The sequence below is a fragment of the Dermacentor andersoni genome, chromosome 1, assembly GCF_023375885.2.
Source record: "Dermacentor andersoni chromosome 1, qqDerAnde1_hic_scaffold, whole genome shotgun sequence".
Taxonomy (NCBI): Eukaryota; Metazoa; Arthropoda; class Arachnida; order Ixodida; family Ixodidae; genus Dermacentor; species Dermacentor andersoni.
In genome coordinates, this window is record NC_092814.1 from 327,235,395 (window position 1) to 327,307,483 (window position 72,089).

Consider the following 72,089-nt stretch of genomic DNA (forward strand, 5'->3'; position numbering starts at 1 on the left):
TTTATTGAGCGCCGACAGCCAAACGCGTCGCGTTATTCCTCATACTACGCAGGCGCGGCTCTTCCGACAGATGGCGATTCCGTAAGTCCTTGCCACCAATAGCTCTACTATAGTGTACTAGGAGGAGGTCGAGTGGGCCGGGTGGCGCTATCCCGCTGAGGCGCCGCGTGTTAAAAAATTGTGCGGAGGCGTTCCCAGCGAACTGGATTGGGGCGGAGGCGGGCTCCGCAGTTTATGGAACGTACTTTCGCTGCGGGTGCCGAGGCCGATTGCGCATTGTACGCTCTTGAAATAGTGCTTTATTTCAACTGCAAATTTATGTTGACACCAGTTTGCCAAACATATACATTTCAGGCATGGATTATACAACACGACGTTTTCAATTTTGCTGTCTTTATGAAGTGCGTCGGCTGCTAGCGACAGCGCGTTCGTTGCGCACACGCCCTGTTTTTTGCTGTAGAGTGCTTGTACAGTAAAATTTTTTACAGCGAAGCTTTCTACAGCTGGGAAAAATGTCAGCAATGTTGACAAAAATCATCATGTTGGCCGATCCTGGTGACAGGCCAGAAAAGGTCCAAGCTCAATGGCGCTTACCCCTGTGGGCTCGGGGACCTGTAACACACTTTCGAACTACCCTTGCCACATGTGGAAACCAAAGGGGTCCCAGGCACAAGGGTAAGAACAGTTCTTTTTGAAAAAAAATTGTTTTGCACTACTTCTTCAAAAAGGACTGTTAAAAAATTGTCGGTGCCAACCGCCAAGCGCGCTAGTGCCACTGACGTGCGTTCGTCATCGTCGTGTTCTTCCACAGCTGGCTCCGTTGCCGCTCATCATTCCAGCGTAGAATTTCACTTCTCTTATGTTGCCGTAATGGGGAGGCAGCGTTTACGGGGGTAAGAGCCATTGCTTGAGGTGGTATGAGCCATTCATTGTCTTAAGTGACAAACACATAATTATTTAAATTAATTAAATTATGAGGTTTTACGTGCCAAAACTACTTTCTGATTATGAGGCATGCAGTAGTGGAGGACTCCGGAAATTTTGACCACCTGGGGTTCTTCAACGTGCACCTAAATCTAGACAAACACATAACAGAGGCGAAATACGAATGTGTGTGCGTACCTATATCGCCACGATGACCACAGGTTTAAAAAAAAATTAATTATGGGGTTTTACGTGCCAAAACCACTTTCTGATTATGAGGCACGCCGTAGTGGGGGACTCCGGAAATTTTGACCACCTGGGGTTCTTTAACGTGCACCTAAATCTAAGTACACGGGTGTTTTCGCATTTCGCCCCCATCGAAATGCGGCCGCCGTGGCCGAGATTCGATCCCGCGACCTCGTGCTCAGCAGCCCAACACCATAGCCACTGAGCAACCACGGCGGGTGACCACAGATTAGGACAATAAATATGTTCGTACCTGTGTTCCATATTATGGGTCACCTCTGTGTCGTGCGCGGAACAGCTTCGCTGGTCATCCACCTTCACAGAGTGGAATGGCTCATTAATATTTTTATTTCTGTATTTGCTTTGGCTATTGTCAGGTGGCTACCAATTGTAATTTTAGCCCGGTGAACTGCTGTCTTCAACATAAATTTCTAAATGTAACATGTAATGTTGTCAGAGCAGCCACCGATCTGCAGAATGAAGCTGCGTAAGACAATTTCATCGTGTTGTTTCACACTTGCATCTTGTTGGCGGAATATTAAAGAGCACGGACAATAATCGACGAAATCATTATTATAGCGAAATAAACCAGGTTTACTAAGTGCGCTGCGCGGATGACTAAATTTCTTTGGTTGGTCTGGCAAGCTTCGTCAAATGTGCGAGCAGGTGAAATGAAGTAGAAACACGCAAGTCTCGTCGAATGCTGCTTGCTATTCACAGCGTATGCGATTCCTGAATTCACTATTAGATGTGATGGAATAGTCGTTTCTGTTCGAATGTAACGCATAACATTACTTGGAATTCTCGAGGGCGTGTCCGATGCAAGCGAGGAGTGTTCCAAATGAATCTGCTGCTGGCGAGTCGTCGCGACTGTTGCGCAGATGCCAGTCTCTGAGCGAATTAACGCACAGGGTTTGATAACTTCTGCTTGACACGTCACTAGCTGCCACTCAACAAACGCCCCGTTGTTTCGGGGCAGCCTGTAAGCTTGCTAACTTTATTCGGGCAAGGAAGTTTTATATTGGACAGCCTCATTATGTTTTCATCACATTAGAACTGAATGGTACACGTTGTAGCACACTTATCTCCTTCAACGAACAAAGCAAATCTGTTTATATATACGTGTATATGAGGCATGCCGTTCCTTAAACTGCTTTATTATCGTGGTTATGTCAGTGCACTAGATACCCGAAAGTAGCCGTTTAAATATACAAGCTGCTCAGTTGAACTGACGTATATATATATAGTTCGGAACGGCATTGCATGCAGGTTTGATATATAAGATATGCATAACCTGTTTTTGTGGGAAATCCGACCTGAGAATAATTTCATTTTGTTTAAACCTCTAGAAAAGAGCCGAAGGACGCACCTGTCTTCTTAAAAAAAATAAAGAAGTTCCGAGGTTGTAGGTGGCAAAGCAAAAATACATGATTATGAGGCAACCGCGGCGTTTGAGTTTTCACCGCCTAGGGTTCTTCAACAATCACCTTAATATAAGTACGTGAGTGTTTTTCCATTTCAACACTATCAAATTCCGCGGCCTGAATTTAACCCATGAGCTCCAATTTAAAGGTCCATTGTCATTTCCCCTATTGCCACTAATTAAACTACCGCGACGGCAAAAATTTTAAAGCGGCTTGCCGGAGAAAAGATTAGTATATAGAATAATTAAATGAAACTGTCTTCGTCGCTCGAGGTCCGACCCAATAAAAGACCCCGTACCAATTACTCCGCACTCTGTTACGCGAGGAAGACGCAAACATGAACGGAATTTTGCGCTGCATTTTTTTCTCTCAGTATACTTAACGTAAATCTGAGAACAGCGCAACAGTGCGCTGGATGAGGCAGATAGGTTTTATTAGCCGTTTTTCTTTCGTCTGCGTTTCGCAAAAGCTACTGAGAGAAAACTGCATGCGCAATAATACACACGAGAGACATGCTGCTTGAAGAACAAGCAAAATAATTGTTCTCCAAGGTGGCTACAATAAAATAGCATAATGAAAGCCGATACTGCGACCGCAATGCACACGCAATCACCGCTCGGCATAAAAACACCCAAAGGTATTTATTCTTAAAACATGAACACATGTCATACGTAATTGGGAACACAATTTGAGCGGTCTGGTCGCAAACACCAGCGCGTAAAGCAGTACGCAGGGCCCCACCGAGCAGAATCACCAGCAGTTTCCAACGGCGTGACCTTGATGCGGCCCAATCCACTTCGATCGCACCGCTGCCACAGTATTTTTCGTCGTCGGGCGCCTCACTGCAAAGCATGCGCTGCTCCGGCCGCTAGTTCCACTCAACTGTATTCTAGTACACTTGAGCTCTATCTCCCAAAGCATCTGTCTTGTCCGTAGCCAAAAACTCAACCAATTAGCGAGAGGCGCGCGCCGCGTGCGCCGCTGGGTTCCTTGCAGCACCACTAGATGCCGCTCGCCTCCACGCATGCGCGGCAGTGGCGGCGCCGGCCGTGTGGGGGAAAGAAAAAAAAGAACCAGAAAGCTCACCTTCGCGCATAACGTTCGGCGCAAGCGTTTCCCAGTAAATATTACGGTTGCATAAGCTGCAGTTTCCGGGAAGCAGCAACTGTAGCATACGAAGCAGGGAGAGACATAACTACATGTAAAAGGAGAACCCGCCTAGCAACTGGGAACTGGCTGGCCTCCTGTCAGCATGAGGCTAAATCCGTTCCTGTTCTTCATGCAGTTCCTCCTTGGCTGGACAGTGATGGTCGGCGCATTGCAAGATGCAGCACAGCCGCTCATCATCGCTACCGCCCCTCCTCTAGATTACGCACATGACTGGCAGCACCACAACGACACCTGGGCGTCATCGCACCGTGGACTATCGACGTTACCCGCAGCTATAAAGAGCCCGCCTTGATCACGACAGTTCACTGGGCACGTCGGCTGGCCTCCTGTTAATATGAGGCTAAATCCGTTCCTGTTTTTCATGCAGGTTAGTAACGAAGCTCGTACTTTGAAATCGGACAACCCGTGCTTTTTCTAGCTGATGTGCCCACACTGTCTTTCCATTCTCTGTTTGAATGTTCGAAATGAACTATCGCTACTGATGTTAAGTGGGGACCTGGAACCGAACCCTGGTCCCACGGTAGACCAACAACTCACTGAGTTACTTAAAGGACAAAAAAGCATCCAAAACGGACTCGACGAAATTGAATCCAAGGTTAATATTGCTGAGGCAGCCACATTAGCTATCATAGAAGTTAAAGCTGAGGTGCTTAGGCTTGAAGAGACTATTCGAACTATGGAAAGTAAGCTGATAGAACTAGAAGACCCATCCAGGAGAAACAACATTATTGTGTTCGGTGTAAAAGAGCAAGATGATGAAACGACGGATGATTTGACTGAAAAGGTGGTTACGGGCGTTTTCAGCGAGACCCTAGACGTGACTGTTTCTTCGGTCGAACGGATTTACAGGATAGGCCGCAAGCAACTCAACAAACGCCGTCCCGTGATAATAAAACTGATCGACCACCATGAAAAGATGGCCATATTGAAAAATGCAAGCTTAAAGGGAAAGGTGTCTCGATTTCGGAAGATTTTTCAGCCCCAACAAGACTAAAACGTCAGAAACTCTGGCAGAGCACCTCAGAATTAAGAAAAGCAGGCGGCAAAGCCCAGTTGGTCTACAACAAAATTAAAATTAATGACGAACTGTTCGAATGGGATGCTACAGAAAATAAACGGGTTCCTGTTAGAAAGCCTGACGTCAGCAAGAAGCAATGAACTGAAACTGGCTATAAACAACCATTTCGTTGCCTCAACCTTAATGCCCGTAGCATTATGAATAAGTCCGAGGAAATATAAAGCATCATTCTTACGTACAAACCACATTTAATAATAATAACCGAGACTTGGCTGCACAGTGAAATCAGCGACGATGAGGTAACGCCACCGGGCTATCAAATTCACCGCACGGATAGGAATTCCCGAGGCGGTGGTGTCGCCATTATCTTTCAAGCAACGCTACACGTCGAGAAGCTTCCTGGCGCACCTGGTATCGAGAACGTAATCTTAAGTCTTTCTTGATTACCTTAGTCTCGTAGTAGCAGGGTTTTACAGGCCGCCTAACTCGGGTAATTCCTTTTTTGAGGAACCTAATGAATTTTTATGCGCTAGCAAAAGTTATTGGAATTTGATTCTCGGTGGCGATTTTAACGTACTGTCCATAAACTGGAACAGTAAATTCCCCGACCCCTTATGCAGCTCTGCCGAGCCTTTTGTTGATATTATCCTTTTCCATGACCTAACACAACTAGTTACCGAACCAACACGGATACAAGGGGAAACCATGTCTATTTTAGATCTTTTTTTTGTCAGCAATAGCATCCTTAATCGCAGTCCGAAAACGTATGTTCTTGAAGGTATACCCGCCGTGGTTGCTCAGTGGCTATGGTGTTGGGCTGCTGAGCACGAGGTCGCGGGATCGAATCCCGGCCCCGGCGGCCGCATTTCGATGGGGGCGAAATGCGAAAACACCCGTGTACTTAGATTTAGGTGCACGTTAAAGAACCCCAGGTGGTCGAAATTTCCGGAGTCCTCCACTACGGCGTGCCTCATAATCAGAAAGTGGTTTTGGCACGTAAAACCCCATAATTTAATTTTTTTCTTGAAGGTATATCCGATCATAAGATGGCAAGCTTATATGTAGATTTGAATTGTATAAAGATAATCAAGAAACAGGCATCTATGGTACCGATTTTTGCGCGTTCTGATGATGTGACTATATTGTACCAGCTTGATATCTCGTTTTCACAATTTTTTGTCCTCTCTGAGTCTCGGGAAATTTTCGTTGAAGACTTGTGGCTTTTCTTCAAAAACCTTGCTTTAAGGTGCATACAAGATTTCATACCATTCCGAGTGAAGTGTGTGCAACGCTCAAACCCATGGATGACTAAAGACATTGTACGCTTGGGACAAAAGACGAAAAATATCCGAAAGAAACTTCGTCGTAGTCCCTCCGAAGATACCGCGCAAAAACTTTCCAAAAAGGCTAAGGAGCATTATCGCAGTGTAACTATGAAAAATTTTCTTCTTTCGTCCCCGGCAAAATTTTGGCGCCATTTCAAACAAAGAAAAAAGAGAACGATATCGAATCTATGTGTTAATGGTAGACCTGTTACGAATTAATTTGCCATTGCGAGTTCATTCAATGAATACTTCTGTTCAGTGTTCACGAAAGATGACGGCAATCAGCCACACTTTACACTACCTCACGAATGCCCTGCTATAGGTTACGTATCAATAACTGAGGAAGGCGTTTTCTCGCTTCTTTTGAAAGTGGACAGCGAAAAATCTAGAATAGACGGCATACCGAATGCCTTCCTCATTAGGTATGCCGAATGGTGCTCGAAATATTTAACCATAATATTTAAAGAATCCTTACGGCGAGCGGAACATCCACATGATTGGAAGTATGGAAGAATTGTCCCCGTTCCTAAATCACAAAATCCCTCACATAATGCGATATACCGGCCTATCTCCATTTTATGCACATGTGTGAAGACACTTGAACACGTCATTTTTAAACATATATCGGAGTTTCTTGAAAATAACAACCTGATCGATTCCAGACAGCATGGTTTTCGCAAGAACCTGTCAACGGTAACACAGTTGCTCGAAACCGTTCATGATTTTGCCGCATCATTAGATAAGCAAAGCCAGGTAGACATTATATTCTTAGATTTCGAGAAAGCCTTTGATCGCGTGTCCCATCCTAAACTGCTTGTCAAAATGAAATCAATATTCAAGAACACTACATTAATATCCTGGATAGAAGCATATCTTTCATTGCGACAGCAGAGTGTTTCCATCGACAGCATTAGTTCCAGTCCGGCCCCAGTTTTGTCAGGCATACCGCAGGGATCCATCCTGGGACCACTGTTCTTTTTACTTTTTATTAATGACATTACTCAAGACATACCAGTGAAAACTAAGTTGTTTGCTAACGATTGTATATTGTATAATGCAATTCAGTGTCCGAATGACCAGCCTCTTCTAAATTCATCTCTATCTAAAATAGACCGTTGGTGTTCTGAGTGGCAAATGAAGGTAAATGAGAAGAAAACCGTATCAATGACAATATCAAGAAAACGGATTCCCTTACACTTGCAATATTCAATAAATGGCCGCAGTCTTTCTTCAGTAGAATTATAAATACTTGGGTGTCATGATCACGTCTTATCTCAGGTGGAAAACGCATATTAACTGCATAAAAAAAAAAAGGCAATGTAGAAGCTTGGGTATCTAAAACGTTCCCTACGTCAGTCGACAGAAGAAATGAAGTTACTGGCATATAAAACATTTATTAGGCCGATTATTGAACATGCTTCCGTCTTATGGGACCCATTTACTGAAGTAGATTTAAGAAAACTCGAAAGTGTCCAAAGAAAATCAATAAGATTCGTCTTTAATTCATACAGCTGGCACATATCTCCGACTCAGCTGCTACAAAAAGCTAAGTTAGAAACACTTCAACTAAGACGCCATCGTGATAGGTTGAAATATATGTATTTAATATATCATGGCAATCTGCGTATCCCCAATAAGGAATTGTACATTCAACAGGTGACTCGTCGTTCCACACGAGAAAATCACTCGAAAAAAGTTAAAGAACTCACCTGCAGAACCGATTGCTTCAGTAACTCATTTTTCCCTCGAACTATTCGAGAATGGTAGCGGCTCAGTGCACACATTGTCTAGGAACCCACCATACAGTCATTCGTAAGTGCTTTATAATTCTTCCATCAGCCCTCGTTTTTCAGCAACACTTATCATCTCGCGACATATGCTATGTTTCTCCCGCAAAATGCTTCGATAAGTGATGAATTACAGCAGTTTGTCATATCGTACGACGCGCATGCGGAGCTTGAATGGTCCGTGTTCTTATCTAATTTTTCCTTGTCAAGCACTCTGTCAATATCTCAGTGTACAATTTTATATCTGTAGCACGGGTTTGTATTCAAGTGACGTGCAAACTATCAGTCTTTCGCTGCTTTACAGTGCGTGGTGCGAGCCTTGTGTAATGTGTTCTTGTCTTCTTATTTTTGATCATTTCTTCATGTGTACTGTAAACTCTTGCCCACGGCCTTCTCTGACGGCTGGTAGTATTTATCAAATAAAATAAATAAAAAACTAATTTGTGTTGTGACCGTGCTATTGAAAGCCACGTATAGTGAGAACTTCTGAAGAGCAGTGTGCATACGAGGCGCGGTGAAAGGGTGGTTAAGTGCATTTCTCTTCTCTGTGGTCCAGTCTTTGTAGGTTGACCAGAGAGTGGTTGCGAAGGCTGTTGAAACGTCTTAGGCTAATAATTAGGTAATGTGTATGTCAATGTCACCATGTGAACACTTTCAAACCACATCGTGATGGGTGAGTAATCTTTTTAGTTGCCGTTTACACCTTCGCTGTCCAACCACTTTCACAGCATGGATTGGAGACCCTTCCTTTTTTTTCGGTTGCGCACGCAAACGTGATAAACTTTGTGCCTTTCTGATCACTGATCACAAAGAGTTGGTTTGTTAGCATCCACGGTAGTCCAGTGGCTATGGCGTTGACCGGCTGAGCTCGAGGTCGCGGGTACGATACGGGCCGCAGCGGTCGCGCTCCAACGCCTTCCTATAGGGACACAATGCAAAACCTCTCGTACACTGTGCATTTATTGCACGTTAAAGTACCCGAGATGGTCGAAATTATTCCGGAGCCATAATCAGATGGTGGTTTTGTCACGTAAAAGCACAAAAGCAGCCGGCCAACTGCCTCGTTGCTTTGAGACTTGACATGGTTTAAAAGCACTAAAACGTCACATAGGCAGAGGTGCACAATGCGGTCTGACTAAACAACTACCAGCAGGAATTAAACTGCACAGAAAATTCGGGTAAATTAATATAAAAGTGCGCAGGTGGTACTATATCGTACAAAACTGCATGGGAAAATTGCCCGATGTAAGGAAGTTTTATGCCTCGCAAGGGTCGCTGCCCTCTAGTGTAATGTACCACATGTGAGCTACTCGTTTGAGAACAGTGCACGCCAGCGTTGTGCAGACGTACTCTCTTTCTATGCGACAGGTTGTGATTCGCTTTGTCTACATTTTAAATGAGCCTTTATTATTTATAAATGCTAAATATTATGTAGCCTGCAGCGTCCCTGTTCCCGACGCAAACGTCCTGTCTAGTCTTCACATACATAGGTAAACCTGCATCTGTTGTGTTGCGTGACTGGACTCCTTAACGCTTGACGTCGAGGAAGAGAAACGCCGCATCTGCGTAGGAAATTACAGTGAAGGAAATAATGAATCAAGGTCCAGGATAGCAGTACCAGTCTATAAGAAAGATAACAAACGAGGATAAAAAAGGGCGCGATGCCCACTGCACGTGAGTCATGAAAGAACGGGATGTGCACGCGAGATCCGCACTGATCGAAAAGGAGACAACTCGCGTGTGGCGTGTGAGAAATTTTGTGCTACACGCCGCAGTCAATCTTAGACCGATGCCCGGGACTTAATCTTGGAGGCCTTCTTCCTCGGTGTCTTGTCGGTGAGCGCCGGCAGCAGCCTGAGCAACATAACGGTGACCCTCCCTCGGCCGGGGGGAGTAGCGGTGCCGTCCGATGCGATAGAGCGCACCTCCGCCACCGCTTCCCCACCGAGGCTGATGACGGCTACGTCGTGGAACACGCACCGGATGTGCTCCATCACGAACATGTCCATAGGTTCTGTCTGGAACACCACCACGATCGTGTTGCCAACGTTCTGGAGGAAGAGGTGATGGGTTTCATGACGTTCACTTATTCGGTTAACTACTCAAAGTAACTTCAGCTGCGCGTGACTCTTGCTTGCGTAAGAGACAGATTTGCCGTCGAGTTTTACTATGCCACCGCGGCCGCAAAGTATGCCGTAGTCTTTAGCGGGTTGGAGGAGAACTATGGTAAGGTGCATGCATGACGTGTTTGCAGCATGAGAAACCCACTTAGCTCTGGAGTGAAAAAAAAGCAAAGATGTGAGAATAAACGAATTGTACACTAGTGGTGGGTTTGAGACGACTTATGCCGGAACTTCCCCCTAAAAGTCACTGGAAAAATTCACAGTGGCTTTGTTCTCGGCATTCCTCTCTATGTTGTCTTGAACCCAAGTGGCAACAAAACGAGTAATACTGTCCTCACAGCCCCCGACAGCGCAAGTTCGCTTGCCCTCTTAATGTGGTGAAATCAGTCTAAAGATTGGCTAGTTGCTTACCTGACTACGTGATTGATCGATCAATTAATGAGTCAATTCGTCGCTCGAATCATAATCAGAGTATTGTAACACTCAGTTATAAGTGCATTCATCTTATTATTCAGGGATGTTCTTTTACTTCCAATTTTAACGACGGACAAATATTGGTGCAGTAGCTTATTACCTTGAAGGCGTCTCTCAAGCTGAGGATGCACTCCAGACTCCGACGTTTCATTCTCGCCAGGAGCGCAGCAGTTGTAACCTGTAAAAATAGAGTTCGGCTGCATGCGACCTGCGCACACTTCTGGGGCGCGATCGGAGATATTTTGTTCGATACGCGTTCTGTTCAGTTGCTGCAACGTCACAAAGTTGCAGTATGCAAAATTTGTGACAGCGGGGCGGAGAGAGCAGCCAATCAGGAAGCGGTGACCTCCCCGGAAGTTTACTTCCGTCGTTTGTCGTCTGCTTGCAGACAGTATACTACAAAACGAAATGTTTCTCGTCTTCCAAATGAATGAAATCGTTACCTAAAAAAACGTATTTTATCTTCTCAAGCCCAAACACGTTTTCAAATAGTAGTACGTGTCACTACTGCAATTTATAACTATTAGGTTCTTTGCGTCGTCCCTAGGTGGTGTCGCGCACAGCGAGAAGAAAAAAGAAAAAGAAAACGACGGGAGGAGTGGCGCACTTTTCAAGGGACAGCGACAACATTCCAGTGGCTCGCTGGCACCAATGATGTTGTCGATTTATCTGTACAACCAACGAATTATTTGTTTCGAGAAACAAAAACGACGCCGGAATTCACTTTCTGCCATTTCTTCAAACGCGTTTCGCACCGCCACCCGCTATCCTCCTTCCTCTAGAAACGCCAGCGCAACAACAAAAGTTCCCAACGGAAGCGCCATTTTCTCGAATTAAACTATGGATTGGATTCAAACGTGCTATTCCGCAGCCGAAAGAAAGCCGAAAAGGCCGCCTGTTGGATCCAATCCAATCCACCAGACGCGCCATGCGAAGCCGTATGATCGCTCCAAACTTCTCAACTCCCGTCGCGTTCGGACGAAATGCTCGGTGGGCGGATGATTGACAGGAGCGTGTCGTCATTTTGACGTCACCAAAAACGGGGCGGCGCCCCGCGGCTGGCGACGTCGGCGCGGAGTAGGCCAATCGCGCGCGCCGGTAACCGAACGAACGCGCCGAACAACCATCTCCGATCGCACCCCTGGATTCCATATCTATTTAAAGCGCCGCTGAACCACCCCTTGGGCTTGGTGAAAAAATTCTGCAGATAACATAGGCTGCTGTGAACATGGCAGTCAAATGTTGCACTCGTGCGCGGTGCATGGAGATTACAAGCTGTGCGCGAAGTTTTCTTTTTTTTTTAGATAGCTAGTAAATGGACATTCCAGGCGAATCGCCACGTCACCATCGTCATCGCCGTAATGTCCCGTAAAAAGTTCATTTGCGATAAGATCACGGCCGCGTGCCGTGTGCTGTAGCTGCGAGTTAAAGCGTGCGAGGGTGAGCGGAGAAGGATGTTGGCTTGATCTCGCGCCCGCAAGGACGATAAGCGGGGAGGAAACGCGCCGTCTTCCATCGCGTGCAAAGCAGCAGGGGAGGGGGGGGATGCGTTTTACTCAGGCCGTAGTTGAGCGCGGTTGCATGGGCCCCATCTTCAAAGTAATCTGCTATGGGTAAAAAGTCTAGGCACGCCGAGGGCTAATGGCTTCGTGTTTGCTATGTTATCGCCGGTTTGTTCGCGTTGAAGCGAGAGGCAGTATGGCAACCGCGAAGAGCGTATTGGGCGATTGAACTCACACAGGTACATACATATATCCTACGTAACTTGGAGCCCCACCCTATAATTGCCGGTCATCAAGGGTTGAGTGCCCGGTCGTTGAACCTGAATAGGGCTGCACGCGGCGTGCTTCGGGGAAAGCAGCCCTCATTCGTGTAGGAAATAAAACGCTCACCCACGGAGGAAGTAAAAGGACAGGCTACAGAAATCTGAGCTCTCTTCCCCTCTCAACTTGCCACCTGATGAACACAGACGCCGCAGGAGTAACTACGAAAACACCTCCACATTTTGACGGGGGGGGGAGGGGGGGGCTCTTAGGTGATACTACTTCGGGTTGGATCAGTGCGCTTCTTCCTGCGGTTCTTGTGCGTAATACTCGATGCAGTGAACGAGACAGCCTGAAGTAAGCGAAAAATATGGCTTCAGATTTCGATAAGGATTACCCACTTGCAAAAAAATCTAACTATCGTCTACTCATGCTCGGCCACGCCGGCCACTCTTGGAACGAAACTTCGGCCACACTGCTTCGCTGTGTCGTAGCCATCGGTTCTCGCTAATTTCGATTAGTTTTGAACACTCAAATAGCCTTGAACCACGGTGAAAGTTAAGCCAACATCACACGTACACTACGCCTGGCGCGACTCGCGAGAAATGGCAGTGAGCATCTACAAGGCAGGCGTGCCAGCGGGCGCTAACTACGGGCCGCTCCTGGCTAGATGTGCTTTGTATTGAGCTATTCATAGCGCTTCAGAATGCGCAATCCGTATTTGCCTACTACTCGTGCAGGTCAAAGCCACTTCCGAGCACGAGCACGGTCAGATTGCAGCAGGCGAGCGGGCACTCCAGCCTTACCGTGCACTTACAGTTGTGCGCAGCTGTGTCTACTGCGTAGCGTAATACAGGTTGTCCCACATGACTTGAGCCAAAGTTTTAAAAATGAAAGGCACTCCGGACGCCAGTTGAACCGAATGCATAATGTTGGCTCTGGCCGAGAGTTACTCAGGCTATTTTTTTTTATTTTCCCCTTACCTAACGGATTAGTTACGTTTAATTACTCAACCTTTTATGTATTGGCTGCAGAACCTAAGTGTATTACACAAAGTTGTAAAGAACATTGAGAAGCCTCTCAACCTCTCTTCCGTCTTCATTAAAATTCAGTTTGCAAAGTTCTTTCGATTTTGGAAATCACGGGGCTCCAACATCTGGTGCAGCTGCACGTGGTACGAAGAAGATGCACGAATTGGTTGATCGCCAGCTTAGGCAAATTAATTAATTTAATTATGGGGTTTTACGTGCCAAAACCACTTTCTGATTATGAGGCACGCCGTATGGAGGACTCCGGAAATTTCGACAACCTGGAGTTCTTTAACGTGCACCTAAATCTAAGCACACGGGTGTTTCCGCATTTCGCCCCCATCGAAATGCGGCCGCCGTGGCCGGGATTCAATCCCGCGACCTCGTGCTCAGCAGCCCAACACCACACCTACTGAGCAACCAGCGCGGGTTCGTGACGGCCTTGGTGCACAAGTGTGAAGCCAGACGCGGCCACCCGATACTGCGACACGAAGCGATGCGCACATGCGGGATGCGAGATCAAAAAAGAACGTCTGGTAGACAGTAAGTGTGAGAAGGAGAGCAGACGGGGCCAGTGCGAAAAGAGTCATCATCTGAAGAAGACATGCGTGACCTTCCTTGAATATAGCCAAGGCATTTTTTTACCATTAGTTAGCTTTGTCCTCGTGTGATTTATCCGCTGTTAATCGAATCCTAAGGTTTAAAGTTCTAGCATCACCCTTCGATTCGAAAACTACTACAAGGTCATTTGTGTGCAAAGGCAAAATAGTAGCAGCCTTCATCACCTTCCATCGTTCCCACGTGCTTCACTCTTTCCTTCTTTCAAGCAGAATCAAAATGCTGCTTTTGTCTTTTTTTTTTTCGTGGCCTTAGACGCTTTACTGCTTTGGCAACGCTCGGCCAGCATCATGCATTTGCATCGTCCTGCGATAAGAGCCGCATGCCCAGATACCTACACCAGGCATAACTCCCTGGCGCGAGCCAGTCTCGCTGCAGCCGACCTTGTTCATCCATCGCACGCTTGAGAGCAGCACAATAACAGGGCGCAAGTGCCCCGTCACGTGGTATTTTTTCATATTTCGCCGCCTTTCTTTGGAACGCGGAACAAAGGACCATGTGAGATACATCGAGTTGGAAAGAATTTATTGAGAGGTTTCTCAAGGTGCTTTACAACTTTGCGTATCACACTTGGGGTCTGCAGCCAATACTTAAGAAGTTAAATAATTAGACATAAACCAATCATTTAGTTAAGGGGAAAATAAAAAAATAGCCTGAGTAACTCTAGGCCAGTGCCAACATGATGTATTAGGTTCAACTCGCGTCCGGAATGCCATTCATTTGTAAAACGTTGACTCAAATTATGTGGGACAACATGTATATGTATTAAGTCTGTGCAATAAACAATCACTTGTAAGTAGCTCTGCGCCTTCGTCTCCTTCTGTCGTTCTTCGAGCTCTTTTGGGCTTTACCTCACGTTATGCAGTACCAACTATAGCACACCAGTCTGTTCCTTTGAGTACACACAAATAAATATCCCAATAGCACTGTTCGTGAGACAATCTTTCAGCAAAGCATGATGTTAAACAAATCAGCCGCGAAGGTAGTGAGGCAATGGCAAAGAGCACCCAAAAAAGAGAAGCTTTGTGATTTCGGCCAAAGTGGCGCACCACACGCTCGCTTTAGTGTTACACTTCGGGAATTCCAATACGTTTCTGATGAGTATAGGATTACATTGAAAACCGCGATTACTACTTTGGCACCCGCTTGCTTAGATTTGACGCCAGCCAACAATCGTACCTGTAGCTTGTGGCCCGTAGTCTTCTCGACGTAGTAAGTCGTTATGCGCCCAGTGTCGTCGAGAGGCACACTGAGCTTCGATTGGAAGGTGAGCACGCCGGGGGATGTGTTCTTGAAGCACGCGACGAGGGTGCTGCCCCGATCACCCAGCACCCACCGCCGCAGGAACTTAGAGACCCGGCTCAGACTGCCAGTGTCGGACTCGGAAGAGGCGAACTTGGCTGCGCACTTGTTTCGTCTCCCCTTGCCATAGACGGAAGCAAGAAAGCTCGTGATTTATTCAGCTGTGAGAACGCAGAACGTGTCTTTCTGCGTATCCGATCTCCATAGATCGGATACGCTTACTTTCTCATCAATACCTCTTCCGCACACCTTCAGTTTCGCGCATTAAAATTTTTGTAACTAGCCGCAACTTATTCACATGTAAAAGCGCAGTTCTTTCTCCGTGAAATACCGTAGGCCCTCAAGAAAATGGCCAATTGATTGAGTTTGCGTAGATCCGTGGTGTGAAAAGCGTGAAGGGATAAACAGGAGTGAAAAACACGTGACGATCTTGTCCTGCGTTCGTCAGTCGTCTTTGTACATTAGCGCTTTCCTAACCATTTTCCAAAGCCCAGATGCTCTCGCATAGCGTAGTGTATCGTTCTATACAACTCGGAGCGCTGAAGCTGTGACGCTGATCGGGCCTGTCTTGATTTGCTGCACGAAAATCGCTTTAGAAATAGCGGGCGCAAATGACCCAACGTGTCCTATAGGCAGCGTCAGTGACGCCCATAACGCAAATATAGGCTCATTTGTCGGCTGAGCGGTATAATCACATGTACAAGTTTGGGTCCGCTCTTACTAATGCGCCCTTAGCATTCAGTGGCCGACGTATTGTCGGCAATAAAAAAATAAATGCTGCTGAACAGTATTTTTCGTCAGAAAATAGTGTACTGCCACCTCAACAATAGGTGTAATGGTGTGAATAATAGTGATTAACTAGAAGAAGGAACGTCGTAATAACCATCAACATGGCTTCAATTTTGTTTGTTTGCCGCGCAGCCTGTTTCGAAGGCGCTTCTCTGGCTGTGTTTGTTCGTATGTCACTGTACAAAGACATAAATCTTGCACTCCTGGGATTTGTCCAGGTACATTTTTTTAACGATGACTTTTCGGACGGTATTTTGAGTGCTAGCGTATTGGGTAAGCCGGGAGTAGTATGACCGAGGCAATGTTACATTATTCATTAACTTTATTTCCAAGTCGCATAATGCGCTAGCGCAATTGATTACGCTTGACGTATCATTGAAAAGAAGTTCATCGAGAATACGGCCCCATTGCAGCACAGTGTCATTACTTGTTGCTGAGCTGTAGTTGATTTGTACTTCTTGCAGAGCAAGAGACACTAAAATGCGTAAACAACTACACATGAAGCAACATCGCTCGAAACTAGCTTTATTCAGAAAAGACACGTAAAGCCTCCATCAAGGCTGTCTATATTGCGAGAGTGGCGCGCTTCAGGGACCTTTATCAAAGCGTAGTGGACAAAAACTGGAATGACGTAGTCGCTTGTGCTGCCAGGTGGACAAGGGCATCTCCACTCTATGTCCTATCTACCTTCCTTGCGCAGCTTCTCCTTCTCGATCATTCTGCTCGATGACAGGGGGAACCGCGTTAGTCGTCAGGTGGCGAGAGCGGTTATCATCGCACATTCTGGCACGACAACGCAATCCCTCAAAATGAGAGTAAAAACCGCGCTAGTGTATACTGCGGTTGGGTAGAGTCATTAGAAAGGGCGAGCTGCGTAAGGGGCATCATATGACCAGCTATGACCGTGAGGGACTTAGCCCTGTCCATCTGGCAGCATATATTTTTGTCTGCAATAATTACTAGAGGAAACTCCGGTGCTGCGATTGCTCAGCCACCTTGGAAATAATGATTATTACATGGTTTTGTTTGATCTTCGTGCCTGTGGCTTCAGACGTTCTTGTCGCTTCATTTATTACGCGTTATCGTGCCCTAAGGTAGCCTAAAGTTTAAAGCAATCTATACTTTTTTTTAATGCAGAAAGCAATAAAACTAAGCAAACACGCATAATTGCTGCTAACTGCAGTGGTTACGCTTGTCCATGCTGCCGTGACGTAATTGTTTCAATATCGGGCTTCAGTGCTAGAAGTCCTTTATTCAAATCCTGCCATTGGGCACTTTTAATAATGTTCATTTAATTATTATTGCGATAGTACTTATATGGAAATTTCAGGCGTATCTATGCATCGTCGTCGCCGTGATGTTCCATATGTAATGAAGAGAGAGACGCACTTAGGCTCGCGCGCTTAGACTGCGGGCGTGGGCAGAGGGAGAAGACGATGAGATAGAGAGTAGAACAGCGGTGAACGGGTCTTGTCTCTATTTCTCCTTCACAATGGCGCAGTCGCGAAACACGGAGCCGTCGGACGTTAATCCACCTCCTTCCACAGCCCTTCGAAGCGGACGAGTCCTTTCGGACTCGGAGTCGCTACCGCCCGGGGACGGCGTCCAAGCCTCCATGGCGACTCCACGGCCGAACTGCAACGCCGACCTTGCCCAGGTCTTTCCATGCTGACACGACAGCAGAACACCATGGCAAGCGGCGCTACTTCCGGAATTAAGTGTGCTGTCAACGGTTCTCATGCTATGGATCTCTTCCCCACAACATCATCGACCTTTCAGCCAACAGGAGATGTCATTCCCGCTCCTATGACCATGTTTCCAGCGGCAATGAGTACTACAGCCACCACTGCCCCTGGCGCAACGGATGCCGCTCACACTCCCTTTGCCATTGGACTGACTGGCGGGAGTACTGAGGTAACTGCAGGGCCCTCATCTACATGGACTCCACCCCGGGCTCAACGAATGCTGTTCACGCTCCCTTGGCCAAGGGTCCAACTGGCGTGAGTACTGCAGCCGCTGCCACCGCATCACGGTGCGCGGATTTCGCCCCTGTCTTAATGGGTGGCTCAGCCGCCAGCTTGACGAATGATGTCATGTGAGCCATCTCGCTGCTCTCGAAGCAGCTGAACTACATCGCTTCGGCCCCCTCCCGTTTCATGCCAGCAACCTTATCATCACCACTTGTCTGGGAATTACCGGAGTTCCACGAATTTCAGAATGACCCCATTCAGTGGGTGCAAACAGCCAACGCGCGCGCCGCTCGCCATGCCTGGCCCTACAAACACGATATGGCTGGTTGCAGCAGGGCGGCTTCGAGGTGGCACCAAGCCGTGGAACAGGTATGAAAGTCACAAAGTACTGGTCATGGGCAGAATGGAGCACATCTTTGATGGCTGTTTTCGCCCGCTCAAGTATGCCTACGACGACCCCGACCTGCACCGCTCAGCGACTGGAGTTCATGCAATACACCACCTGGGCGTGGCAGTCGCGCCCAGCAGCGCCTCGATGTAGAGAGAGGCCCGCAGGCTCACCACCGACTACCCCCGCTCCCCGCCGGCGCCGGCTCACTGGGTTTCGCCAGTCGGCTTCACCCTAGACTGTGGGAAGTGTACGGCGACCAGCGCTCCTACTTTGACATGGCCGTATGCGCCAGCCAAGCTTCTGCGACGGCAAACCCACGAAGCTCCGGAGCAGTACCATCTGGTCGCTGCTGCTGCACCCGACAAGGTATTGGCCGTTAGGCACCCGGCCTGCTTCACTGTAGACCCTGTTTGCGAGCTACTTTCCTCGCCGCGAGTCTCGAACCCTGATTAAGCATCTTGCACCAGGCCGTTACTGCTCGGGCCCGAGATCCCACCTGATCCACTGCAGTTGGTGACGCATCTCCAAGCTCTACACAAGAACCACACCTCATGACTTCAAAGCAGCCATTGCCCAAATTTGGGAACATTCAAAGGGCGCCGAGAGACCATACGCGCAAAAAGCCATCGGTTTCCGCACAGGCACAGCTGTCTATAAAGTATCGAGCCTTAAAAAGATCGCAACTACTAATTTCTCAACGCTCATCGCAGGTCGGTTATCTTATTCTGATGGCACGGATTCTTACCAGGACAGTTCGGTTGCACACGACTTTTTGTAACGACCTGCCAGGTCAAACACCTTGGAGAGCCTTGGCCCGGCAGCTGCAACGCTGCGAAAGCGCAAGTCCCGTCATGCACCCAGAAGTATACTCGTCCCGTCGTTGGCTCAGGCGCCTGGTCTACCAACCCGGCGCGTTGCACATTACTGCGACCAGTACAACCATCCCCGTTTAGAGAGACAGATGGCGGCTCTGTTACAGCGGAGAGGAAGCGGGCCTCTGTGACAGTAGCGGCTCTGAAGAAAGCGGAGAGGAAGCGCGCCATTTTCCGTCAGACGCAAGGCACCGGGGAGAAGAGAGAGAAGGGAGTGGTACGGGGGGGGGTTCTACTCCGGCAGCTGCTGCGTACTAACCCTTTTCGCGGAACAATTTCTTCTAGAGAAACGAGATGGCGCTTTCGGCGGCACGCCGCACGTTGCCTCAGCGACAGCGCACGAATAGGAAATTGCTACTGCTTCCACCTTGCTTCTGTGCGATCACCTGTCGGTAGTGCAACGGAATTTCGCTAACACACTATGATTCAGTTATGCTGGATTGAATCGTGTGGACTGAAGACGTGTACAGTAGCTGGTTGCAAAAATATTGACTGGCGTATTAAGGAATGAAATGAATCCGTGCGGGCAAGTTCGCGGACCGCTTCTGGAAGATGTCCGTGCGCGTCACTGGCACTTCCAGATAGACGGTTTTCCTCGATAATACAGAAATTTGCTCATCCGCCAACGCTGTATCGCTAACCTTCAAATAAAGTGCTTCAGCCTCGGAACGTCGGTAGAAGTGAGTGCCGCTCGCTAAACAATGACAAAGGGAGTAGCGCCGCGTCCTGTCATGGTAAGTTTCGCGCACTGTATCAACACACATCTACCCCAACTGGCACGGAAACTTACGCCCATATTATCGCCAACGTGTCAATGAGTTAATAGGCGCACACTTGAATATATGCGCACCGTATACGCACAATAAATGACAGACTTCACCGATAGCGCACGAATTGTCGAAGCTGAATGAATGAGTAAGCGAGTTACTAACGATAACACATCTTTGCTACAAGGTATTACAACGCACAAAGCAGCTACGTTTCAAACCTCGCGCGCAGCAAGGACAAATCTATATCGGAACTGAGCACACCCGCGTGCGATTAGGCAGAAAATAATCAGATAGCGACTGCACCGAGGAAATTTACTGAATCAGAAGTGTGACAAGCCGTTGCTTCAAAATATTTGCCAACTAAAGAACGAAGAGCAAAACACACTAATCCGGATTCGATTCATGAGCGGAAAGCTTGGATAGCTTGGAATACATATCTAGCTCCGCTTTTACAACGAGCACCATATTCGCTGCTCGCGCATTTTGCAAGGTCGGTTCAAATAGGTCGCGAAGCTTTGGGCGAAAAGGGGTTCAGAACAAATTGTCACCGACATCAGCAAGGGATGTTATGAGAGCAGCGATAGAAGTGCGACTATGTTTGGAGGGAACAAACATTGGGAAAGAAAAAAAGCGTTTTTTAATTAAAGCTCGAGAGAGTTAGATTCATTCATCGCAAATAAAATTCCTTATCAATTTTAAATATGCACGGCGAGTAAACAAAAGACAAATCTACCTGATTTTATAATTTTAAATAAATACCTTTTTTTCAGCGCCCATATTGACGGCGCTATCGCTTCAAAGCAATGTAGCTCTTGAAGTGTTCAGAAAGGCGGTCTACCTAAGTTTACCTGTTACAATACGCCCCCCTAACAAGTTGTACTCTTTTACTTGTTGACGTTTGTCTGGATTTGGTGACGCGGGTAGCTTCAGCCTTTCTCAATCTGTGCAGTCAGAAGTAGGGAGCTACGACCGCCACATAATGGCTTACTTTAGTAGTTTTCGTGCAACTGCGCAGGCCCATAGGCTTGGAGTCCGACGATAGAACCAGCACTCTGCATCTAAAGCTTTCATCGACCTCCAAAGAAAGTATGTTCTGTGCAGGGGTGCGATTTCGACACCCGTACGGCTCATCTTCTCGTACATCGCTTTCCGCGCTGAAAGCTCGGAACGGCCATCAAGTAGAATGTTGGGGCATTTAAATATACAGCTCTAATGGCAGAGAGCCAAAACAAATTTCGCGCCTTTGAGAACAAAATGACGTCACTTCTGTCTTTAACGAACATGGCGTCCCATTGTTTTTTCTTCCACTGGAAGTGTTCCCTCCTCGTACAGATGGCACCAAGCCCCATGGGCCGCTGATGAACCATCATGTTTTGAACATATGGGCTTCTATGGGAGCTTCGCTACCAGGTATATTTACCTTGCCTTTTGGACATAGCTTAACCAGCTCCGAAAGCGCTTTTGCATGTTCTCTGAAGCTGTGTCCAAAGCTTCGTGTCACCCACCCAGTCACCGTCTACGATATCTCCAGAAACAGAGGTTTAAAAATTATGGGGTTTTACGTGCCAGAACCACTCTCTGATTATGAGGCACGCCGTAGTGGGGGACTGGGGTTCTTTAACGCGCACCTAAATCTAAGTACACGGGTGTTTTCGCATTTCGCCCCCATCGGAAACAGGTTTGCTAAGCCACACCGACGTCATGCACACCCGTTCTAAACACGGAGGCAGTTGAGGCAAGCAATGGACGCGTCACCACGTGATGAAACATGGCAGCGCCCACGGGATCGCCGCGAAAAGGCTCAATAGCATAGCCGCGCTTGAAAGCGCTATCTTGATAGCGCTATGCGATGAGTACAGAGTCTAGGTGCGCCACGGCCTCGCAGCTTTGTGGACGCTTCGTTCTGGCCGCTTAGTTCGCGTTGAAACGAGGGGCAGCTCGAAGGTCAATTCTCTCGCTGCTGCTGCCACGCTTCCTCCCTCCAGCGTTGTTACTTCGTATAGCTATCAAACTAATTTCTCATCGCACTCGATGCTTCGTCTTTCGGGCGAAACTGCGCGTTTTCCATAACACAGTACTTTCTTGAAAATGATCTTTCTGCAAAGTCGCAAGGCCATTTTAAAGCCACAAAGATGAAGTTTTGGCAGATTCATTTACTAACGATCATTCCCATGCTGGCTGAAGCACCCTGCTTGAAGCTCCCGTGCGCATTATAGCCCCAGTTCCCTCTAGTAATTCTATGAAACTCTATGCCTGGTAGTGCATGCTCAAAAGCAAATATGTTGTTCCAGTTTGCTCCGGTAGGTGGCCCCAAAGGTCTAGCAAGCCAATATGCGCCATAAGATGAAGCATGTGCGTGCTGGAAAAAAAGGCACGGAAACTACTCGGCACATCGTAATGGAATGCTAAGACATTGACCCAACGAGATCCGCAGGGAGTGTTCACCTTCCAGAAGCATCGCGATTCAAAGACGATGGAAGGATTAACTGGTCAGCCGTCGATATAACTAAGAGTTTATTAGAGTATAGTGGTATAGAAGAGACTGATAGAACCTGAGTCATTGCACGGGTAACGAATTGTACAGTATGGTGATAGAGGTCTTAAATACAAAAATTAAGATCGATATCAGATAGGTGAAAGGCTAGATAGCGATAGATGTAGTTAAACCTGATTAAATCAAGCATGCTAAGGCGCAATTTGCCCTGCCCTGCTTCAACGGAAATGTCAATAAACATCATTATGAGCATAGTGTTCCTCTATATGTTCCCCTTAAGGGACACTAAAGAAGTGCACAGCTTCCGCGCTTTCAACAGCCGAGACGGAGAGTGTGCATTTTATTTATATATAAGAATAACGGGGTTTTGCGTGCGAAAACTACAGTGTTATGTAGCACGGCGGGGGGGGGGGGGGGGGCGATGTCCTGATTAGTTTTGAGCACCTGTCTGTTCTTTCAAGTGCACACAATGCACGGTACACGAATATTTTTATATTTTCCATTCCACCTTCATTGGAATGCAGCAGCCGCGAACGGGGTCGAACCCGTTGCCTCGAGCTTATAGCGCAAGGACTCGCGGCGGGTGTGCGCACTTTTTAAGGTAGCGAGGAATGGAACCCGATAGGAATGGAACTGGACATGCCAAAACACATGTTTATTCTATGCTAGATGAAAAAGCACGCATATTCCCAAGTGATCTTCTATGGCTTTTTTGTGTTTCCGGTGCGCAAATATATTTGCGCGCGCTTACACCTTTCTTAAAAAGCGTACCAGTCATCCCTGCGTAAGTTAGTTGGGAGTGATGCTCTTTCCTGCACGATTGTTTCTTTACATGTTGTAACAGCTTTCTACCGCGTTTAGTAGTATTGTGTGGAGCTCACAACCGTCGTGCAATGTGAAATAAACAACCAATTACTAATGCAATGTACAGTGCTCAGCAAATGAGACGCAACACTCGGAGCGCGTGGCCGCCGGCACTTGTTGCACCACCAATGAGCGCTCGTGAAGGCGAGCTGGTCCATTGTAGTATATGCTGAGGGTGAGAGGGTTCATTACGCATGAAGGCTGCATCCGACCTACAGTCGTTCGGTCTGTGTTCGTTCGGTCGCCGTGGCGCGCAGTTCAAATTGCATTTTAGATGTTAACGTAGACGCCACGACTTCCGATGTCGGTGCCTACGACGCACGAAACGCTAAATGCGGGTGTCCTCAGCGAGCCGCAGCGCGCTGAGCCAGTGGACTCGTGGCGGCACCCCGCGGCGGCCGCGGTATCTACGCTACGTAGCAGACCGCAGCTACCAATAGTAGCAGCGTATCGGAATCCACTTCATTACGTAATAAAGCGTCCAGAAGAGAATGAGGAGCAGGCTTCTGTTGAAAACACAGCGTTTGAGAGAAAGGTGATTTCGCGCTCCGTTAGCGAGCTCCACGCACCGCGTACGACAGCAAAGCTTGGCGGAGACGTTCACAGCAGCGTAAGCTACCCGCGGACTTTGTCATTTCGCCAAAGTTGAGAGGCGGTTCAGGGCTCGTTTAATTCGCGTTTTCACGACGTGCTAGTGTGACATAATGTTATGGAGCAGAGCTAACCTGCTCGGAGTATATTGCCTGCTCAAGAAAACAAGAAGAATGGGCGCAGAGAACCATCTAAGCGATTTATTACACAACAAGGAAAGAAAAAAAAAACGCAGGCAAAACGCAAAAAAGGAAAGGAAAACGAAAAGAACAAGAGGCTGCGAGAGCTTTCACCGTTGACCTTTTTGCATACGGTTCTGTAGCTTGGGACTCTATAGCTAGCCGAATACTTCATTATACTGACTCGACTGTCCACAACGGCCAACACGCGCAGAGCCAGGTCTTCAAACAGGCATGCTGCTGAAGCCGGAGGATATGATGTTGCGCTGCTAAGCTCCGCGCTCCTCTCTTCCCTTCCCCAAATGACGCTGTGCCCTGTCACTTTATTAAAATGATAGAGCGAGAAATTATAGCTTCAGCATGACTGAGCCTTTTAGATGCACACGGTATTTCACAGTTTAGCTTCTGTATTCTTCATTGTGGACATTGCAAAATTATTGAAAGAGGAGTATTGCGCAGTATGTCAATTTGCGCCACGTCTTTGAGGGACGTGTTTTGGTTTTGTTGTAGTTTTGTGGTTTTAGTGTTCCATGAAAGTTTTAATTGTGCCCTTGCAATCGTTTACTCCCTGCGAAATGTAAAGTATGCCTTATAAGTGTGAGCGATTCAATGAACTTGGTGCGCGAGATTTCCATTCATTTCTTCCACTCGCGTTAATGTCTGTCTGGGCGTAACAACACGCCATACAGCCTGATAATTGTGTCGTTCTCTTGCACGTAAAACCTCGCGATACATTCATATATTCACCAAATGTATCTGCGCAACCGAAGCCAGCTAATCGATGTCGTCATATGAACGGGCATCGGTCTACTTTACGATGGAGAACTCGCCAGCGAAAGACCAGTGAAAAAAATCACCTAAGATTGTGATACTCCCTAATGCGAAATTTGAGTGCAGCTGTAAATGTGTTTCCATTTGGCAGCATATTGGCTGGCTCGGACAATCTGTCTCGTGCGTCACGTTTCAAACAGAGCGATGTGTGGCACGTCTAATAGGGACATCGCGAGAGGCAGCGTGTGGGTGACGCGTGGGTGCGATTCACAGCAGCTGCCGCAGACAGACCTGCTCTCATGCCGCGCTTTATTTCCATGCAGACGACGTGCGGTACTCTGGCGCCATACCGTAGCCATACTCGCCGCACAGCCCGTGTTGCACGGCACTATGCTTTTCTTCTCACACTTTCGTTCCACCAAAGACTAGAACAGCCTTTCTTCGTGGGGAAGTCGCGACACCCGTGCCAACAACGACAACACCCAAAGGAGCTTCATATCGAAGCTGAAGGCGACTTTATAGTTTTAGTTACAGTTGACGGGCGTGCGCGTTCGGCACGGCCATTCCGCACCAGCGAAAGCGCAGCACTCGATAATTCGGCGCGTGGCGCGGCCGACGTATCCGTCGTCCGTCGGCACGTCTCGGCTGCAGCCGGCGCGAGATGCGACATGCTGCATTCTGCACCGGCTTCGTCACCCAGAAAGAACCACGTCAGCGTCTCGTCGAACAAGCGGCGCTGATGGCGATGAGTCCCACTGCACATTGCAGTGAGTTCACAGTTTCGTATGATCCTGGAACTCCTAATTTTGTATAAAACGTGCATGCTTCAAGGCGGCGCGGCACACGCCGCCTGGACTATAGAGGGGTCGGTTTTCGCGCCACCGTAACGTGACGAACCTGGCGTCGCCAATCTTCACCGCCACTGGCTGACGCACACGCTGCGTCGGACTATAAAGTGTCCTTTACATGTAGCCTCTCGCCATCAGCCCATGCAGGAGCAGTGATCCCCGTCACGCACACTGGTATCGCCAACGGACCTCAGCAGCTGATGCCCTGGACGAGCGTAGGTAGCCCTCCTCACCTCACGACACCCTGCCGCCCCCCCCCCCCCACCCACCTCGGAAGCGCAGATGAGATCGTCCCTGAGGCTGCGGATGCCTATAGGCCAACGGCAACTCAGCGCATGCGGAGGCCATCTCCCCTTCTCTTCTTCGCTTTCTGTCTCAAGGTTCCGCTACACCCTCCTCCTGCGCTATCGCCTTTCCTTAATCTCCCGCTGCGCTCCGCGTTCGCTTTCATTCTTCGCTCATTCGCTCGGCTACGCCGACGCTGTCGGACGACGCCGACACTCACCGCAGGAGCAGGCGCCTAAGAGCTGCGCTCTAAAACATGGAAGAGAAAGGCGTTGTGGACTAGATCACCGTTCTCGCTACTTTAAAATCGGCCTAGAGTCTTACCACACAGTACAAGAAGTTCGTTGATACGCTCCCCACCCCATGTGCTCACGGCGCATGACACGTTTCTGCTGCCAATAGATAACGTTATGCTTCGAGTCTCTGCGGCGAAAAATTCTGACAACGACCGACGGTTACCAGTATTATCTAATAGTTTGGACGCGAAAGACACCCACCCTTATCAATCACGTGCCTGTAAATTCCTATAGAAGGACAGAAGTGTTAATGCGCAATTTAATACAGAATCAGTCATGCCAGGTACATCTTTGGGAGAGCGTATTCGCATAGTTACCATGTATGACAAAGGTATGTTCTGAGCCGTGCTCCCGCATGGATTTCAGAAGATAGTGCTAGCCTTTCCTCCTTTCCCCACAAGAACCACTTCTCTCTCTCTCTCTCTCTATGTCGCGGTCACAAATTGCGACAGTTACGGAGCACGCGTATTGCTCAATTGGCAGGATTGCTAATGAGTAGCGCCATGAACGCCGCCTAAACCTGCCCTGACGATGCCGACCGAGAGCAACGACGTCCTATGAAAACTAACGCATCCTGAATGTAGCAACGTGCGACCCACTTTAGACCACGAAAGAGACCAGAAATGACCTCGGCCTTAGCACTAGCATAAGCTCGGTGCGACGGTGTCTTCTTGAAGGTAGCCTTTGTAGCCGCGCGCCATCCAGGAAGCCACTGCCTCTGGCATGAACAAAGCCAACCGGCTGGTATTTGCCCAGGAGCACCAGACACGGACTGCACAAGACTGTAGTCATGCTCTCGGACGAGTCTACATTCACGACCCGATGGGAGCAGCACCAGCGTATCTGGAAGACTAGTAGTACACTAGTAGGAAGACACTGTTCGCCGACGTCTTGGACGGGCACTTTCCGGACGGCTTCTTTTACTCCGAAACCCTGTCCATACGGCAGTGTTGGTGACTCGCTTTCTGGAGCAAAGAGGAATTGTGGTGCTAGAGTGCCCACCGCAAGGGGCCAGCATGAATGTAATGGAAAATTTCTGAGGGGGGGGGAGGGGGCATAAAGCAGTTTATAGCTCATTGACCGCTTCACAGAGCCTAGGTCGATGAACTGTGGGCGGCCGTAGAGGCCGAGTGGCATCCTTTGGTGCATACCGACCTCGACATCGGCATGTTCAACAGCCTACCCCACCGGACGGCGACCGTCGTGACTGTTCTAGGTGACATGACGAAGTATTAGTATAAAAAATAGGAGGCCAAAGCCAAGTGGGCAGACCCAACGTACATAAAGCCATGAGCGAGGGAAGCATTTTTTTTTTGTCGAGCTACTTTTTAAAATTTTATTTAATTATTTATTTATTTGAAAATACTGCCAGCTGCGTTTTGGCAGCCAAAGCAGGAGTGGTACATAGAAAAAATAACAAGGGATACTGTACAAGCGAAGGAAATGTCGAAATATAATTCGAACACAGCAAGCTCACACGCAGTGCAACACAGAACAATATCTCTAAAACTAAAGACACGAGTTAAATAAACATTCGGTACGAAAGGAATTGCGTGCTTCGCTCACAACTGAGGAATAGCCGATAAGAAAGAGTCGACAGTACGCTTGTTCGTTACCTCTTGTGGAAGCCTGATCCATTCTCTTATCGTTCTAGGAAAAAATGAAAATTGATAAGCAATAGTTCTAGCCTGGGGTACAATAAGGGTAAGTTCGTGCTTTCCGCGGGTACTTTTACAGGTTTTAAACTGTATTTGTCAAAATTCATTTTAGTTTGGCCGTTGACTATCGTGGAAAGCATCTTCAGACGGTGTAGCTTACGGCGTTCCTCCAGTGTTGGAAGACCAGACCTTGAATCTAGATCAGATAGTGACAACTGTCTTCCGTAGGCATTAAAAATAAACCTGAGTGCTTTTTTTGTACTTTTTCCAGCCTATCTGTAGCAGTCTTAGTGTGCGGGTCCCAAACGACATCACCATATTCAAGTAGAGGACGCACCAGTGAACTATAACCATCTAGTTTTGTCTTGCTTGTTCACTGCTTCAGACGTTGCCGAAGTAACCATAGTCTTTTTGAGGCTCACGAAACTATGTTTTTAATGTGCGCACTCCATCTTAAATCGCGAGCTGTTTCAATCCCCAGACATTTAAACCTATCGACAAGAGTACCGCCAACGTCTTTATTTTTGTATGCATACGATAGTGGACTCTTCTTTTTTGTTACGGTCATTTGGGAGCACTTAGGGATATTTAGGCTCATTTTCCAGGTCTGGCACCAGTTAGAAATTGATGTTAGAGATTTGCTAAAGAGTAATTGATCATCTTTAGTTTGAATGGCATGATAAACAACGCAGTCATCCGCGAAAAATCGGCATTGTACAGCCGTACAATGCCGATTTTATCGTTTATTAAAGAATAAACAATGATATGCTGCGCTCATTCATCTCTTTGTTTTAGTGAGCGTGCAGTATGCCTCAAGTACCTCGGCCCTATTCCGAAACCATGAGCCATGCTAGCACATCGCGAAAGAATACTTATTTAAGTGCTGCGAAGTGCTCGCGTTCTCAGTTCCTGCCACCATGTGAGCGCGGAGCCAAAGCCACGGCTTGTAGCGTTCAGCCGGCACCACCGCAAAACACGGACCGAACGACTGTCGGCCGGATGCGGCCTACATGCGTCACCAACCCTCTCGCCCTCAGCGTATGCCACGATGGACCGGCTCGCCACGCACTCCGAGTATCGCGTTTCATTTGCTGACCACTGTACGTACAGCGACAATATCCGATGAAAAGTTGAAACTGCAGATGTCTTACCCTTAGTGAAGGCCGCGGATTTCTGAAGGCGGAATCGAAGACGAGGACGCCATTGAGCCCCTTGCAGCTCTCCTCAAAATTGAGCGTCCTGTCGCGCTGTGACTTGAACAGCACTGTCACACAATCTTGTGGAAGCGACTGACGGGCTCCATCCAGCACTGCTGGGAAAAAAAAATAATGTTTACAATTTTTTAGTTTTATGGAGGACAAACAATAAAACATTGCGCCTGGCCCCAGAATGTACCGCCCATCTTAATACTTTTTCTATGATTCCCCAAAAGGGCACATATCACGCGCATTGGGGGCTCGGTAAAGATCCCCGGTGGTCAAAATTATTTCGTAGTTCCCACTGGAGCATGTCTCATGATAAAAACGTGATTTTGCCTCCTAAACACCATAATTTAATTCAATCCCCTAAAAGGAATCCCATTAAGAAGTTAAGAAGTAAGTGTTATTTATATGTATGCTGTAGGTTGACGCGAACTTCTGTGCTTGAAACGCTCAGTCTATAGCTATTTGCGAAACTGCGATATCTGTTCTGTTTAGCATTTAGACCTGTAACTCAGATGATTCAGCACACAATATAGTTGTAGAAAATATAAATGTAGAAATTGGTTACGCGGCCAAACTTTAGAGTGTATATATATATATATATATATATATATATATATACTAAAATGCTAGTAAATGATTGAACACTTTTTCGGGCGAACTTGTGCCCGGAATATCACCAAAGCACGAAGTACAACGATAGCGGCGAGCCCACTCCTCCATCGTCGAAATATACTTCTACGGTTCATATATGCCGGCTATTTATCGATCACTGATCGCAGCTTTCAGGATAATCGCTGGTGCTCGTAGGGGTTGCGGAATTTACACTACTATTTGCTTCGCTCATGCATTCTGATTGGACAAGCTTACTGCGCTATACAATCGGCTACTACATTCTAGAAAGCTCTAATGCATGATGATAGTTCTTGCGCCAAGTGTTCACTTTGTAACTGTAGCTAGCTGGTAAAAAACGGTCAGCGGAAAAACATAAGCAATGTACGCGTGTCAATATATAAGCCGAAGACGTATCTCACGTCTATCCATGTAAGCTAAGCTTTAGTAGTTTTGGATAATGGTGCATTGAACAACACACACACACACACACACACACATATATATATATATATAGTTTACATACAGCAACACATAGCATACGCAGTGTATATACATATAGTATGTACAATGTACAGGTCTCTCAATTTACGGATTACGACGTTCCCTTGGCTTGAAATCGTTTTCTTTCTTGTTCCGCAGTTATATCTGGATCTTCTGAAGGGGCACCATTCAGAACTGAGAAGGTCGTCTCTAGTTTTTTTTATAAACGTCTGACGACGTCAATTCCCTCTTTCTGATTCATTAGCAGTTCAGAGTACATTTTTCCAGTTATTTGTGAAACGTAACAACTTCTGCTATTGCCGAAACGCCCCGTGCTGATGATTTTAGCTGGTTTCATGTGCGTGAATTGAGAACACATGTAGCGCAATACCTTAAGTCAAATGTCATAGTCGACCAGGGCTGATTAGATATTCATGAGTTAAAGGTACAGGATGCGGGGTTACAAGGGAGTGCTATCGCATGAAAGGTGGGGGGAGGGGGAGAAGAACAGAAACCTTTTATTTTAAAGTACACGTCGACGCCACAAGGCCACGGTTGGTCATGCGGCATGCGTGCTTCATGCGTTCGCAACCAATGGATCTTGAGGCAATAGCTGCCGCAAGGTGATGCTGGCACTACGTATAAACGATGTTCCTGGGAATAACGTATTCGAATATATATATATATATATATATATATATATATATAGGAAGCTGTTCAAAATAGTTTTGCGGCTAATCTTCATCCCATTCTTAAGGAAACCTACAGAACATAGCCTGTGTACTGTTGTCTTGCCCATGAGTTCGTACATTGTACAGGCAAAGAACACATAGAGCTTAGAGAAGGGAAACTACCTTCTACAATGCAACAAAAATAACAGTAGCGGTGGTGCCATTTCAGCATGGGCTGCATGGATGCCACCGTGTTTCCCCCGAGACGCTACGCAACGACGGCTCGTTGCGCCTGTTGCGCTTGTGAATGTTTGGAATGTTTGGAATGCTTGTTTTTATTCAAGGTACTCACATGCTCCGAAGTGGAGTATTGTGTGAGGGGGTCTATGAAAGGCTAAGCATATTGAAAAGGAGAACGAACTCGTTACATCAAATTTCGCAGTATTAAGTAAATCAAGTGTTATACAATGGTTAGCCGTAGAAGTCACAACTCTTGCTTATACATCTTTAGGCTGAAGAAAATCAACAACTGTGGAAATGCGCATGCGATTCTTACGTTCACGACACACATGAAGTAATTTAAAAATTTAAACCTGCTCCTTCGTATGCAGATATCACTCAAACAATGCCTGGACATTCTGTAGACTGGCCACTTAATTTCTAAAACTCCCAGGATCAACACTGTATTGGAGATAGCAGATGTAAATATTAAGAAAATTATTATTTACCTAATTACTCAATTATTGAGGTAATATGAATAATGCAAATCAAGAGCACACTTAACTTATTAAATAATTAATCAATTAATATATTGAATAATTTGAGATTGTATAATTACTTAATAATTATAAGTTTCACTTACATGAATTATTTCAGAGTTAGATAATTAAATATAATTGAATACTTTATATTCCATTCAGATCTTTATATTTCGGCGACAATAGCTGCGCATAATTCAAACTTGAACACCTCGGGAAAAAGCAAGCTTTTATTTTAAACGAATATGTCGTTTGAACAAAATAAACTACACAAAATTCACTATCAAGAGAAAGCTGGACGCACACGACAGGGGCGCAACGCCAGCACTTGACAAGAGCAGGAATGAGCGGCGGGAAGCCCTATGCGACGGATGTTGGCGGCGGCGCTGCTCTCGCATGGGCTGGCACCCTCCAAGTGCCGGACCTTTCCACACTTTCGGGCCTCACAGCAATGCATGGCACGTGCCACCCCAAAACACGCTACCCCCTTCTAGTACACTGTAATGTGGCCACTGCAGTAGCAGTTGGAGGGGGGGGGATAGGTTGGCTGGTAACCCAGCTCACTCGCTGCTTTCGGCCGTGTTGTTTACCAATGTCGGGGCGGTATTCGTGTGTACGGGGCTGTAATATGACTACAGATATCTTTATTATGTCGCCAGGTGACCGAGACGCCTCAACTGGCAAAAAACATAGAAAACTTCGAACACGTAAGCTTACATCGTTTATTGTCAATCCTGAATGAAGCAGTACTACATGCCCACAAATTTCATACAGGTCAGGTAAACTTAATGCTGTCAGTCAGCGAGTTTGCAACATACGAAACACAGATATAGCTTCGCTTGACTTCGCTTGACTTCAGCTTTCAATTCCATTAAATAGCTACAGTCGAGCTGCAATGTCCAGTTCATTTGGTAACACATTCGCGAGAAGCACTTAGTGTAGGGAAAATAAGCGTTATGCTAAATGTACCAGCACGTATTGTATGCCAATGATATTTCTGCTGCAATTTAGTGTTCAGGTACGGCAGTCAACGCTTTGACACAGGTGGAGTACTCAAAGGAAACCAAGGAAAGTTATGGCGACAACAGTGCTTACAAGGACTTCTGCAAAGAATGTGAGAAGAGAGGACACTAAATAAAGATATAACCAAGCCCAGTTAATGGCCGCATATTCTTGGAAATCACAATTTACGGTATTATGTTGGAAAAATATATCGGTTTGTGTATTCAAACAAGGCGAAGAGGATGCAAAGAGAACACTTCAATTGACTAAAACAGGTGAACAAGGGAAGCCTCAGCCTGAGGCGAACATTGCAACAAGCAAACATTTGTGAGAGCCGCGACGAAGACAAGTTCTCACGCTGAGGCTTCCCTTGCTCATTTACTGTTGCGTGGCTGAATGTTAAGCCGAACTTATTCGGCCACTATATTTCGAAATATTTTTGCAAACTCACTCTGCTCAGGTTTATCATCTGCTGTTTGAAAAGAAAAAAGATGTTTTAGCGATTTGTCATATTTGTGAAATGTGGAGTAGGCCGTTTGCACGAGCCTGCCTTTTCCAGTTGTCTTGTCTTACGGGTACAGGGCTAGCTTAGTGGCTGATTTCTAACTGTTCATGAACCATGTAACTGACTGCCACAGATCCAATCACCATGAAGTATTACTTTCTCAAAATTCCATAGAGCGATTTTGATCATTTTAAATTCTTTGCATTTTCATGTAACAGATTATTGTTGTGAGGGAGCATGGGATACTTGGTGGTATTGGCCGCCAAGCTGATTTTGAAAAGAGCAGATGACAAAGTTTGCACATTAGTTATTAGAAGCTTGCGACCTTGTTTCTGTTCTGGTGGACATGGTTGTAATTACTTGAAAAAAGAAAGTTGGGACTCAGCATGTTACTTCTCCGTTCGTCATGAAATGGCCTTAAAGCTAATAAGTAAGCTTGTATGTCACACTTTAGCATTCCTGCTCAGTATGATACAGAACTCTATACTGCTGCTCTCCTGATACGGCTCACACCCTTCTATCTGGTAAACAGGTAAACATTTCATGGTGAGGCACGGAGTTCAAGACGACCTGTTGTCATTGGGGTGAGCGCTGGGCTTCTTATGGTTTGGCGGGGCGGCTTGCAGACCAATAATTTCTCTTTTGTTCGTCTTCCTCAAATGAGAAATGATGAAGCCATGACAAACTGCAAGCAAAAAATGATGAGACAAGAGTTAGTTTAATAAATGAACAAATTACGGTTCTAGGGGAAGCGTTCAGAAAGATACCTTACGAGGATTCTGGGCCTTCTTGTTTCTTCCAGCGGTGACACATTCACTGTTTACTTGTACGTCCAAAGGCTAGGGAGTCCTCAGGCGTCAGTAATCAGGAGCAGCGTTTTGAAGGCTGGAGTTGAAAGAAAAAGGAGCCTCAGTTACTATGGTGAAAGTGTAGGTGAGTTTGTGATTTATGTCTAAGAACAGTGCACAAAACGCTCCATCGCAGAAAAGTTAGACTCGAACAAAACTGTTTTGTATGTGCATTTCTTCCAATGCTGTCCTTGTGAGGACTGTGGATAGTCAAGTCTCGATTAGGTGAAAATTGTTTATGTTAGATACTAGTAATAAACAGAGTAATTTGATTATGTCTCAAATGAAATTAATCTAACTGTGTCACTGTGTCAGCGGAAGTACATTTGCCACTATCGTGCAGTGAATTTATTGCAGTGGATCATTTATGCAGACACAGCCAAAACTAATTATTTATACTGTACTCCACGTTAGGAATTTGAGCAACGTGACAAAATAACAAGAGCCTCGTTTGAATTGCCTGTCAATAGCAATAACTCTATAATTATTATTATATTACACTTCTCAGAAATGTCTACAAGAATCAGTTTTATCCACTTCGCATGCAAAGAATTTCAAAGTTGAGAATGGGAAACAGTGCTTTCTTTACTCACCTGCGCACATGCCCAGAGGCAGCTAGGTTAATCCGCTTTCGTGGGTAGTCTCCAAGACACTGTGCTCGGTTCCAGCGGTGAATTTTCGCGCTAGCTAACACGTTTCTTTTTTTTGTTTGTTTCTTTTTCAAGCTAGACGTCATTACGCGACCAGACGCGGCTGATCACTAACGATGGGGGCCATGCAGCCATTATGCCATTGAAACGCCGCAGCTGTTAAAATTTACCGTCTTTAAACACGTTCACTTGGTGGCAGTTATCGAATGTTGGACGCATAAACCAGCTAACATATTATTGTTATCACAAGAAACCTGCTTTAAAACAAACATGAGTTATGCTTCTCAAAGGAAATGGCCACCCCGTTGGCAAATATTATCGCCGTACAATTCGAACCGATAAAGGGCCCGGACTGCAATCGATACCAACTGGCGGCTGCTTATCGCACATCAGTGAGGTCTCAAAGCCTTTAATCAGGTAATAAAGCGCAGACTTTGTTAAGAGAAGTCCAATGAAAACAGTGACCTACTTATTTTGTAAAACATTACATGGTAACTATGTTTGTCGGTTTCATATGTACATTTATAAATCAAATATTCAGCCGTGTTGAGCGCCCCCAGCAGAAGAATCGCGAATTAAGGTATATCACCATTCAAATCACAGTAGCTCTACTTACGCGCTTCATGTGGGAACGCGCCCCGGCTGATTTTCGTACATTGCCCAATCAACTTATATAGCCATATCTGTACTAATACTACAGTTGTTCGAGTGACCTGCTCCGTTCTCTGCCGAATTAATGAATGAAACAGACAATACAAACTAATTCTTACTGCAACGCGTGTACGCCTTACATGACACAATTCCTTTATCAAAACGAAACTTTATATACCTACTTCACCGAGGGCACTGTAATCCACGGCCGCGTGGGTCACGTGGTCACATGGTGGGGATCTTCGTGTCTTACCGTCTTGCCGGGCGGCCCCGTAACCGCTATGCAGCGAAACAAGGTGAATCGAGATGGACAGACTCAACCGCGAAGCCGAATGACAGGGAACTTGTGCGATGGGGAGCAGAACCTTGGGCGAGATTGCGCAAGCGTCCCGCTTTTACAACGGTCGTCGCTTTGCCGCCTTCGTCACTAAGTAAGCAGCGTTGAATTGCCGCTCCCGCCTTTCCGAGCAGACGACCGTTGATCAAAGCGCTGCGCCGGCGAATCACGAGAGCGCAAGCCAACGTTCGGAAAGTGAGATATTTGCGCCATCTCGGCCCTGAACAGTTCCTTGCGAGTATCAAGTACATTTGCACGCATCGTGTGTATATTTGCAAATGAGTTAATTGAAACGCATCACGTAAGCTACGCTTAACGCTGATTACAAACAGAGCATTGTGCCTGCCGTGATTCTTTTTCAATCTCTTGTACAGCCGACATATAACTAAAGTTGGTCAATGGGGCGAGTTGGAACTTACCCATGATAGCAGCGCACGATTAACGTAGACACAAAAAGAGTAAGCACATGTCCCGTCTTTTTCTCGTTCTGCGTCTTCGTTTACCATGCAGTGCTGTACATCGATATCTTACGCTGGCTTTTGATAAACGCGCTTCCAATACACTCGAAGACGATGGCGTGTACGACCAAGAACGACACGACTGTGGCGCTATGCATTTGCTAGGTTGAAAAGGCCCCCCAGATTTCTCAATCGGCTTCGCGTTGCTATACATCGGAGGCCAGCTAGCGGCGCATTTATGACACCCGCCATCAGTGGCGCAATCTTCGGCACGGGTGTTATGGCCTTGGCTTGGCTCCCTCCCGGCTGCGTCCACGTCTTGGAGTGGCGTCTTTCCCGCTGCTCCGACCATCTTTGTTCCGACCTTTATCGCGTTTTACGACATGCCACTGATGTCACGTGCGAAATTGGCCCCACTCGATTCCACGTGGTCCAAACTTGCACCGATATCGATCACGTCGCCGTCTCTGAAGCCGCCCTTTTCAGCTGCCCCTTAGCCAGTACTGGAACGGCACTTCGACAACTGTAGGTTACTTCACAGCACCGTGAGCGGAACATTGGGGCACAGACACAATTTCATGGACTGCCCATTAACTTTCCAACTGCTATGTGCACTGTAAATATTATGTAAATACATTTTAACGCCTGTTCTTCTTCGAGCAAATATGTGTTCCAATGCACCGTGCCTATTTCTGTTAAAAGAAAGCTCTCCAGCTTCAAGGGCCTGAAATATAAGCATATGTATCATTATCGAAGCCTTTGGAAACTGTTCTCAAGTAGTACAAATATCGCTTGGCATATATATAATTTCGTTTATTTATGTTTTATCACGAAAAAATTTGCCTTTACAAGTTGATCGGTGCAAAATCTCAGCTTGTGACAGAGTGCGAGCAAAGAAAGAAAGCGGGGATTCTGTCGCTATCCGTTAGACAAAACAAAAAAAAATATTAGAAGACGAATTATAATTTTACCAGCTATACCACTGCCCTAGCAATATTAGCAAGGAAATAAAGCTTCTGCATGAGCTGCAACTCACATTGAAGGACCCCATACAATTTCGTGTCTAGGCGCCGTGGTTTGGGTGTCATCCCCTGCCGTTACTATAGCTCTCCAACTAAAAAACATTTCGCGTCATGATGGTTCCCAGATTGCGTTGAAACTGCGTGTTTTCTCTAGTACGTTGGTGTCGCTGTCGATAATTCGCCCTTTTGGGCTAAACGGCGACTTCATTCAGTCCACAAAGTGACTGCCACTGATTATTTCGAGCAGTGCAGAGACACCGAACACATTAGTGATTGCATTGCTTACACGCTTTCTTCCGGGGCACCTACATAGGTGAAAGCACCGTTGGGCTTCGAAGTGCTGCCTTCGGCCATAAGGAAGGAGCTCAATGAGGTAGCTCGGCGAATCGGATTTCACGCACGCTTCAAGTCGTGGACAAGTCTGTGTCTAAGGCAAATCAATGCGAGGGACGTACGAGTTAAGTAAATCAAGAGCGCATGAATTATCGAACCACTTCAATCTAGCAGCTGTAGCGCGGTAGGATGATGCCATGGCATCAACGTCTGTCCTGCCATCTTCAGGGATAGCAAAAATGATCCGCCTGGTCTACTTTTCACAGCGCATCAATGATTACATATACCTGCCGTTTTTTATTCATCCTCCAGTGTACTGCAACAAGTCTCAGATCCATATGTCAGGGACAGCTAATCTTTGTTGGCTTCTTTTGAAAATATGAGCGATTTCCTCGATTTCAATGCTACCATGCGGCATGTAACAGGGGGTACGGGTAGAGAAATCAAGCAACATTTCTATATCGCGAAAGTAAAACTAACTGGAAGATATTGCTCTACGTGCCACGGGCATGGGTGATTGAACATGTAGTCTGCATTTTCTTCTGTAGGGGACTGCCTTCAAGCGTGTATCCCATACAGACGTGCGCTAATATACGGCAAGTGAGAAATGGCCTAAGCTTTGCATTGGACGAGCTTCGGCAGGCGGTATAAGTCAGGCGCTTGGGATCAACGGGTCCCATGATCTGTTTTCTTGTTTTCTTGTTCTCTCTTCTTTCTTTTCTTTCTGGCTTACGTTAAAGATCAAGCCTACTTACCACCGCTCTCGTTTAAGCTTAACGTAAGGGGCAGATCGCGGCTGCGATGAGTAACATAGTATATGATACGGCATTTTGTAGCCCGCGCGCGTAGAGAATAATTGCCGGCTGAGGACGTGCGAGGTCACAAAAGCTAGTCACATTGAGCTCCTGAGGTACGAAACTAAGGAGTTGATTCGATCACATATATGAATCATGAATCGAATCAGGATTAGTGTGTTTGCTCTTCGTTCTTTAGTTGGCAAATATATTGAAGCAAAGCCTTGTCACACTTCTGACTCAGTAAATTTCCTCGGTGCAGTCGCTATCTGATTATTTTCTGCCTAATCACACGCGGGTGTGCTCAGTTCCGATATATTTGTTCTTGTTGCGCGCAATGCATGAAAGGTAGCTGCTTTGTGCGTTGTAATACCTTGTAGCAAAGATGTGTTATATTTAGTAACTCGCTTACTCTTGTGGACAATAACGAAACATTCAGCTTCGACCATTCGTGCGCTATCGGTGCAGTCGGTCATTTATTGTGCGCGTATGGTGCGCATATATTCAAGTGTGCGCCTATTAACTCATTGACACGTTGGCGTAAGAAAGGAAACACGAGACAAGCACGTAGGCGCACTAACAACTGAGTGTTTTATTTCTTGACATAGTAATATATAGCTGCTGTCACCGATCAAAACAACAAGAATAAACAGGGCAGTCATCTGCATCGCACAAGGAAGCCAAGATACAGAATAACTTCTAAGTGTCGCTCTCAAGATACGCCAGTTCCTTTGTCGAAAGAGAAATTGAGGCTTCACTGATACAACAATCAACACCACGCTTCTTGATCTCAAGCGCTTCCAATATCTCCCTTGTCAGTTGATCATCAGCTCTGTTCAAAACACAGCTTCTGTCAAAACCTGGGATGCACTTGTGAGCCTTACAATGCGCACTTATATGACCGGAGAGCTGGTTTTCCATCTTATATCGATGCTCATGCAGTCTGTCATTCAGACATCTGCCCGTTTGGCCTGAGCATCGTTTGCATGAGCATCGATATAAGATGGAAAACCAGCTCTCCGGTCATATAAGTGCGCATTGTAAGGCTCACAAGTGCATCCCAGATTTCGATAGAATCTGTGTTTTGAACAGAGCTGATGATCAACTGACAAGGGAGATATTGGAAGCGCTTGAGATCAAGAAGCGTGGTGTTGATTCTTGTATCAGTGAAGCCTCAATTTCTCTTTCGACAAAGGAACTGGCGTATCTTGAGAGCGACACTTAGAAGTTATTCTGTATCTTGGCTTCCTTGTGCGATGCAGATGACTGCCCTGTTTATTCTTGTTGTTTTGATCGGTGACAGCAGCTATATATTACTATGTCAAGAAATAAAACACTCAGTTGTTAGTGCGCCTACGTGCTTGTCTCGTGTCTCCTTTATTTGTGTGTTGTTTTATTCGGCGCCGTCTTTGTAATCATGCTTAACCAACTAGCCCACCAGCACACGCTCAGTGATCTCGAAGTACCCATAAAAAGAACGGACAGTTGCAGCAGCGGTCAGCGGACTTGGCCACACAGATTCATTCCATTCCTTAATATACCAGTAACTATTTTTTCAGCCAACTACTGCACACGTCTTCGATCCACATGATTCAATCCAGCATGATTGGACCACAGTTCTTTAGCAAAACTCAGTTGCATTTCCGACAGCTGATCGCGCAGAAATGAGATGGAAGCGGTAGTGGTTTCGTATTCGTGCGCTACCGCTGAAGCGAAGTGAGATGCGCCGCTGAAAGCGTCATCTCGTTTCTATGGAACAAACTGCTCCGCAAAAAGGGTCAGTAACACCCTTATCAATTTATCGCAGGCAAGTCAGTGCCTTAGGAGGCTTAGCGCGTTTCGATTTGGCCACCTCGACAAGCTGAGCCGTTGCCATTAGCAGCGATTGTGCGTGTTGGTAGCGTCTTCTGCACTTATAAAAGTATAAATTGTTCTGAAATATGCGGCAGTGAAGGAGTACAAAGCGTAATAAAATAATCCACGAGAACGTCTGATTCCACAAGCACGAACATGAGACAAGAGTATGTACTTCCCATCATTCTCATGGTGGGTGAACGATTCCAGAGTTCTCGCTAGTAATTATTGCAGGACACTCTATGCAGGGTAGTGAGTGGAGTTAGTTCTTACGAGTGATGTCTGGGACCGCTGATGTCGCGGCGCGTGAGCGCGTAATCACGCGGCTATTTCCATATTTCGCGTTCTTTTTTTATTACGCGGAATAAATAACTACGCGCAACATAACACACTTAGAAGTGAATCAGATGTTTCAGAACGCATTTCCAACTTTCCGATTGGAATCTGTGCCCTCAATGCAATAATTAAGAAGTTTGGAAATAATTTCGTCTAATTATCGATATTTCCATGAAGAAAAAAATACTCCTGGGTGCGGTAGGCGAGTACTGGCCGAATACCACTATTTGCATATGAAATTTTTCTGAGTGTTTGACACGCTGCACAACGTGTTCATATGAGCTAAGTCGGACCGAATGTTAAAAATCCACGTGTGAGTTGCGAGAACGCAACCGACTTCGTATTATTTGCTCTCCTCTTAAGCAACTCAAACTATTTCTATTATGATCTTACATAATTAAAAATGAACAATTGAGAAACTTTTAAAGGAATAATTTAAACGCAAGAGCTTCAATGTGAAATTTGTAGAGCTTACTGAGAAATGCCAAAATAAAGTTTCTTTCGCGATGATACTCTCCTGTGGTTTAAATGCTGACGACCTGCAAAGAAAACGCGCGAGATTTCAAGAAGTAGCACGTAAGTACGACTTTACACGTAGCGACATTAGTGCCCTCAAACCTGCCACGAATGAATGATCGATGCTGCACGCAGACCAAGGGCACGGACAGGCCTCGAGCAACTCAGATGGATTGAATACAACGGTCTAAGCTTCCACTTCTACCGAGAAATATTGTTGGTTGAAGCGACGGAATATATGCGATAAATAACGCATGGAAATTATTAAATAGCTCTTACTACTTTTTTTGTTCACAGGCAGCGTACAGGGCTAGGAGGATTTGGTGGCGGGTGGGAGGTGTATTGGAGATTACGGGTTGGGCCATCACGCATCATTTTTGCGTGCGGCTTATAGGAAACCAGCGCTGAAACATTGCATGGCAATAGCAGCACCTTAGGAAAGAGTTTAGTAAACTGAGAACACATTTTATTCCGATAGCAATTATATGGACGCTTCAGGCGCATCGTTGCCGTCCGCGTGATGTTCCGTATAGAGTCCAAGGGCAATAAAACCGCCACCGCGCGTCGTATGATGTATATGCGAGTGAAAGCACGCGAGAGAAGCCGACGATCGCGACTCAGTCCTGCGCGCGCGAAGGAGGAAAGCGGATAGCAAACGCGCCGTCTTCCGTCGCACGAAAGGCCATGGGGGGGGGGGGGGGGGGGGATGAGAGGGACGCAGTGAGGGGGCGTGGCTTCGACTCCTCCAACGAGTGCGCACTTTGCGCGGCCATAAAGCACCCGTGCACTTAGATTTAGGTGCACGTGAAAGAACCCCAGGCATTCGAAATTTCCGGAGTCCCCCACTGTGGCATGCCTCGTAATCATAAAGTGGTTTTGGCAAGTAAAACCGCATTTTCTAATTTCAATTTTTTTTTTGCATGGCCGCCCGCGCAGTCGCGTGCGCCGTATCTTGAAAGGGATCTGCAGGTGGCTCATGCCTTTGTGCGCGCTTTGCTCTCGCGCTCTTGCGTTGAAGCGACAGACCGCAAGAAGGTACTTCGCTCGCTGCTGCTGCCGAGCTTGCTCACACCAACGTTCTGACAGTGACAGTGACAGGTTCCTTGTGCACGCTGACACCATGCTTATTAATTTAGTTAGTAAGCGAATGTTTCCAAGTTTGCACGGTCGATAATACTACTATACTTACTTCACAGAGCTGTCTGCGAATTTGGTATGGCAATCGACGATTCGCCTTTCGTTTGAAACCGCGACTTTTTACTGCGAAGCTGTATCTGGCTCGGCTCTGGAGAAAATCGCGTGCGTCTATCGAGCCGCATAGAACGTGCCTTTAGCGTTTATAGTCCGACGTTATCGGCACGTGGGCGAGCGTCGCTAGACGATGGGCGCGTCAGAGCAAAACGAAACACTGGGTCCACCACTAACTGTGCTTCATTCTGTCCTGACGTAGTCATTTCTCTAGCCACGTTATCCGTTGTACTTAGGCCGCGCTATGGGCCGGACGCGTATCGTTCGCGCCGAAGAAGAACGCGCCCTCGAGGAGTGGCAACGAGAACAGAAGAGCGAAGGCGCCGATGGTTCGGGTCCATCGAGTAGCTGTTCCCTCACGCACGAAGAACAGCATGGTTCGAAGAACAAGCACTTGCCGTCGTCGTTCTTTCGGTCCTTTTACCTATGTACGTGCGCAGTGTAGTCAAGTTTGCAATGGAATACGAACTAGCCCGTACCCAAACCCGGCTTCGCCAGATGCGCCGGGCCTTACGAAGTGTTGACATAGGCACGCGTCTATCATCGTTGAACATCTCGTAGCAATTTCTTGGCGTACGTATCGGACGGCCAGAGCAGCGTTTAGTAGGAAAATCAAATAGCGATAGCGCCTCCTGGCCAGTGCTGGTTCCCTATTAATGCCTTTGATCTGCGTACAGCGTCGCTACTTCAATGGTAGAATAACTGAGGGCCCTAAAGTTGCTGCGCGTAAGCGGGCCGTGACGTGGCACTTTTTCAAGTCTCACTAAAAATTATGGGGTTTTACATGCCAAAACATCTTTCTGATTATGAGGCACGGCGTAGTGGGGGAATCCGGAAATTTCGACCACCTGGAGTTCTTTAACATGCACCTAAATCTAAGTACACGGGTGTTTTCGCATTCCGCCCCCATTTCGGCGGCATCAAAATGCGGCCGCCGTGACCGGGATTCGATCCCGCGACCTCGTGCGCAGCAGCCCAACACCATAGCCACTGAGCAACCACGGCGTGTTTCTCGTCTCACTGCGCTAAAATAAAAGCACAGCAGCTATTATCACGGAACAAAATAATTTGGATATTTCTTAACGGGCTCTACAAAGTTTGCATTGAAGGTCTTGCGTTTAAATGAAGGCTTTAGAAGTTGTTTAATTTTTCACGCAGTTAGAGTGGGTCCTAGGAACAGACGTGCGTTAGCAGAAGAGGTGCAGATAGGAAACGACGGCGTGCCGAAACAAAACGCCTTTGTTATGCCGCCAAACTGCGTCAACCAGGGAATGCCATTTCCAACAGCTTACAGACATGTGCGCACGTGTGCGCACGTGTGGGCTTGTGTGTGCGTGTGAATGCTCTCACATTAAGTTAGACAATCATTGTGAGATGGCTTCTGTCAGAATTTGATCTAGAAGAGTTTCGTACTGACTACTTCATTTGTAGATTTAAACATTCTTTCTCCACGCAAGAGCACTGTGACAGCGCCTGTCACTGCTGATGTGACGTGCAAAAAAATTAGTCACCGGTGCAGTGAGGCGCACGCCATCTCGTTTGATTCTCCGGTGAACGAGTGTGCAGTGCTCCAAACACGAAACTGAGTTTTCTTATCTTGTACCTCGTTTGCTCATTACAAAGTAAAAATGCAATGCTACAAACAAGTTGGATTATTTGCGGTGATTACGCGTGTATAGCGGTGGATGAGAATCAGTCTGACTCGCCAGCTAGTGTGTGCGTTATGTTTGAAACGCGCAACCGAATGGAGAAATAATGGGGCACTCTGGTAGAAGGAAGCGCAAAGAAATCAAGGAGTGAGGCATAGGCAGTAACTCTGCGTGCGATAAGCGTACTAGTTCCTAAGTTTCTGAATGCACGTCCCAGTTGCGAAGAAGAAAGCCAAGGTACTCCGAAAACTTCGACGTCGAGTACACCTGTTTGGTTACACGAAAGCCATGTTGAGGCTTTAATGGCTAACGGAACCATACCCTTCATTTTCATAATAAGCGATGTAGATGGCGAGCATTTCGTGACATGTCAATGAAGATATGAAAACCAGCCTAAAAATGTCGACGGTAGAGTTGAGGTAGGCGACAGAACAGGCGCTGGTTTTCAGTAGCCAGGCAACAGGACTAACACCGTCTTCACACCTGCACTGTTCTTTGTTTCAGACTGATGTCGTATATTAATTAACGTGACTTATCCCAACAGGGCGCGAAACGCACTCTACTAAGCTTTACGTAACACCAACAGCGACGGAACGGGCAACGCATTTCGTATAGGCATAATTCTCAAAGCTTAGACGCGTGTATCTGCCGGCCTTCACCGGCATCTATCTCACCGCTGCGTTCGTCGTCGTGGTTGATCGAGATGAGGAGGAAGTTGAGCGTGGCCTTCTTGCCTGCCTTCCGGGCAATGGTGGAGAAACGGCGCAACTGCGAGCAGTAGCTTCGCAGACACCATGTCTCGTCCTCGTCCTTCCGGGGCTGCTCCACCGCATCCCCCGTCAAGTAGGACACAAATGCAGGCATTAAAAAGGAGTATTCGGTGATTATTTGCAATGACCGCTACTATAGGCCGCAGAAACGTTAATCGGTATAAACTACGAGTGCACTCTCGGCTGTTAATCTGCGATTGCAGATATTGCTGATATTTAGCTTGGCCGTAAACTTCTTATCGTTTAAGGACTGACGGGTTACGGAGCCGTGCACGGATGCAACAACGCGGGTAGTGGCCTCTTTCGACGGCTTGTCCAACCGCAACGTTGTCCGCACGCTTTTGCACTATAACATGGGTGCTCTCATACAAAAAAAAAGAAGAAGAAGGAATAAAAGGCTGCACGTAACGATTTTACCACGTCAACAATTACGCCACTACCAACGTTTCGCACCAGAAGTTAAATATTATATGCTATATCACTCCAGTTTTACATTTGTGGGCTCCCTGGTTAGACTCCGTGTAACAAGGTGTCGCTACAAGCGCCGTTGTTGCCATACTATACAGTGTCTAGAATATACAGCGTCTGGTTATAATAGAATAGGAACGCCGGGCCTCTCCGACGGCGGACGGTGGTATCCCTGATGATGCCTGGAGACCGCACCGTTGGTACGATGACGACGATGGTGATCACGACGATGATGACTTATTGGCGTCCCTTTCGAAATGAGGTGGTTACAAATAATCACGTACCTTCTTGAGTTAATTTGATATGCTATACACGCTTTTCATTCTAGCATTTTGTATACAACTCCTTAATCTTAGAAATTAAATTATGGGGTTTTAGGTGCCAAACCACTTTCTTATTATGAGGCACGCCGTAGTGGAGGACTCCAGAAATTTAGACCACCTGGGGATCTTTAACGTGCACGTAAATCTAAGTACACGGGTGTTTTCGCAATTCGTCCCCACTGAAACGCGGCCGCCGTGGCCGGGATTTGATCCCGCGACCTCGTGCTTAGCAGCCCCAAACCATAGCCTCTAAGAAACCACGGGGGTTCCCTTAATCTTCTTTCCCTTCCTTAAAATGTCAATATCTACCTCATACCACTACCTTTGCCTGTAACGGAACTGGTAGCATCAATCACTCCTTTTTTTTTCTACAAATGCTCTAAACGCCTCTTGCTTATCTGGGCTGCTGACCGACTGATGCTTCCATACATTTTAAATCCAAGCTCTCCCTTCGCATTCTTCACAATGCTTCGCTTTCCGTTAGGTCCGAGTGGTCCGAGTGGTTTCCGAGTGGTCTCTGGATATTTGCTGCGACAGACACAGGACATATCTTGTTGCGAACATTTGCCCCGGTATGTTTTTGTTCTACGAGCTCAAGCATAAAATAGCAAGGCAATGCCCCCTCTGTTGTCATACAGATGTTTCGTTCTAATTCATTTCTTGTCATTCCTATAAATGTCCATGGTCTTTTTTGCTTCCGTGCTTTGCATCTAATTTTGGGTCTTTCTTTCTCTCACTTTCTTTTTGATGACTTCTGGTTGTCTATATGCACTTTCCATTACTCTGTACTTGTACAAAAAAAGTTGCAACTTTCTTGATCTGTTCCCGCACTCTATGTCTAGCGCGGTCCCCACGGGAAATGGCATCTGAGGGACCCGCGCGGCACCACGTCAACAAAACGTATGATTGTTCGCTAGTGCAAAGAACTCATAGTTTATTACTTTTATTGAATAATCGTGTACACGTGTGAAAAAAGCAGGACCGCGAAGCGACGTTTTCAGCAAGGGCACGTCGTTTCGGAGCGCGCAATCAGAAGAAGAACCGCTTGGTTCGCTGCAGTACGGGACCGTGCTACCTACCGCGGCAGGCGTTACTCTTGGTGCCACCACGGTGCCTGCCTCCCATCACACTATATAGTAGTATATTCTAGGCACTATATGTATACACCTCTCAGGTAACCCGGTGTTCTGCGAACGGTAATACGCTTACGGACGAGCTAAAACTATGTATTAACCAACGCATATATACGTTGGATATAAACGCGCTTCACTACAGCTAAGAAGGGGCGCTATAGCGTAAAGATATCCCAAACTGTTTTAATTCGTTTTCTGCACTCAGCCTACCACAATTGGTCGAACACTTTCGGCCCATCCCCTTTCGCCTATATTTCAAGAGATGCCTCGAAGGCCGCGAAAACTCCCCAAGTGATATGACATTTACACACTGTATGCATGATTAGACCAAACGCAAGGAAAATGATTGTCTCTGATTTTACGCCTCTTTCGCCATTACTGACCGTTTTTATTTCAGTTATTTGTAGAGGCCATTATAAATGTAGATGCGCACATTTTTGCTCTGGTGTCCTTGAACTGCCACCTCTGTTTTTATATACTTATTGGTGATTCCTCCACTCAGTGGACAAAAAGCTTTGCCCTGAAATACTATATGATCACATTGTACTGCTATATAGCGACAGTCTGCGCTCTTTAAGACTAGCCTTATATTGGAAAACTTGAAACCCGCGACGAAACGATGGGTGGGATGCATGGAATGCGGAAACGTTCTCTGCAGTGCAACAAATAGGCAGTTCTTCGAGCTGTGTTCTGCCACTTTTCTCAAGCTGTGGCACAAAGGGGGATTAATGAAACGCCGTTTCTCGCGCGCTTTCAACTGAGTAGTGCGTAGCGGCACGAACAAGTTGTCGGCCTCGATTAACTCCACTTGCAGTTACAGCTAACCACGTATGGGAAACCGGAAGAGCCTAAGAGCTGTCACGTTACTGCAAAGAAGAAAAAAAAAAGACTGGGAAGCTCTAGTGACTCTTCCACACCCTTAACTCAGTTCCAGTGTTAGCTCATCCTCGCGGCTCTCTTTCATTACCGGTCCGCTTGTTCTCGTGAAGTTGTACCATGGCGCACCAGCATACCTTGGCGTTTCCGAACAGCGCGCATCCTGCTCGCGTCCCTTTTCGAGCTCGGTTCAGTCGATGCGAAGGCTCCCGCTGGGTCTCTACCTCCTCCGGACCAATAGCGAGTGTCTTCTACTTTCCGTGGCGGCATACCGATAGCAAAAGCCCGTGCGAAGCTTTTTAAAGCGACGCTTTCTGTGGCTCTTCGCCACCACCCCCTTTTGCGGCTGATGGCAGCTGCTGCCTTGCTGATTATACACCCACAACTGGGTTGGTGCCATTGAGTATCTGCCGGAATGAGCAACTTGGGTCAATGTGTACCTGTCATTGGGCATGTGCCACTGAGCATGTTTCCGAAGAGACAACTTGCAGCACCGGGCACGTGTCACTGAATATGTGCCCCCTGAGCATGTGCCACTGGACAGGTGCCCCATTAGACAAGTAGAACGAGAGGCAATAAGCAAAGAAGTCGGCAGCAAAAGGAGAGTGTGACGAAAGAAGTAAAGGGAACACAAGGAAACCAGAGCGTTCATTGAGCGAGGAGCATTGAGCTACAGATAGTGAAGAAGTCGGATACGAAAAAATTCACGTTGGCGCACGAGAAATGAATAAGTTGGCAACAGCAAGCAGCCGAGTGTAAAGAAAGAAGTTAAAGGGCCCCTCAGCAGGTCTGGCCATTTCGAGCTTACCAGCGTAGTGCATACAATGCTGGCTAACGATCGTGTCTGGTGAGTATTACATCCCTAGGCGGCGCGGAAAGAGCTTAAATTACAAACCAAATGCAGTTTACTTAACTAGGCACACTAATGAATGAATGAATGAATGAATGAATGAATGAATGAATAAACCATCTCTGAGTGCAGCGACGGGCTATTGCACCATATTTGCCAGACGGTAAACGAGAAATAAAAATAATTAAAAATGGTGAAGCTGTGCGAGGGAACCACAAGGATAGCTCACTAAGGTTAACTGAGGTTCTGCGTACAGTTTCATTTGCTTTGCGCCTCTGAGTGCAACTGCTGCAGAAGCCCTGGCCTCTCCTCTGAATACTTTTTCATAGGTCAACAATATCGAAATTTCTTCATCATCATCATCATCATCATCAGCCTGGTTATGCCCACTGCAGGACAAAGGCCTTTCCCATACTTCTCCAACTACCCCGGTCATGTACTAATTGTGGCCATGTTGTCCCTGCAAACTTCTTAATCTCATCCGCCCACCTTACTTTCTGCCGCCCTCTACTACGCTTTCCTTCCCTTGGAATCCATTCCGTAACTCTTAATGACCATCGGTTATCTTCCCTCCTCATTACGTGTCCTGCCCATGCCCATTTCTTTTTCTTTATTTCAACTAAGATATCATTAACTCGCGTTCGTTCCCTCCCCCAATCTGCTCTTTTCTTATCCCTTAACGCGACACCTATCATTCTTCTTTCCATAGCTCCTTGCGTCGTCCTTAATTTAAGTAGAACCCTTTTCGTAAGCCTCCAGGTTTCTGCGCCGTACGTGAGTACTGGTAAGACACAGCTGTTATAAACTTTTCTCTTGAGGGCTAATGGCAAAGTGCTGTTCATGATCTGAGAATGCCTGCCAAACGCACCCCAGCCCATTCTTATTCTTCTGATTATTTCAGTCTCATGATCCGGATCCGCAGTCACTACCTGTCCTAAGTAGATGGACCCTTACCACTTCCAGTGCCTCACTACCTATTGTAAACTGCTGTTCCCTTCCGAGACTGTTAAACATTACTTTAGTTTTCTGCAGATTAATTTTTAGACCCACCCTTCGGCTTTGCCTCTCCAGGTCAGTGAGCATGCATTGCAGTTGGTCCTCTGAGTTACTAAGCAAGGCAATATCATCAGCGAATCGCAAGTTACTAAGGTATTCTCCATTAACTCTTATCCCCAATTCTTCCCAATCCAGGTCTCTGAATACCTCCTGTAAACACGCTGTGAATAGCATCGGAGAGATCGTATCTCCCTGCCTGACGCCTTTCTTTATTGGGATTTTGTTGCTTTCTTTATGAAGGACTACGGTGGCTGTGGAGCCGCTATAGACACCTTTCAGTATTTTTACATACGGCTCGTCTACACCCTGATTCCGCAATGCCTCCATGACTGCTGAGGTTTCGACTGAATCAAACGCTTTCTCGTAATCAATGAAAGCTATATGTAAAGGTTGGTTGTATTCCGCACATTTTTCTATGGACATTCTTCAACCGAATTAATTTTACTAGAATTGTTGATTTGTTCTGTGAGCTTTCCTTCCACTGTTTGCAGCCTCTTTGTCCTCATGGTACCAATTTTTTTTTTTTAACAGGAGAGCCAACATTTGTTCAAACGCAGATTCAGGAAGGAATAAATAAATGAAAAGGAAAGGAACATTTCTTTTCTCGACAGTACATCGAATATGACGTCTTGCATCTTCAGTCGAAGATGTACTACCGCCATTACTTGGGTGATCGACTCCCCTCAGCATACCGTGGGGCACCGCGGCGGTATGAAGCCTATAGGTGCTAACCTGGTCAAATCGCTTGTTTTCTCAGCACTGTATTATAACACAATTTCACGTCGCTTTACTTAAATAGGTGCCCCCATGGATGTGTAATTTCTTTAATGTGCGACGTGTATTGCTAAAGGTACTTTGATTCATTGGGAGCATGTCCAATATGCACCGGAGTAGGCCGCTTCCAAAGCTACCTAGTAATCTCTTTAAAAGGTTGTCTAATATCCAACATCGTCCCTTATCCCAGAAAGTTTTCCTAATACAATTAGAGCTGTAAAGCAGTAAACCATTTCAATGTGGCAGTTACTGTGCGATCGTGGATGTTGGCAGCCCAGCGCAAACCGGAAGGCACTGCAAGAAAGTATACAAAGGAAATCGAAAGCATTCAGCTACATTTTCATGCTTCTGGTTAGTAAAAATCGACGGTCATTTTGGCAATTCCAAATATCTTTTCGTCTTTGAACACAACTGGCTCTCTATTGAGCCCAACCTGATTTCGTCCTGTGGTGTCGCTCTGCGTCATTACGGACGGCATTACATACATACATACATACATACATACATACATACATACATACATACATACATACATACATACTACAATGTCTGTCTGTGTCCGTCTGCGTCCGTCCGATAGTAGCCCTCATAGACTGCGATAGAGAATGCGTGGTCTACGCCGCTTGTGAAGTTCTGTAAACTACATGAGCGTTCGTCTTTCTAAGGACAACGTAGCACCCCTAGAGATTATACCGTCCTGCTGCGCGATGTACATGACACTGCGCTAAACTTATAATTTACTCTCTTTTTTCACCCGCTGGACATGTTTACCAAAGGGAGATACGTCACTGCAACGTAAGAAATTTGCGGTCATACAGTCCGTCCTGCAAACGGGGACAGATTACCCAAGTGCGATGCCTTTATACATTATTCATGCAAGCTCCAGTAAACTTTAGGAAAAAAGATTCTGCGCAAAAAACAAACACGACAGGGTATATATACGGGGCATCTCGCGTGCCTGTCTATCTTAGGCGCAGTCTATCTTGTCTTGTTGTTTATCTTGTTGTCTATCTTTGGCACAGTATTTCTTGCGTAAGCAGTATGAACCAACTCGCCCAAAGAGAAGTTCTACTGATCCCACTAACGTTCGCAGCGTCTATAACTCTAGAAACACGGCCATAGATGCGTCATGCGCACTGGCTCTACGACGGCCCTCATTGTGAACCGGATGTTGGCGTCAGGTTGATGTCGGAGCTTCGCAGCGTTTCGGAAGCACCCGTAATTCCACCCCTCACCCCGTTGCGAGCTCGCGCGTACGCAGGGCACTTCCACTTACGGCGATGCAGAGGACCCACTTGAGCTTCGTTCGTAGCAGCGCCAGGCTGAGTCGCTGCCACAGGGTGTTCACCTGACTGCAGCTGAACAAATCCCGCACGGGCACGTAGCGCAGCACCTGCTCCACCAGGTGCTCGCAGCAGCCGATGCTGCCACTGCTCATGACGGGGCCGCCGCCGGTCAGCGGGCTACTCCCAGTAATCGGTCTACACCTGCGGAGCACCAACGCTTCGGACGGCCTCGTCACGGCCACGGCAAAGGCCGATCTCGCAGCGACGCGTCGCCTCTCACACGTCCATCTTCGTCTGTCTTTGACGCTTGACCCACAGCGCGTGCATGAACCAACAGTCACGAGAGAGAAGCTCGCGCCATCTTAAGAAAGGAAGAAAAAAAATGGAGCAAATAAAAGCTGGCAGAAATAACTCTGCCCATTTGCGCCCGTTATCCTTAAGTTGCGTATATTTCGGTTCGACTTAGAGATGCCTTAAAAAACTGCGTACGGCGCCCGATTTTCGGCTTGTCCCTCATAGTGCGTACGTGCCCCTGTCCCCGATGACAACATGAAATAGGGCGTCCCTCGATGGCGTATTTGCCAGTCGCACCCACTGTAGCCACTTTTTGTAAAATTTAAATTGATATTTGAATAGTAATACGCTTCAGCAACAACACACACTCACAAGCTTGCACTCACACGCACGCACAGAGAGAGAGAGAGAGAGAGAGAAGGGAGAGAGAGAAACGCGAGTGCTTGCGTGTATGCGACCGAAGTGCTACTGATGGACGAGATTACGCTCGTTTTTTTTTTTTTTTTTTTTTTTGCTGTGACAGCAGTTCAGACCTCGAAGCTAGGTTTACAGCGTACGTCTGTCACTCATTTCCGTCACGCCGACAACGACGGCGTAATAGTCAGGCCATTCTCCTTATCCTCAGCTTCAACCCTCGTCATAACGTGATATATATATTTATGTACAATGAGAAGGCATCCAAAAGTAACGAGAACCTTCTTTCTTAATTCACATATTTCTTCGAATATTGCTGAACTCACTAACCGTCAAGATATTATCTCAGAGACGCAATAAACTTGTCTTACCGATAGTTCAAGACCGTTCTGGAATTCATGCAATTTCACGACCCTAAATGCTTCCGTCGTCTTTTTTTTCTGTGCCTCTTCTAGATATTGCAAGCATTTTCCTTATAAGACTCGTTTAGGTCTTGCAGACAAGGAGCTGCTAGGGACAAAACACGGAGAGTAGAGCTAAGGTAGGGTTGTCATCAATTTTTTTTTTACAGAAACACTAGCGCTGCACGCTTAGAGCTGTGCGTGTGGGATGGTTGTCGTGGTGCACGAGTCATTGGCTGGAGTTTCACAGATCGTGGCCTTTCTTTCGAACTGGATCGCGCAACCGTTAGAGCACTTAATCATAAAAATGCTGCTTGAGTCCCTGACCTTACGGGGCAAAGATAAAATTAACATGCTCTTTGATGTAAATATAAAGAAAACCTCCCGATAGAAAACAAGACTTCATGCCCACACATTGTTTGACGTTAGCTATCGGAAAACCGACGCAGAAAGCGACGTAGGTTGAGAAGGAAGCAAGGCAAGGAGCAGAGCAAATGATGGGGATGACCATAGAGTTTCCTATAATAATTACTAGAGGGATCTCTGGCAGTAGTGTGACGGAAGCTGCAATCGGGGTGGTTCAGCCAGCAAGAAAATTATGGGACGTACATGAATGTGCCTAAACTTCGTCCTTCTGGCTTCAAACTGCTTCATGACTTTGTACACTCTCTAAAGGTGTTTATTTGGCAGAGCTCGGAGCAGCGCAACGTCGACGGGCAGGGAAGTCACAGCTTCCAAACACGAGAGCCGTTGCTGAGCAGGAGCGCTCGACCCACTAGCGTTTAGAGCCAGTAGCGCTGAACCCACTAGCGTCTCTCTTCGCTACGATCACCCCCCGGGAGCGAGAAGGGAGCCGTCCGGCGACCTAACAGCTCGTCACGATTAGCGGGTCGTAGTAACGCTTTAAACGGTCGACATGGACAATGTCTCGTCCCCGGCGGCGCATGTCTGAAGATGGCTCAACTGGTTCTATGACATAGTTCACAGGAGATGCGCATTCGAGAACACGATAAGGGCCTTCATACTTAGGGACCAGTTTTGATGAGAGGCCAGGGGCAGTTAAAGGAACTAAGAGCCACACGAGCGCTCCAGGATCGAAGGTGACCGTGGCAGTGGCGTCACCATGAGTGCTCCTCTGGCGCTCTTGATCAGCGGAAGTAAAGGCCCGTGCGAGGTCGCGGCACTCTTCCGCATGTCTGACCGTGGCAGAAATAGGCACGCACTCGGATGTATCCGGCCGGTACGGAAGAATGGTGTCGATGGTGTGCGAAGGGTGTCGACCATACAGCAAGAAATAGGGTGAAAATCCAGTGGTGCTCTGCGTAGCGGTATTATACGCGTAGGTGACGAATGGCAGAACGGCGTCCCGGTTCGTGTGGTCGGAGGCAACGTACATTGAAAGCATGTCGCCGAGCGTATGGTTGAAGCGTTCTGTGAGGCCATTCATTTGAGGGTGGTACGCCGTAGTCGTACGATGAACAACGTGGCACTCTTTGAGAATGGCTTCAACTACTTCCGACAGGAAGACGCGTCCGCGATCGCTGAGCAGTTCTTGAGGTGGACCATGCCGCAGTATGAATCGGCGAAGCAGGAATGATGCAACATCGCGCGCTGTAGCTGCTGGCAGAGCGGAGGTTTCAGCGTATCGTGTAAGGTGATCTACTGCCACAATTGCCCAGCGGTTACCAGCCGACGTCAGGGGGAGTGGCCCATACAAATCGATGCTAACGCGCCCGAACGGCCGGGTAGGGCAGGGTAGAGGCTGCAGACCAGCTGGCGAGTGGTGGGGTGAAGATTTTCGGCGCTGGCAGTCGGGGCATGAGCGAACGAACTTTTGAATGTAGTTGTACATTCCTCGCCAGTAGTAGCGTCGGCGGAGGCACTGGTAGGTTTTGAAAAGTCCCGAGTGAGCACTCTGTGGATCAGAGTGGAACGATGCGCATATTTCAGAACGCAGGCTTCGAGGTACAACTAATAACCACTGGCGGCCGTCAGAGGTGTAATTGCGTCGGTGAAGCAGGTCGTCGCGAATGGCGAAATGGCGAGCTTGACGGCGCAATGCACGAATGGTTGGCTGCGATGACGGATCAGCAAGGCTGTCTATGATGGAGGCAATCCAGGAGTCCTTGCGCTGCTCAGAAGCGATGGTCCCAATGTCGACGGAAGAAACGTCAAGCTGGGATATTGCGCAGCAGGCATTGTCGTCTGGCAAGGGAGAACGTGAGAGGGCGTCAGCATCAGCATGCTGGCGTCCGTTGCGGTACAGTACGCGGATATCGTAATCCTGCGAGCGAAGCGCCCAGCAGGCGAGACGGCCTGAGGGATCCTTCAATGACGACAGCCAGCATAGTGCATGGTGGTCCATGACGACATCAAATTGTAGACCATACAAATAGGGCCGGAACTTGGTAAGCGCCCAGATGATCGCCAGGCATTCTTTTTCCGTGACGGTGTAATTGGTCTCGGCTTTAGTAAGCATACGGCTTGCATATGCCACAACATATTCAGGAAACCCTTCTTTGCGCTGCGCTAGGACAGCGCCGAGGCCAACACCACTGGTATCTGTGTGTACCTTAATAGGTGCCGTTGGGTCGTAGTGGCGCAAAATGGGAGGAGACGTCAGCAAACGACGGAGCTTAGTGAACGCCTCGTCGCACTCGGACGACCACGAATGGAGAGGTTCGTTGCTGCCAAGGAGCTTCGTCAGGGGCGATATGATGGCGGCGAAATTGCGAATGAAGCGCCTGAAGTAGGAACACAAACTTGCAAAACTGCGCAGTTCTTTGACGGACGTCGGTTTAGGAAATTCAGCTACGGCACGAAGTTTGTCTGGATCGGGGAGGATTCCATCCTTCGAGACGACTTAACCTAGTATCGTGAGCTGCCGCGCTGCAAATCGGCACTTCTTTAGGTGCAGTTGGAGGCCAGCGTTTGCTAAGCACGTCAAAACACGCCGTAGGCGTTGAAGGAGCATGGTGAAGTCAAAGGCGAAAACAACAACGTCGTCGAGATAACATAAGCACGTGTGCCACTTCAAACCGCGGAGAACTGTGTCCATCATGCGTTCAAAGGTGGCTGGCGCATTACAAAGTCCAAACGGCATGACGTTAAATTCGTATAAGCCGTCGGGTGTGACAAAGGCTGTCTTCGGGCTATCGACGTCAGCCATGGGTACTTGCCAATAGCCGGAGCGTAAATCTAGAGATGAAAATAATTCTGCTTCTTGTAGGCTATCGATCCCACTAGCGTCTCTCTTCGCTACAACTCATAATTTTCAACGAAGTAATGCGAATTAAATTCTTAGATAAACTTCATTAAGATTGCCCGACAGCACGATTTGAAAACAGGACCTCAAGCACAGAAGCCCGATATTGAAACCATTAAGCAACGGACGCATGCACCGACAAGAGCCACAAAACGCCCCTATGAATTTCTTGCGGGCGAGTCGGCGCGTTTCTATTTGGCCACCACGACAGGCTGAACCGCTGCATATAGTAGTGAATGCGTGTGTTCGTGGAGTCTTTACTGCTCCGCATTCGCACGGGCTCTGCTCGTGCCCCTGCGTGGATGTATAAGACTGGCCTGGCGTAGTCTCCATTATGTTCAACGTGTGGTATGTGCGGTGACATAGAACATTACCATATGTGCTGAACTCTGTATAACGCGAAAGGAGTGTGTTATTTGGGTCCCTCAAGAAGTCAGGAATTCCCCACAGTTCTCTTGAGGACATTGTTTTCCCGCGCGGGAACCAGTTAGATAGGAAGGAGGTTTCTCGCCTTCTTTTAAATTACCTGCAGGACACGGATTTGGCCTCCACATGGTGACCTTAGGAGTGACTTTGTGAGTTGTCCATAGTTATTATCCATCTCTCAAGGCTGACTGATCACATTGATAACAAAAGCCCCTTGATAACGCGGCCGAAGCGCCGCACTGACTATGCACGAAACGTGAAAAGCAATGGAATAGGCATGGAATGTTTCGAAATCCCGGCTCTGCTCGCACCGTATGCAAAGAGTGCGCGCGAAGCTGTATCTTGCGCCAGAAACTTGCTTCGGACTAAAGCCAAATTAAAGTGACTGCTTTATTTTTCATGAAAATGCATACGTGCTGGAAAAACGGGTTCTTGTGAAAAAGCAAAAGCACAGTAAACAGACGGGAAAGCGACCAACATGTAGAGAAAAGGCAAAACCAATGCGGTGCAAATAAGTAAATATACCACTTCTAAATGAGCCGAATTGGCAATCAAGATGTCTGCACAAAAAAAAATATCAGATTTCAGTGTGCCTTAATTATCTATGAATTTGTAAGCTCGTGAACACCAGCTGCTGCCTAGAGGACGTGTTCTAATAGGTCCCCTTTTCCAGCTACGTAGTACTGTGTCCATTTTATCATCTTCAGTGGCTATCTTGATGACCAACACCGGAATCCTACGGCAACCAACCGTTATCCTTGTCTTCAGCTAATCTGACGTCAGTCTCGATCATGTAAGCACGATCATTCACATAACCCCAAGAAAGAAATCGACTGGAGACAGGTCAGGTGACCTAGCCGGCCAATTTACAGGCCCGTGCCTTCCAATCTATTGCGCATGAAAAGTCGCATCCAGCTAGGTTCGCGCTCGGCTGCTGCTGTGTGCTGGCGCCCCATCCCGCTGATACCACAGATGTGGAAAACGTGACAGCGGGACTTTGCTGAGAAACTCATCCACTACTCCTTCAACGATTTCGTTCACATAACGCTTCCTAGTCAGTGCGTGATCGAAGAAGAATGGACTGATTATAGCACCGTCGTAAATTCCGAACCACAGATTGAACGACTGCTGGTACTGGTGCCGATTGCGCTTTACCCAGTGTGGATTGTAGTCACTCCAATAGTGTGCATTATGCAAATTTATCTTAGCATGTCTGTGAAAATCGGCTTCATCTGTGCCCGTGATGTTTCTCAACAAGTCCAGTGACTCATCGTCTTTTGTGAGGACCCAATTCGAGAAATATAGACGATTCTACAGGTCTCTGTCTTCTGAGCATTGGTGCTAGTTAAGGTGGTACGGGTGAAAGGGCGTCGTTTAGAGTGCTACAAACTGATGACTTGGAAATTGGTACCTGGGCGGCCACGTCCCGCACGCTAGCATGAGGGTGAGGCCATAAAGGCTAGAACATACATGCGTAGACTAGGACTCAAAGATGGAGTCTTACGCCGCTATTTCTTGAAGCCGCCGGTTTGTCTCAGGTGTCATAATTTCTGAGGATAGTCGACGCTTTTGGTCTACCGCCACACTTCCATGCCTGATCTATATTTGCAGCCTTCCTCTTGTTGTCATTTGCAGCTCCCAAGGCAAGAATAATTTTTACCTTCTGCTCATTAGAGAAAAACATGGGGACCAGGACGAAACGAAACGCACCTTTAAACCTTTGCACTGAGGTTGTCAATTCGCTTTTGTGGTTATAGGTTTTGCGGCTCAAAAAATAAAACATGCGAGCACTATATCTACGCTGAGACAACAGCTATCACAGCTTGTTTCCAACTAACACCAAACGCGACGTGTTACTTCGGTGGGTGCGCGGCAGATGAGGCACTAGCTCGACCACGATGTTTTTCTTTCTTTCCTTTATGTCGTTCTGGATAACTCAGAGGGAGCCTGTTCGAGGTCGCTGCTTTATGATCTGGGTGGGAGCGCAGTCACGTGGTATTCTCCATATTTCGCGGGATTTATTTATCAGTCGGGAAAACATTAGTACGCAATTCGTACGTCGCTGAAAATACCGCAGTTCGATGATCCTTGGATGTGCCTACAAATGCCTCATTGACCGTTTGATAATTAGGATAGTACGTCTCGAGATAGGTAATTAATTATGACTACTTAATTAAATCTCAGCTCCCGGCTCAGTTCCAAGTGGAAGGCAACACACTCGCCAACCACTATGCCCGAGAACTGTCAATCCGGGCCGAGGACGAGCCAGAGCTACCGCACCCGGGACAAATTACAATGACATCACCCAAATGTACAGAAGCGGCAGATGTAGGCTTCCCCGTCCGCATCCGCAACTCAGCCGAAGGCAGCAAACGATCGTGCGACGCATGCAAGCGGGGTCGCTAGCGCATCCCGTGCTCTTGCACACGATGTTCCCTACAGAGCATGACACTTCATGCCCGTTTTGCAGACGATCAGAAGGCACTCTAGCACACATCCTTGCAGAGTGCACTAAGCTCAAGAACCCCCCACCATCCTTACCCCCCCCCCCCTTCCCAACCCCAACCCCCTCGAGCGATGGGAGACCATGTTGTCGAGCCCCGACCTACCGACCCAGCTCGCGCTGGCGGCTAGGGACCAGGAACTGCTGGACGCATATGGGACCTCAGAAGAAGGTTCCACCCCGTCTGGTGCCAGCGCGCACCAACCTTTACTAAGGGCTCAATAAAAGTTGATTCTCTCTCTCTTTCTCAGTAACGAAAAACTTACTGGCAGCTACTCCACTGTACTGGAAACAATATGCACTAGGTTTTCTTCACGTAACGCATCGCTCTTCTTTCAAATCTTGGTGCATGATTGTTAATTGGGGCACGCTGTCTATATTTATGACTTTACATCAAAGTGACGATGTTTCCATCCCTAATAAATGTTGTAAATTATTAGAAACGTTTTTTTTTTTCGTGAGTCGTTAGCATTCTTTACTGGAAAGAGAAGCAATACCCAGGCACACAACATTCACGTGCATTTCACATGCCATTGATAAGAGACTCTGCGGAACGAGCCACTGAAGTCTATAGTTGTTTTTTTCATAGTCAAAAAAGCCCGCAAAGCAATTTGAAGCGTGGTGAACATATAGCAACATATTCAATCTCTAGGCAAAGGCTATTTATAACTTTAGAAATGAATTTTAATTGGCTACCTCAGTCTCTTTCCAAGATATAATAAACTTTGTCCTGTGTGCATATTTAAACATATTGTGTATGTGCATGGTGTTTACAGTGCAAATTTATAAGAATGTTCAAAGGAGAAAATACGGATGAGGCAGCCGTCGCTAGTGCTTCTAATGCGCGTATCCTCCTATTCTCAGGATTTGGAGAAATGAAGCGAAATTATGAATTAAAAGCCGTGCACGTCCGCGCCAACAATGATACAGTAAGCTATTAGCCCAGAAGAATTGCAAGTGAAAATATCGAGGAAAGTCAAAAGAAACCTCAAATGATGTTGGTTAAAAAGCTCGGGTAATGGCATTTTAGGATGTATGTGTTTAGGGGGGGAGGCTTTGGCATGGCCCGGGGTGGGGGGGCTCAGCCCCCCCCCCCCCCCCGGGAAAACACTTCGGAGGGGGCTCGGGCCCCGGAGCCCCCCCGTAGTCGGTGCCTGTAGCTGTGGTGCACGGAAGGTAACGTTTAACATCAGCTCACCACTCTTATGTTGGACAAAACGTTGAAGAAATTAAACATTCACCGTCAACATCACCGCTAATTATCGTCAATCAAAGCAAACAGCACATAAAGCTTCGCTTACATCGATTCCCACAGTGCGTGGGATCTGCATAATTTTTTTTTTGCATTCTTCCAGCTGCTGCGCTGCGACATGGTGTATGCAGGTCAGGCGACTTCTCATGAGTCAGTACGCACAAGATCAGTGTGTTTTCATGAGCACCTACAGAAAGGAGAAAATTTTGTGCGATTTGCTTTCATCGTCCATATGCCGCATTGTTCGTTCTAAACCCCTTTTAAAGATGGGGAAGGGAAAATTTGAACCATCACTGTAACTTACGTTCATGTCAGTAATAAGGCGATGTACGAGTTTTACTAGTCTTACTGGGCTTACAGAATGGGCTCAGGGCTGGGACTGACACGCAAGCTGTGCGCATGATCGCTTACCGAATTATAGTGCTTATAATATCACCAGATGGAAGAAATAAGCGCTCTATGAAATCTTTGCATTCTTCGCAGCACACGAATGATAACATATCTACACTTTTGAACGCGTCGATGTTTCTTGCCAGCCTCAAACAGTTGGTATTTCTTTCAGTGTTGAATTTCGCTCGCCTTAAAATAAATGACTAGTGCCAAAGCCGTCAACGATCCTTGTGTTTCCTTAACAGCCAGGCAGTTGGAGCACAGCATATTCACGTTGCGTGGGAAAGGAAGAAAGGTCATGTATTTTTCCGCAGACAGACAAACAGTTCGTTCATTCATCGATGACCTCCGCTGCCATGCGTTTGGCACAATTCGCGAATTTGTTACGATTGGCAAGAACAACAGAAAGGACCCTATAAACCACGCCCAGTTGAAATCTGAGCGAGGTTTGAGAGTGCAGTTAGGTTTAAAACATAAATGTGGACCCCATTGAAAACTTGGATTTCACTTGAGCTGCTCTGAAGCATTTTTTGGCGAACGTCCACTTGCAAGAATTTCTCGAAAGGGTGTCGTAAGTTCGAAATAAATAACCTCGAACGCATAAAGCAAAGTTATGTGCGCTCATCCGCGCTCGCTCGTTAGAGCCTGCAGCGCACTTCAAGCCTTTGAAATGCTTTGAGCCTGGGTTGAGGTCTTGACTTATTGAAGCGTCATTTAAGTTTTCACGTCATGCGGCGAGTCCAATACCACCATGGTTCCACGCCTTGCTTGTTGGCCAGCTGCGTCAGCTTCCGCGGAGTTACGTGGCATTCGTTTAGAAAAGCGATTAAGCGCTCGATGCCACGGTGGCTGTTGGATGAAGTAGCAGTGAACACTGAGGCTTCGCTTTACCACCGAACAGAGACAGCTCGCGCTCAGCATTAACATTCTACCCTCGGTTGTCACGACGAGCTGCTCCTTGCACAATCTCGAAGTCGACCCGAGACGCCAAAAACTTTTCAAAAGGCTACTACACGCCTCTTGCTCTCTAGCAAATTTCCGTACTGCCGTTCCACCGCAGGTAGTGAAGGAGGAAGAAGAAGTTGCCGGCGCGGTGACACCCCGAGTAGCTGGTGGAGTCACCTTACTTTGCAGAATCTGAAAAGCAACATTTACGTCACTGTCGCAGAATCAAGGACAAGCTGGAAGCATGAGTCATGAAGATCAGGAGTACCACGATGTTCCTCGCTACTTGGATGAAAAATTTTCCGTTGCGTCCATGGATATGATTCTGGTGAGCGATGCACGCGTACTTCGACATTGGGGTGGTAATCCCTAAGATTACGATGCAGTTTAGCATAACGTGACTATTGGAATGGTTAATCTATACCTAATTTGCTGAATATAGATGAATCAGGACAGAAGCGCTGGATAAGGCGACATGAGCGACACAGCGGAAGCCTGGCCGTATGCTTCAGGCTTCTCAACAAAGCTAACTCATACATGGACAGCAGCAAGGTATGGTCAAAGCTAGGGAGCATCGTTTTAATCAAGTCCACACATGTCGCTGTCATTATGGCTTCATCTCCACGCGCTACTCTTGGTGTGAAAGAATTACAACGGCTCAATTGAGGGCGAGTATCGCTCATTTTTCTTTTTCCTTCTTGCAAAGTTCTTGCGCTTCAGCGCTTGCAAATACGCTAAAGTCTTAAAATACTGGCGAATGTATGTCCGTTATAGCTAAAATGCGAAATATTATTGCCAGTTATGAAAGAACGGAAAGCACGATAGATGAAAGAGAAAAGAAATATATATATTTTTTTGTTTTACTGAAGACTACCTTGTTTTTTCAATATTTTTATTCATTTTATCGCACATGACACCTTGTATTATGAAAGATGAACACTCGAGGGCATCTCACTTTAAAACTTCAGTGCAATATCATTCAGCAATTCCAAGTATGCCCTTGGGGAGAGAACACGCGCAGGAAACACTGCCGTGTAGAAGCGCGGATCGGCATGTCAATGTCCTGGCACAAAATGGAAACATTTGTAGTTCATACTTTTTGAAATCGATGACTGCGCAATTTATTTATGGATAGCTTTCAGGTACGGTCATCAGATTTATACAGTAAGGTGTGCACAGTATGAATAGTTATGTTTTTGTTTTTACAATTATGATGCACAAGTATCATCAATAAATCGAAGGCTCTGTTGGCTTAATCGAATCCACACAGCTAAGGCGGAAACATTGTTCTGCATGCATAGTCGCTTCGAACTTTCGCACCCTTCTCGAAAGGAAATTTTGTGATTATCATTAGCAGCCATAGATGAGGAAAATTAGGCACCGGATAAGTAAACGCTATCGCATCACATAGCGTTTCGCTTACCGAGCCGCATGATGTTTGGCAATAGGCCCGGCAGAATCGTTATTCCACCAAGAACAACGTCTCGCTATACCGAGGAATACCGATCTCGATGTATAAAAAAAGGTCTCGTTGTGTAATCGTCATAACAGTCGAATGTAAATGCGTACAGAAAGGGCAAATTTTTATCTCACATTTAGCCAGATGATCGGCCTACCTAACTTTTCTCTGAGATATTAGTACCGGTGGTGTATAAAATTAGTTCACAGTACAAACTGCTCATATACCACTGTGTGTGGGCACGCTCTGAAGACGACAGTGGCAGCAGTCAACACGAGTGCTCATAACGCGCAAGTGTTTAGTGGAAGGACGCGCTACATACGCAACGCGTCTTTCGTTTACTTCAGAAGAGTAAATGCTGAAGTATAAAGTAATACTCTTGGAAATTGTGGTAGTAGGATGGTTTTGCGCTGTAATCTTCTTTATGTACGAAGATTTTATACTTCTGCGCTCATCATGGAGTACGTTCAATATTACACCTTGACCTGAACGCTACATTTAGCTACCCGAAGAAGCCTTTCTTATCTTTGTGGAAGAAGTTGGCTAAGTTGCTGGGTGATTCCCAAATTCAAGGTCAGCGGAGCTCAAAAGCAAGACGCGTATAGTTAGTGCGTTCGTTGTGCACCGCTACTATTCAATTTTCTTTAGCTGCTCCACTTCTTTTATTCTTGTTCACCTATCCTCACTTGCACACAGTTTCTGAACGTCTATTACACATTATAACCCATGTTCATACGTTTCAAGGTGATATTTCAGTAGGACTTTCTTGAGGGCTAGTTGGTTCATACTTGGAGGGAGGCTGAAATTGCGCGAGAAAACGAGGACAAGCAAAAGAAACACATAACACACCACGAGCGCAGGCTGCCAACTGTTTATTCTTGAAAATGAAAGCATAGGCTACTTCAAGTAGGATCCCAGGCACATGACCGCATCGTCACGCACACTTGTGCAGATAACGTAAGAGAATTCTGCTGACTGGTACAAGCAGTGTTACAGTTAGTCTGCAGAATTCTCTTATGTTATCTGCACAAGTGTGAACGCCGAGAATTGTCTCCTCGCTTGCTGCACACTCAGTGGCACATACTCAGTGACTAAAGTTAGCGAGAGGTTCATTGAAGAGCGGCACATTCCCAGTGCATTTGTGACGCGGCCTTCTAATGCGTTTCGTTCTTGTCCTTGAAGAACGCTTGTGGCGTGAGTTCGATTCCGCCTGTGGTCGGAGAAACGTAAGGCATTTTTTAGTCATCGTAGAGAGGCACATTCCCAGTGCCACATACTCAGTTACCCAAGTTGGCGTCACAGATGTTCATTGAAGAGCGGCGCACACCTACTGGCACATACCCAGTGATGCAAGTTGGCATCGAGGAGGTTCGTTGATATTCGCTCGTTGATAGCGCAGACCGAGTGGTCAAACAGCGGCACCAACCCAGTCCCGCATCTATATTGACCCCCTGTGGGCGTGAAATAGATTCGTTGAAGAGCGGCACGTATCTACACTATGCCACATACTCAGTGATCGAAGGGGGCGCGGTGGTTGGTTTTAGAACCCTGTTCCCTCAGCACCAGCAGCCCGGTGCGCTACCCATTAGACCACGGACTACCCAGAGGCCCAGGCAGGCGGGAAACCGATTAGACACATACAAAGAACGAAACAAACATAAATAGATGCATGCATACGCAATGTAGATATCCCCCGGAATGCGTGTGAAGTACCCCCTAAAATGCTAACGTGATACTGTATCAATTGACCCCGATTTCGCTTGTCAGCAATGCAAGGTGGTGCTTCTTTCTGGGTGCCTCGCAGCCGCACTGGAGCGTGCTCACGCACGACTCGTGGAAGACGGTGGCTGACGGCAGCAGCAGCGCGCCTCTGACGGCCCAGGGTGGTTCGACGTCACCTCGTGGCCGTGCGTCCCCCGCCACGCGTCAGTATTCGCAATGGGCCCTCGAGCAGCGCCAAGCCGACGACGAGGAGATCCCGTCGCGGCCCAGCCAGATGGGCTCGTCCGAGATGCTCAAGCAGTGTTTGGGCCGGCACACGCTGCAGTTTGACCGCGGAAAGCAGGAGAGCACGTGGAGCTGCCTGCTCCTGTACTGCTTCTTCCGCGCCGTTGTCCTTGCCATCGTGGCCTTGCTCATAATCGGTGGCGAGGCTGGGGTGTCAGTATTCGTCGCTCGATATGGTGCATGGGTGCGGGCCGTCCTCGGTATTGTGCCGCGAGCATATACGTATTGCCTGCCAGAAATAAATCCTTTTCGCTGCCTTGCAGAACTATAATGGGTGAAATTTGGGTAATTGAAAGATCTATTAGTGATTATAGCGCAAGTATTGATGTTCGTCAGTAGTACGTATGAATATCGATCGTGAAAATCAGTAAAAAACGTAATCAGGGGCCGAATTCACAGTTATTCCGCCGTAAGTGCCCTTTGCCTTTGGCTGATCGCATTCGCTAATGACATGTCCAGAATACGGATTGACTAATTTTTTTTTCTTACGGTTAATGCTAGTATCACAGCTTTTTGTGTAAATACGGGCCCAGCGGCTGGATTGCGAATGCTTTCGTTCGTAGGTAATATTTGCAATTGAACGAATGCCTTTGCTTAATGATAGTTACTAACGTTCCGTTGGTTAGCATCTGTATTTGCAAACTCTTCAAGTGTGAGAACGCTTCCGCAAGATCCGAGCACAATTTCTAACAGAAATCCTATATTTATTGAACGGTGATTGTCGCTCAAAACGCGCCGTACACGGCATAGTGCGCGGATAATGATGCATTTTCTGCGCTGATTAGTAGGATTTCTTCTGGCTAGCGTGAGTCATCCTGAATAAATTTTTTCACCCGTTCTTTCATAGTATACATTATCTGCTGTATATGTATATATGCCTCCATGCAGGGCTGTGAGTGTGATGACACCTTGGGGGAAGATACTGGGGCGAGCGCCTGTATGTTCAAGGACGGGAGGTGTTCAGCTTCCGCGCTGTGCCATTCGCGGAGTCTCCGTCGGGTAATCGAAGGTTTGCCCCACCTGTTCCGCTTCGAGAGTCCGGCAAAGCGCAAAGTACGCAGGCACCCGTTTGCCCCCAGCTACAGCCGCCAGTAAGCACCGGGCACGCACCCACGTTGTGGTCATAGTGTCCTTTCAGAAAGGTTACATTGCAGAGAGGCGTTCATTGTTTTTGTGTTGTCTCGTACTTGAACAACGATGTTCAAATGGTAGGACGCACCCGTAGGTACTATACCCACCTGAGTTGTCTTAATGGAACCGAATTTTCGAAAACTCTTACATTGGATTCACAGCGTGCTTTATCTGGACACGTAAAAAGAAGAAAGAAGGAAAAAGAAAAGATCGAACGGCAGTGTACTTTGCCATGTAATACAAAGATGTGCAACGCTCGACCTTTATCTTCGCTTGTCGGAAAGTAAACATTTTGCTATAATGCCTTCTTATTCATTTTTTGAATTTCTTTTTGACCAAAGTGATACACTGTTCGGGGGTGTAGTTGCACGATCCATTTTCAGAGCGACAGTGTTAATAGCGCTGCTCGGCCTTGCTAGCGCCCACTTTCAGTGACCGCGTCCGCGTGCCTTTCATAAAGATTTAATGCATTTGTGATGGTGCGCAGACGACTACTGCTCTAAATATTATCTGAGGAATGAGCTGTAGAGACGCGCTATTCTTAGCTGACTTGTAGTACAACTTTCAGGACGAGCCTGACACTTCACTCTGTCACATCACTTGCTTTGTCAAATGCACGTACAGTTGGGTTATTTTCGTAAAGATAAACACATCTTTTCAAGCCACGTTCGTAGTTTCCCACCAATACCTTCTATATGGCAGAGCATTAAAACGTTCTAAATGTGACATCATCCCGCTACACCAGCGCTAGCATTTCAAACAAGGCTTTTGCGTGACTGCTCGAAGCGCTCAGGCCTTGTGCCTTCTATAAGTAGTGTGTCCAACGTCAGGTTTTATAGTCATAATTAAAAATGAACAGTACTGCTTGGGACATTTGTTTCGCGGTTGCTACCAAATGATCGTGTTTGCGGGAAAGTGGGATAGATGCAAATTCTAGCACCAAGGAATAACAGGCGAAAAACACTAATGTTAGGCAGTGCGTAGCCTCCTCGCCTCCATTCTTGGCTAAACTCGTTACAAGAGCAGCGGTGTTCTGTGAGGTCAGCTTCTACCTAGGCTATTTTGGCAGATTTAAATGAATGAGGTGACGATGCTTGCATGTTAACAGATGGCGGAGTTTGAAGAATTGACGCCCTTGCATATTGTCCGGTGCTCAGATTGAAATATGCAGAGAAAGCACCCGATGTGACACAATCACGTCGTGCCGAGAATAAGCTGCATATCCGCATCACATTTCGTTTTAGCACGTACACTCTGTGCGTACTGCATAGCCAATTAATCAGTCCTAAACATGAAAAAATGCGGCAAAATTCGTGTGACGGCCTTATTGCTTGAGAGCAATGATTAAGAATGCAAGAAGATGACAAAGAGAGATGAAACAATATGTGTAACAGCGACCGGTTCGTGAAGTTACAATCGTTCACCTACCAAACGGCGCTCGCGTCCCGTCCATAGAATTTCACCACCGGGACCGGCTTGCGCGAGAAATAAATTAAATAGTGTCGGTCAGCACTTTGTGATCCTGCGTGATCATCACGTGCGCGGGCCTGTATCACTCAAACACATTTAATCGCAATTCAATGTCTGCTACGTATCTTGCTCTTCGGTTTTCTGCATACCTTGCGGCAGATCTCTCGGCGCCAACTGCAGGTTCCCGCGCTGGAATTCACGAGGATGAGCGAGAACTGCCTACACGCCAACATATGGACGCCCTCGTTAGGAGCCCCCCTCAAACCCGTGCTGGTGCTCTTCCACGGCCTGCACTTCGAGTACGGCGGCAACCAGCCGCGGCTCTTAGACGGCGGCTTGCTGGCTGCCCGCAGAAACCTGGTGGTCGTGGTGCCCAACTACAGGCTCGGCCTCTTCGGCTTCTTCACCGACAACACGACCGACGCGCCCGGTAAACACAACCTGGCATCAGCTTTCGGCCTGAAGCTGCTGAAAATTAGATAAGGGAAGCAGATCGTCAGTTACCGGTCTAGTTGCTTGGGGCACGCTTCTGTCAGAGTGTTTAGCCTAATGTTCATGATGACTGCAAAACAACACTGAAAAAAAAGACGAGCACAAAGAAAGGGTATAGATAAATGAATGCTAGCCATGTTTTACTGGAAATGTATGTTGTCATTGGGCCAGCAGTTAGCATAAACATGAGAGACATAGCCAAACTATTTTCGGCCAGAGTACGCACGAGTTTACTGTCATTTCCAATTTTATTGCGATTTTATTCTTGAATAATGACATCCACAACTACACCTTACTGCAGCTTCTATGAAGGAAGCAATAAACTCTGGTGGAGCACTGCTTAACAAAAATAAATCCAAAAAAGGTCGGCCCCACACATGATCATGCTGCGGTAAGATCGTCGTCCATCGCCGTGCTAGCCACGTTCAGCGCACGCTCTTCCGATAGGACGGCAGAATCGACAGCAACGTGCAGCTGCCGCACCGTCGCGTTGCAAGGAAGATGGTACATATATAGGTTGCAATAGGCGACTGAAGTTCCACAAGCATGTCGGGAGAAAATGTCCAAATAGCGGTTAGCAAAGCACCTTAACAAGCGTGCGTCGCTTAAAACCTACCGGAATCGAAGCACAGTTGGCAGAGTCCGTCGAGCGCAGGATCACGCGTTCCGCTAATCTTTACACACAGAAAAGGCGGAGGCGGTTGCTGCACAGAAAGTTGGCTTGCGAAAGCCGGCTGCGTCACGTAATGCTCCATCCTAGATTATTTCCTTCTTCCATGACAGCTTCCATGACAATTGATGTCAAACGGAACCTTTATGTGGCGAATAACGCAGTGGTTTTGGCTAAGTGCTTGCACCACGATGATGACCATATAGTGATCGCGAGCCTGCAGGCCTGTATTAATGCAACGTCACTGAGCTTCTGATACCAAGCACCGAATATGGAGGCTCTGCCCAAAGTGTGTTCTTGGACTGTGTTCAAAATTCGTTGAGGTCCAGCCTAAAACAAAAAAGAACACAAAATGAAAATACATGCTTAAGAAAGATCAACAGCTATACACCTGAGAATAGTTTGTCGAAAAGAAAATGTTGTGACATCTGTGTGGCCAGAAGAATCAATGACTTGGCGGGAAAAGTTTGAACGAAACAAAAACTCATCGACGATTACTATACTCCATAATGCGAAATTTGAGGGCAGTTGTATACGTCTTTTCATTTCGCATGTCAACATCTTGTGTAATGATTATTAAGTATCCGGTTTATATAACGAAAAGAACGCAGTGAGTAGCGTAGGTTGCGCGGACAATCTGTTTCATGCGGTACATTGCAAATGGAGCGAAGTGTGTGATGAGACTGCTTCAGTAATCGGGAGATCGCGAGAGGAAGCGCGTAGGTTACGCGTGGGCGCGATTCGCAGCAGCCGGCACTGGCAGACTTCCACTCATGCAACGCTTTGTTTCCATACAAACGAAGCGCGCTACTGACGCCATATTGTAGGCATCCTTGCGCACAACCAGTCTTGCGCGACACTACGCTTCTCACGTTTTAGTTCCACCAACTACGACAGCGGCCCTTCGTCGCGGAAAAATCGTGCCACCAATGTCAGCGGTGACAACACCCAGGGGAGTGTCACATCGAGCCTTACTCTTAGCCGTTCGCCATCGTCCCTTGCAGGAGCAGTGATGCCCGTCACATACGCTGGTACCGCGGACGGATCTCAGCAGCTGACGGCAGGGACGAGCATAGCCCTCCCCACCTCACACCGCCATGACCTCACCCCCCCCCCCCCCCCTCCGGAAGCGCAGATGAGATCGCCCACGGGGCTGCGGATGCCGTGGCCGCCGACAACTCAGCGCATGCGTAGGCCGTCTCCCCTTCGCACCTCCTCGGCTTCCCGCCTAATGCTTTCACTGCAGCCTCCTCTTCCACTTCCCTCGTCACATTCTCTTCTTTCATCTCAAGCTGCGCTCCGCGTTCGCTTTCAACTTTCACTGTGCTCCTTCGCTCGGTTATGAGGTACGACGCCGAGGCACGCAGATGCTGAACGCAGGAAAGGCCGCCTAAGAGCTGCACCCTAAAATGCGCGTTTCTTTCGTCTTACTTCGTAGTATACTCTTCAGCGGCAACTCTCTTGGGAGGCCGAATAGCTCCTTGGCTAATGGAACAAAAAACGACCTGTTACACTTACAGCGCCCCCGTGCGTTATATAGGCCGTTTGTATAGTCTTTGGTTACTGCTATACTCACGAAGGATTAGTAAGGTTTGTAAACAGCGAATACATTTTCATATTTGCAGCAATGCGTTTCAAGGCGACATTGCACTACTCAGTGTAATGCGCTAACTTCTTGCACTAACTGCCCGATATTTACTTCAGGGTATATAGTTTCATTCAAGATATACTCAATTGAAACGCTAATCAATAGCGACAGTTGTACAAAACTTCAGCAACATACGGTTCCATTTTGTGGGTCATAGAAGAAATGCAGCTTGAAACTGTTTGTCACCCGTAAATTAACTGTAACGGAACAATACATGGGACAAAACTGATATGAAGATTTTCTGGTCGTGCGTTGTAAGCTTTTCGTGCAACACTTTAATTAGGTTGCGATCGCTGATGAAGGGTAACATAGGCTACTGTTTGCTTCTCGGTTTTAGTTATTACAAGTCTTCTCGCACATTTTTTTTTTATTGCAGCTTACAAAATAGCATGAAAAGAGAGAATTCACTATTTAGAATATATATATTTTTTTACCATATTGTTTACGCGCATTCCAACTTCCGTATAGAGCTGTGTACTGTAGCGGAGTATAACGTATCAACGTTATAGCAGAGATTTCCAGGCGTGGCTAAAATGCCACTTGTAGAAGCCGCAGTTGAAAAATATTAGTGTGACCATTACTCTGATTTTCGCAATATCGAGACATTCACATGTTGCTCTAAATCCCGTGGCCTGGCGCAGAGAACAAAGCTCTTCCTCGAGGATGGCATGGCATTCCCGAAAGTAATGCAAGGATGCACGGACCAGCGAAATGTACATGCTGTTTTCAGCATCTTGCCTCTATAAGAAATGAAAGGTTTTTCAGCACTTTCTAATTTTACATAGAATTACACAAAAAAGATATATATATATATATATATATATATATATATATATATATATATATATATATATATATATATGGGGCCTCACCTTCAAAGGTTTGCGTTCGCAAGTATTGTTTGCTATTGGCCTCACACTTTCACTAATACTATTTAGAGTGTGAGGTTTGATTTGAATTGGCTCTTACAAGCAATCCTATTCCAACGCATTTTTGATTTTTACGATGTAGTTGTCACTCGAGCATTGTTCACCGCATATTTCCATTTCGTTCGATTCCGTTGTAGCGCTTAGTGTTTTTCTTTCATATGACTTCAAAAAGAATACGCGATGACGATAAAATTTAACGAATGTCATACATGTGGCTAGACGGGGGGTCATTCTAGCGGTAGGAATTTGTACGCACACGGGCCATAAAGGAAAACAGGAACGAAGGTGCTTTCCGCGCCTCAACTTCCAAAGGGTGGCCATGACCAGAACGAACTTTTTTTCGCGGCCCTGCAAATGGTCCTCGCCCATCTGTGCGCACTAGAGGCCCCCATCGCTCCACTGAAGCAATTTCTGACACATGTGTACTGTGGTGCGCACCGCTGAGTATACACGTCTTAAATCGTTGCTATTGTGACAACCCGTTTCTAGTAGTAGTATTACGTAACGATGAAGTGTGTGCGATTAAAGAGATTTACCGGCTCGGGGGAGCTGGCACATTTCGCTGCGTGCAGCCGTAACTGAGTATGTGTCGCATTTCATCAGTACTACAATTCGCGACAACATATGTTCCAGAAAGGAAGAATCGTTGTCTGAACCGGCCGCCTGTACAATGACGCTGGTGTTTCTTCCTTTTGTGTTAAGTCGTTGTTTCTAAGTGCGCTGTCACATTCGTCCCTGTTGGCGAACGGAGACGTTTTGCATGCCTCTAAGTGCTACTAAAGTTCGATCATTTTGCAGCGAAGCTGTTTACTTCTGCATCCCCCGCATGCGTTTCCACTGGGGGTACCCTGGGGGGCTTACGTCCGTATCAGGGACACAGCCTGTGGACAGGAATGGAGACAGGTAATGAATGGAACCTCGTGGGCGACGGCGCTGCAGCAATGGAGA

General features: G+C 47.0%; 1 protein-coding gene across 1 annotated transcript; it reads right to left on the reverse strand.

Annotated features, from left to right (window-relative positions):
* Positions 1-9,177: 9,177 nt before the first annotated feature.
* Positions 9,178-51,752, reverse strand: LOC129381193 (uncharacterized). Its single transcript, XM_055063865.2, has 6 exons — positions 51,436-51,752; positions 44,584-44,728; positions 29,132-29,289; positions 15,080-15,322; positions 10,592-10,669; positions 9,178-9,945 (listed from the first exon to the last, which is right to left on the reverse strand). Exons 1-6 carry the CDS (start codon positions 51,595-51,597, stop codon positions 9,676-9,678), a joined length of 1,056 nt encoding a protein of 351 aa, XP_054919840.2. The 5' UTR covers positions 51,598-51,752; the 3' UTR covers positions 9,178-9,675.
* Positions 51,753-72,089: the final 20,337 nt, after the last annotated feature.

Excerpts from the sequence above, each read along its gene's own strand:
- LOC129381193 (XM_055063865.2), bottom strand. The coding sequence starts at position 51,597 with ATGAGCAGTGGCAGCATCGGCTGCTGCGAGCACCTGGTGGAGCAGGTG. Across the intron at positions 44,729-51,435 it reads AGTGGGTCCTCTGCATCGCC|CCCCGGAAGGACGAGGACGA; the intron begins GTAAGTGGAAGT and ends GCGGTGGAGCAG. Across the intron at positions 15,323-29,131 it reads ATCCGCGGCCTTCACTAAGG|GGGAGACGAAACAAGTGCGC; the intron begins GTAAGACATCTG and ends GTCTATGGCAAG.